At 46.8% G+C, this 72,089-nt stretch overlaps 2 protein-coding genes across 3 annotated transcripts; both read left to right on the forward strand.

Annotated features, from left to right (window-relative positions):
- Positions 1-304: 304 nt before the first annotated feature.
- On the forward strand, positions 305-13,334 carry pdhb (pyruvate dehydrogenase E1 subunit beta). Of its 2 annotated transcripts, XR_013844148.1 has the most exons (12): positions 305-377; positions 463-522; positions 4,694-4,801; positions 5,513-5,575; positions 10,457-10,492; positions 10,577-10,767; positions 10,940-11,034; positions 11,103-11,213; positions 11,559-11,650; positions 11,731-11,872; positions 12,521-12,726; positions 12,769-13,334. XR_013844148.1 is itself a non-coding variant. In XM_080000057.1 (11 exons), exons 1-11 carry the CDS (start codon positions 342-344, stop codon positions 12,664-12,666), a joined length of 1,080 nt encoding a protein of 359 aa, XP_079856183.1. In that variant the 5' UTR covers positions 305-341; the 3' UTR covers positions 12,667-13,334. The 2 variants fall into 2 exon arrangements, 1 of the variants encoding a protein (XP_079856183.1); XM_080000057.1 differs by having other exon boundaries at positions 12,521-13,334.
- Positions 13,335-42,137: 28,803 nt separating this feature from the next.
- ccdc71 (coiled-coil domain containing 71) lies at positions 42,138-56,274 on the forward strand. Its single transcript, XM_080000094.1, has 2 exons — positions 42,138-42,230; positions 54,095-56,274. The coding sequence occupies exon 2, from the start codon at positions 54,105-54,107 to the stop codon at positions 55,167-55,169; it is 1,065 nt and encodes a 354-aa protein (XP_079856220.1). The 5' UTR covers positions 42,138-42,230; positions 54,095-54,104; the 3' UTR covers positions 55,170-56,274.
- Positions 56,275-72,089: the final 15,815 nt, after the last annotated feature.

Genomic DNA, 72,089 nt, shown 5'->3' on the forward strand with positions numbered 1-72,089 from the left:
TTGGATCCCAGGCTCCTCCTGCTAGCATGCTGTAGTGTCCTTGAGCAAGACACTTAACCCCTCATTGCTCCTGATGGCTGCGTCCGTCGCTGTTTGAACAATTGTAAGTGGCTTTGGATAAAAGCCTCTGATCAATGACTAAATGTAAATGTAAATGTAAATGTTGTCGCCCTTTGAGCTTTTTGTTTTTTATTGGGATCGTTCACACCTCTTCCGCGTCCGTCAGCAAGTGACAGCGCTGATTGGCTGGTCTCGATGACGCGTCGGCGGATCTCCCCAACGGCTATGATTGGCTGCCGCCCATTGGCCCCTCCCAGTCTCTAGCAGAGGTCGGTTCCAAGATGGCGGCGTTGAGTTGTGTTGTCCGCTCAGGAAGGGTAAGCAGGTTATTTATTAGAACAATATTCAAATGTTCAAATATCAAACGTGCCCCCTGTTCTGACCGCCAGTGTGTGTTTTCAGAACGCCGTGTCGCGGGTCCTGAGGCGGGAGTTTCACCAAACCGCGCCGGCCGCAGCGCAGGTCAGTGGCAGGCATGCTAACAGGCTAACAGGCTAACAGGCTAACAGGCTAACTCCAAGTAAAGGGACTGTTTTGAATGGAAAATCAGGTTCAGACCAGAAAGTAACGGACAGAAAGTAACGAGCATGTATAATGTATGTACCTTGTGATGTCCAAAATATTCCGGTGAGATCCAGTATACAAGTAATATAATATATATTATTATAATGAATATATTATATGTCATATATAGGAAGGGCATCCGGTGTAAAAACCATGCAAAATCAAACAGGCGGACAACAAATCTGATTTACATACTGGATCGGTGGAGGCCCGGGTTAGCAACAACCGCCACTGGTGCTGTTAGCCAACAGGGTGCCAGCGGAAATTGTGCTACTGTCGGTCCAAGAAGAAGAGGAAGAAGAGGAAGAAGGGGAAGTCGTGTCCGGAGACAGCAGGAGAGGAAGAAGGGAAGGAGTGTTGAGAAGAGGAACTTTGAACGTTGGCACTATGAAGGGTAAAGAGAGAGAGCTGGCTGACATGATGGAGAGAAGGAAGGTAGATGTACTATGTGTACAAGAGATCAGGTGGAAGGGGAGTAAGGCCAGGAGTATCACAGCCAGGTACAAACTGTTCTACCATGGAGTGGATGGCAGGAGAAACGGGGTAGGGATAGTGTTGAAGGAAGACGATGTCAAGAGTGTTTTGGAGGTGACCAGAGTGTGGGACAGAGTGATGAGCATGAAGCTGGACGTTGATGCGGTTATAATGAATGTGGTCAGTGCATACGCTCCCCAAGTTGGGTGTGAGATGGAAGAGAAAGAAGAATTCTTTAGTGAGTTGGATGTAGTGGTGGAGAGCGTCTCCAAGGAAGAGAGAGTGGTCGTTTTAGCAGATCTCAAAGGGCATGTTGGCCAAGGGATTTGTGGATTTAGAGAAAGCGTATGATAGGCTGCCGAGAGAGGAAGTGTGGTATTGCATGACGAAGTCGGGGGCGGCAGAGAAGTAGGTAAGAGTGGTACAGGATATGTATGAGGGCAGTCAGACAGTTGTAAGGTGTGTAGTAGGTGTGACCAAGGCATCAAAGTGGAGTTGGATCAGCTCTGAGACCTTTCTTGTTGCAGTGGTGATGGACAGGTTAACAGATGAGATCAGACAGGAGTCTCTGTGGACTATGATGTTCATGGATGACATTGTGATCTGTAGCGAGAGTAGGGAGCAGGTGGAGGAGAGCCTGGAGAAGTGGAGGCAGCATTAGAGAGAAGAGCAATGAAAGTCAGCAGGAGTAAGACACAATACATGTGCCTGTATATAAACCTGGTGATGTGCAGTATATAAACCTGTTGATGTCCGAAGCCAAACAACGTTGTTGTTATGAGTATAAGCAGGACCAATATCCAGCTGGTCCTACTTGAATGACACGCCACTATTCATAAAAAAAAATGGAGATGAGATTTAGATGAAGACACTTTATGACATCATCATATTATTTACTATAATTATATTTACAGTAACACACTTTATGACGTCATCATATTATTTACTATAAATTATATTTACAGTAAGACGCTTTATGACGTCATATTATTTACTATAAATGGATTTACAGTAAGACACTGTATGACATCATCATATTATCTACTATAAATTATATTTACAGTAAGACGCTTTATGACATCATATTATTTACTATAAATTATATTTACAGTAAGACGCTGTATGACATCATCATATTATTTACTATAAATTATATTTACAGTAAGATGCTTGATGATGTCATTTTGTACTATAAATTATTACATTACATTACATTACATTGATCAGAGGCTTTTATCCAAAGCCACTTACAATTATTCAAACAGCGACGGACGCAGCCATCAGGAGCAATGAGGGGTTAAGTGTCTTGCTCAAGGACACTACAGCATGCTAGCAGGAGGAGCCTGGGATGGAACCAGCAACCTTTAGATGACTAGACCACCAGCTCTACCTCCTGAGATATCTCAGGAGGTATATTTCACAGCAAGAAGGTCCTGGATCGATTCCCGCCTGGGGCGCTGTTGGCACCGTGCTCCGGTGGGTTATCTCCCAAATAGGAGCCTTTCTGTGTGGAGTTTGCATGTTCTCCCCGTGCTCACATGGGGTTTCCTCCACCTAACGTCAGTAAGGACCCCCACCAAAAACATGCACACATCATGGTGTGACCAACGATGGACACTCATCACCTGGTCCCCGGGCGCGTCCACATACGCTGCCCACTGCTCCTGGCTGTGGCCCCGGAGGAAGGACAAGCCAGGATGGTTAAACGCAGAGGAACCATTTCACCGGCCACCATCCAAAAGCGTGTGTGTGCATGTGTTGTAGTGTGGTGTGTTGCGTGACTAATAAAGATTGTTCTTCACTTCTTCTTCTCTCTTACAGTAATTCGCTTAATGACATCATCATATTATTGACTATAAATGACATTTACAGTTAGACGCTTTGACATCATATAATTTATGATAAATGTTCAGGTTCGGGTTCAGAATGTACGTTGGACCGTGTCCAGTGTGCGGTGTAGACTCTGTCACTCTGTAGTGGTTAGAGATTAGTCTCGCAGGTCTACTGACCTAGAAGTGCTGCACATGCTGCCAACGCTTAGCACGTGCTGCTAACACTTAGCACCTGCTTGCAATACTCCCCCACAGCCTGTGCTTTATTATGATCTAATCTTTCATATCACAATCCAAATCATATCCATAATGTGAACTACTCTTACCGTGCACAGCAAATTAGGATCAAATTAAGGATTTAAAATTCACTCATGCTGATCGGCGATCATCCCTTTGATCAGCAATATACGATGGAATCTCAAATCTTTACAAGCCTAGTGTGTACTCAGATATGCATCGACATTCAGCGTGTGTACTCGGATGTCCAGCGTGTGTACTCGGATATCCAGTGTGTTTACTTAGATATTCAGTGTGTGTACTCAGATATCCAGCGTATGTTCTCAGATATCCAGTGTGTGTACATACATATGTGGCCCAGATTACCTCCCAATGTGTTCTGAGTGATTGGATCTCAGTGTGTCTTTGGTGTGTTCACACCGTACTTACAGCTGTCCACTGGTGATCAGATCACCAAGACACATGTTAATGCCAGGTGTAAATGGGGGTCACTTTTACACTTCTCTGTTAATGTTGTTATTATTATTAATAATAATAATTATTATTTTTAATAATAACAATGGCAATAATAATAATAATAATAATAACAATAATAATGCGCAGGGTCCATTATCGACACCAATTACAAATTTCTCAGTTCCCATGGAACGTAGCATCAATTTGCGCTGTCGCTCCTCTTTACATCAACATTACTTACAATTTTAAGATTTCCCTTGAAAGCAGCATCAGCTGAGGTAATGAGGCGGTCAGTCCTAGTGACAATGAATTACTAAAACAAGACGATCCACTTGTGACTTTATCCTAAAATGAGAGGCTCCCTGTCTACTTCCTGTCAGGTCCCTGCCTACTTCCTGTCAGGTCCTTGTCTGCTTCCTGTCAGGTCCTTGTCTACTTCCTGTCAGGTCCTTGTCTACTTCCTGTCAGGTCCTTGTCTACTTCCTGTCAGGTCCTTGTCTGCTTTCACTCCCAACACGCTTCCATTCAAACGGATTCAACACTGCATCACAGACCTCACAGACATTCCATCAACTTTTTTTTTACTTTTGGGACTAAAATAAAACAGACACGATTGGGACCCGTTGCTCTGGAGCTGCAAGCGAATGTGTGATGTCACAACCAGGGAATATGTTTTGGATGTTTTCCACTCCTACACTCTGTTACGACTGGATCCAGGACACGGCACCGGGTTCGATGGAACAGAATGAGTTTATATTTACAAAGAGGGAATCAAATATCAAACCAAACGCCCCGCCCACGTCACCACACACATATACACACACACACACTCTAATGACACCTCAACCGTAGCTGCAGTGGTTGTCCTGTTCCAGACACTTTTAACCCCAAAAATGCCAAGGAGAATCATAATAATTATCTAAGTATTCACACAGTGAGGGACAAAAAGCCATCAGACGGATTTAATTTTTTATCCTAAAGTTCTGGACATGATGGTGATCTGCATCCTACTGGTCTCGGTACACGGTCCTGGTGTGCTGGTCCTGCTCCTGAGGTTCTGCTGTCCCCAGGTGACGGTGCGTGATGCCCTGAACCAGGCAATGGATGAGGAGATGGAGCGGGATGAGAGGGTCTTCCTGCTGGGGGAGGAAGTGGCCCAGTACGACGGGGCCTACAAGGTGAGTACTACCACTAATGCTGCCTCAAGTACTACCAGTAATGCTGCCTCAGTATTGCCAGTAATACTGCCTCAGGTACTACCAGTAATGCTGCCTCAGGTATTGCCAGTAAAACTGCCTCAGGTACTACCAGTAATGCTACCTCATGTACTACCAGTAATACTGCCTCAGGTACTGCCAGTAATACTGCCTCAGGTACTACCAGTAATGCTGCCTCAGGTATTGCCAGTAAAACTGCCTCAGGTACTACCAGTAATGCTACCTCATGTACTACCAGTAATACTGCCTCAGGTACTGCCAGTAATACTGCCTCAGGTACTACCAGTAATGCTACCTCAGGTATTGCCAGTAAAACTGCCTTAAGTACTGCTAGTAATACTGCCTCAGGTATTGCCAGTAAAACTGCCTCTGGTACTGCCAGTAAAACTGCCTCTGGTACTACCAGTAATGCTACCTTAGGAACTGCCAGTAATACTGCCTCAAGTACTGCCAGTAATACTGCCTCAGATACTGCCAGTAATACTGCCATCAGTACAAGTGATACAGCACATATCATTTTTACACAAATTTCCCAGTTTTCGAGCCACAATCACAAAATGTATAAAGAAAACAAAGAGTTCTCAATCCTATTTCTTTATCGTCATTTTTGTGTAATTGAACCTTTGTGGGCGTGGTATTAAGGTGTGTGTGTGTGTGTGTGTGTGTGTGCAGGTGAGCAGGGGCCTGTGGAAGAAGTACGGAGATCAGCGCGTCATCGACACACCCATCACGGAGGTCGGTGTGAAATCTATTGATGATTGTAAAATGACGACTAACTAAAATGGCAACCACTTCCTGCTGTCAGTGTACTGTCCTGGAAGAGACGTTTCAAACTTGTGGAGAAATAATCATTCATTCATATATATATATATATATATATATATATATATATATATATAATCAGTATAGTGACGCTCAATTCATTAGTTTCTATATTATGTTATTTTCTTATCGCTGCTTCTATCCATCATGAATATAATAATAATTGTATTATATTCTGTCATTTATATGATAAGGTTTTAACAGAATGTACAACAACCTTTCTTTTTTACCCACAATGCCACTGTTCCCAGTAAAGCTAGGGCCACACTAGTGATTTTCAAGGCAGATTCTGCATTGAGGTAGTCCAGGTGGTCCTGGGTAGTCCTGGGTAGTCCAGGGTCATCCAGGGTGGTCCAGGTAGTCCAGGGTGGTCCAGGGTCATTCAAGGTGGTCAAGGTAGTCTAGGGTTGGTCTGGGTAGTCTGGGTAGTCCAGGGTAGTCTGGGGTGGTCCAGGTAGTCTAGGGTTGTCCAGGGTCATCCAGGGTAGTCCTGCGTCATCCAGGTATTCCAGTGTCATTCCGGATGGGCCCGGTGGTCTAGGTAGTCCAGGGTCATCTGGGTGGCCCAGGGTCATCCAGGATGGTCCAGGTAGTCTTGGGTGGTCCAGGGTGGTCCAGGTAGTCCAGGGTCGTCCAGGGTCGTCCAGGGTCGTCCAGGTGGTCCAGGTTCGTCCAGGTAGTCCAGGGTCATCCAGGTAGTCCAGGGTCGTCCAGGGTCGTCCAGGGTCGTCCAGGTGGTCCAGGGTCATCCAGGGTCGTCCAGGTAGTCCAGGGTCGTCCAGGTAGTCCAGGGTCGCCCAGGGTCGCCCAGGTGGTCCAGGGTCATCCAGGGTCGTCCAGGTAGTCCAGGGTCATCCAGGTAGTCCAGGGTCATCCAGGGTCATCCAGGTAGTCCAGGGTCGTCAAGGATCATCCAGGTAGTCCAGGGTCGTCAAGGGTCATCCAGGTAGTCCAGGGTCGTCAAGGGTCATCCAGGTAGTCCTGTTAGTCGTGCTGTACAGTTGTAGCTGCCATCACTGTGTGAGTGAAAGCTCACGATTCAAACAAACTTGTTTGATTTTATCAGGTCTTTTCCAAAATCCTTTGGTGTGTGCGCATCAAAGCCTCAAATCCCAATGAGAACTTTCATCAGCCAATGAGATGCTGCACCTGCATGACAGCGAAACAAAGGAAACAGGAAGTTAGCAAGGTTGGATGTGGGCAATGGGGCAACAGTGTCGATTGTCAGTCCTGCAAGTTCGCTTCATGGCGACCGTATTTGTGTTGGTGTCAAAGGCGGGCGAGATGTTGAGCCTCTGGCAGGACATCCACAGAATAATAATAATAATAATAATAATAATAATAATAATAATAACTTAAGTTTGTATAGTGCCTTTCAAAAAACCCAAGGTTGCTTTACAGGAGAGGGGCAAGGGGGGAGGGAGGAACAAAACAAAAACAAAGGAATAGCTAAACTAACTAACTGATGAGGTTGTTTTGAAAGTGTCCAGGGTGGAGGCGTTGCCCATTACAGGAGGGAGAGAACTCCAGAGGGTGGGGGCTGCCACGCTGAAAGCTCCCCGAAAGTTTGTAATCTGCTACGGGGATGGACAGCAGACCCATATCCGAGGACCGCTAGAACTTTGCCCGTCTGTCTCCCTCCGTCTTCCTCTGTCTGTCTGAGTCTGTCTTCATCTGTCTCCCTCCGTCTCCCTTCGTCTGTTTCTGTCTGTCTCCCTCTCTCTCTCTGTCTCCCTCCGTCTCCCTATGTCTGTCTGTCTTCGTCTCTCTGTCTCCCTCTGTCTCCCTCTATCTTCGTCTGTCTCTCTCCCGCTGTCTCCCTCCCGTCTCTGTCCATTTCCCTTCCTCTGTATCCCTCCGTCTCCCTCTGTCTCCCTCTATCTGTTTCTGTCTCCCTCCGTCTCTGTCCGTCTGTCTCTGTCTGTCTGCATTCCGTCTCCATCCGTCTTCCCTATGTCTTTGTCTGTCTCCCTCCGTCTGTCTCTGTCTCCCGCCGTCTCTGTCTGTCTTCGTCTGTCTCTCTACCTCTGTCTCCCTCCCATCTCCGTCCATCTCCCTCCATCTGTATCCCTCCGTCTCCCTCTATCTCTGTCTGTCTCCCTCTGTCTCCCTCCATCTGTTTCTGTCTCCCTCCGTCTCTGTCCGTCTCTCTGTCTGTCTCCCTCCATCCCGTCTCCTTCCGTCTTCTGTCTGTCTCCGTCTGTCTTGGTCTGTCTCTCTCCCTCTGTCTCCCTCCCGTCTCCATCCGTCTCCCTTCATCTGTATCCCCCTCTCTGTCTCCCTCCATCCCGTCTCCCTCCCTCTCCCTACCATCTCCGTCTGTCTTCATCTGTCTGTCTGTCTTCGTCTGTCTCCCTCTGTCTGTCTCCCATCTCTGTCCGTCTGTCTCACATCTCCGTCTGTCTTTGTCTCCTTCTGTCTGTCTCCCTCCGTCTCCCTCCCTCCGTCTCCCTCTGTCTCCCTCTGTCTTCCTCCGTCTGTCTCCCCCTGTCTCCCTCCGTCTCCCTCAATCTTGTCTGTCTTCATCTGTCTCCCTTTGTCTCTGTCTTTCTCCCTCCTCTCCGTCTGTCTCCCTCTCTCTCTCTGTCTCCCTCCGTCTCCCTATGTCTGTCTGTCTTCGTCTCTCTGTCTCCCTCTGTCTCCCTCCATCTTCGTCTGTCTCTCCCGCTGTCTCCCTCCCGTCTCCGTCCATTTCCCTTCCTCTGTATCCCTCCGTCTCCCTCTGTCTCCCTCTATCTGTTTCTGTCTCCCTCCGTCTCTGTCCGTCTGTCTCTGTCTGTCTGCATTCCGTCTCCATCCGTCTTCCCTCTGTCTTTGTCTGTCTCCCTCCGTCTGTCTCTGTCTCCCGCCGTCTCTGTCGGTCTTCGTCTGTCTCTCTACCTCTGTCTCCCTCCCATCTCCGTCCATCTCCCTCCATCTGTATCCCTCCGTCTCCCTCTATCTCTGTCTGTCTCCCTCTGTCTCCCTCCATCTGTTTCTGTCTCCCTCCGTCTCTGTCCGTCTCTCTGTCTGTCTCCCTCCATCCCGTCTCCTTCCGTCTTCTGTCTGTCTCCGTCTGTCTTGGTCTGTCTCTCTCCCTCTGTCTCCCTCCCGTCTCCATCCGTCTCCCTTCATCTGTATCCCCCTCTCTGTCTCCCTCCATCCCGTCTCCCTCCCTCTCCCTACCATCTCCGTCTGTCTTCATCTGTCTGTCTGTCTTCGTCTGTCTCCCTCTGTCTGTCTCCCATCTCCGTCTGTCTGTCTCCCATCTCCGTCTGTCTTTGTCTCCTTCTGTCTGTCTCCCTCCGTCTCCCTCCCTCCGTCTCCCTCTGTCTCCCTCTGTCTTCCTCCGTCTGTCTCCCCCTGTCTCCCTCCGTCTCCCTCAATCTTGTCTGTCTTCATCTGTCTCCCTTTGTCTCTGTCTTTCTCCCTCCTCTCCGTCTGTCTCCATCTGTCTCAGTCTGTCTTTGTCAGTCTCCCTCCGTCTCCCTCTGTCTCCCTCCCATCTCCGTCCGTCTCCCTTCTTCTGTCTCCGTCTGTTTCCCTCTGTCTCCCTCCGTCTCTGTCTGTCTCCTTCCGTCTCTGTCTGTCTCCCTCCATCTGTCTCCCTCCGTCTGTCTCCCTCTCTCATCCCGTCTCCCTCCATCTGTCTCTGTCTCCCTCCGTCTCTGTCCGTCTCCCTCCCTCTGTCTCCGTCCGTCTCCTTCCGTCTGTCTTCCTCTCTCTCCCTCCTGTCTGCCTCCATCTGTCTTTGTCTGTGTCTCCCTCTGTCTCTGTCCGTTTCGCACCGTCTCTCTTCATCTGTCTCTGTCTGTCTTCCTTTGTCTGTCTCTATCCCTCTGTCTCCCTCCGTCTTGTCTGTCTTCATCTGTCTCCCTCTGTCTCTCTCCTCTCCATCCGTCTCCATCTGTCTCAATCTGTCTTTGTCTGTCTCGCTCCGTCTCTGTCTGTCTTCGTCTGTCTCTTTCCCTCTGTCTGCCTCCCATCTCTGTCCGTCTCCCTCCATCTGTATCCCTCCATCTCCCTCTGTCTCTGTCTCCCTCTGTCTCTGTCTGTCTCCTTCCATCTGTCTCTGTCTCCCTCTTTTTCTCTCCGTCTCACTCCGTCTCCCTCTGTCTCTTTCTGTCTCCCTCCCTCCCCTCTCCATCTGTCCTCGTCTGTCTGTCTCCCTCCGTCTCATCTGTCTTGTCTGTCTCCCTCTCTCTGTCTCCCTCTCTCCCTCCCTCCCGTCTCCATCTGTCTGTCTCCCTCTGTCCATGTGAGACAGTTGTTGTGTGTGTGCGGAAGAGACTGGAAATGTGTTGTTCAACGTGCAACGTCCCATCTGTTCCTTCAGGTCATGGGGGTGGGGCTTGATGTGTTGTAGTGTTATTACAGTACTGTAGTAGTAGTAGTACTACAGTACTGTAATACCTAGTACTGTAGAAGCACTACAGTACTAGTAGTATATGGCAGTTTGGCCACCACATGCCAGCCAAGTGGCGTTTTCAGGGCCCTCGGGCACAGAGACACAGAAGACGGGGGGTTGTAAACAGCAGTTCATGGTAGAGAGTGGGCTAGCTGGAACAAGCCAGGAGCAGATAGAACATGTCATGACACGGGCTCCTCCTGAGTGTGGGTGGGGATGTGGCTTTTAACCTGTTGCTCGTTACACCAACCAACCAGCAACAGCTATGCAGCCACCCTGATCCCAATCACCTAGATCCAGGTCAGGTGTGGCTGCTCAAACCACATCATCCCTACACCACATAGTACTACAGTACTGCCATATGAGTGAAGTGCACAATCTAAGTGTGTATATTTGTGTGTGTGTAGATGGGGTTTACTGGCATTGCAGTGGGAGCTGCTATGGTGAGTTTGTTTATTTGTACAAAATATTACAAATTTGTGTGTATGTTGCAGTCCTCCTGACCCTCCTCCTCCTCTTCCTCGCAGGGCGGCCTCAGGCCCATCTGTGAGTTCATGACATTTAACTTCTCCATGCAAGCCATCGACCAGGTGATCAACTCTGCAGCCAAGACCTACTACATGTCTGCTGGCCTGCAGTCCGTCCCCATTGTGTTCCGGGGGCCCAACGGGGCCTCAGCGGGTGTGGCCGCACAGCACTCCCAGTGCTTTGCTGCGTGGTGGGTCTGCCTAGCGCCCCCTAGCCTGGTGGGGTTAGCCTAGTGAGGTTAGCCTAGCGGGGTTATCCCAGTAGGATTGGCCTAGCTAGGTTAGCCTAGCAGAGTAAGCATAGCTGTGCTAACCCAGCGGAGCTATCTTAGTGAGATTTAACTCCATGTGGTGTGGCTGCAGGTACGCTCACTGTCCAGGCCTTAAGGTCTTGAGTCCCTGGAACACCGAGGATGCTCGAGGTCTCCTGAAAGCAGCTATCCGAGATGACAACCCAGGTGAGAAGCTACGCTAGCTGCTAGCTCCCTGTGTAAGCATGTCCTGCTAATGAGTTGATGTGTTGTAGTGGTGTTCCTGGAGAACGAGCTGATGTACGGCGTTCCCTTCGAGTTGTCCGAGGAGGCTCAGTCCAAAGACTTCACCATCCCCATCGGCAAGGCCAAGATAGAGAGAGCAGGTGAGGGGAGCCCTGGGGACTTAGCGGGGACCGGGCCCTCCATGAGAAAATTGATGTGACTGATAAAAGTTTCACCACAATCTTTAGGAGAACATCATTGGTCCGAGCTGAGGCTTTAAGCCCCTCCTCCAAACCCAAATGCTTCTTTTTCACGTGAAGGCCTCTGCGCAGGATGTGGATAGCATGTGGTTAGCTCACTGCTGCCCCCTGGGGGTTGTTGTTTCAGGAAAATTGTGTAAATATTGGATTGTTTAATTCCTTGTGGTCCAACGTTTACTTTCAGTTTGGCTCCAGATGCCGTGAGCTGCTTTTCTAAAATCTTCTTCTTCCCGTCCCATCCATCAGGAAGTCATGTGACCCTGGTGTCCCACTCCCGCTACGTGGGTCACTGCCTGGACGCAGCCGCCGTCCTGTCCAAAGAAGGAGTAGAGTGTGAGGTAGATCCCGACAGGAGGCTGTAGATCATGACAGGACCCTGTAGATCACAGGTCCGGCCTCACTCTCCCTCCCCCCCCAGGTGGTGAACCTGCGTTCCATTCGTCCTCTGGATGTGGACTGTATTGAGTCCAGTGTGATGAAGACCAACCACCTGGTGACAGTGGAGGGCGGCTGGCCGCAGTTTGGAGTGGGTGCCGAGATCTGCGCCCGCATCATGGAAGGTACTGACCAGCTGTCGTCATTCGAGCCTTAACACCCTGTAACCGTGAAAACCCAAAGTCCAGTAGCTCATGTGGAGCGGTCGGATTCCAACCAGCTGGACCAGGACAGAATCCTTGTTGTTCCCCCTGGATCTGAGGTTGCACTCCGGTCCAGTTCCCTGACAGGGGCTGGGCAATGGGACCGCCGGTCCCCTGGTCCCGGTCCCGACATCCGTTCCCTGTGGTCCACGTAAGCCCCTTGGCCACGTTCAGACTGAGCGGTTGCCGACAGTTACGGTTGCGGTTCCGCTCTGCACAGTTCTGCATGCAGCGCTGGTGGACGCGCACGACGTCACATCCAATAGTGCTACGTTGACATGGTTAAAATAGAGACTTGTATGAGAGCAGCTCCACAGGAAGTCCACACGCGCTCCACAGGAAGTTGGTTTACTGACCGCTCCTTAAGTCTACGGAGTGAGAAGAGATCTGCACGACGTAGACAAACAGCATTTTGTCTTCGTGACACTACGACAGAAAGCAGAGAACCTACTCTGTGTGTGTGTGTGTGTGTGTGTGTGTGTGTGTGTGTGTGTGTGTGTGTGTGTGTGTGTGTGTGTGTGTGTGTGTGTGTGTGTGTGTGTGTGTGTGTGTGTGTGTGTGTGTCTGTAGGTCCTGCCTTCAACTTCCTGGATGCCCCGGTTACCAGGGTAACGGGCGTGGACATCCCGATGCCCTACGCCAAGATCCTGGAGGACAACAGCCTGCCGCAGATCAAAGACATCATCTTCTCAGTGAAGAAGACCCTCAACATCTAATTCACACTGTCTACACACACACACACACACACACACACTGTCTACACACGCACACACACACACACTGTCTACACACACAACACACTGTCTACACACACACATCACACTGTCTACACACACACCACACTGTCTACACACACACACACACACACACACACACTGTCTACACACGCACACACACACACACTGTCTACACACACAACACACTGTCTACACACACACATCACACTGTCTACACACACACACACACACAGTCTACACTACTACTTTAGGTGTGTGTGTGTGTGTGTGTGTGTGTGTGTGTGTGTGTGTGTGTGTGTGTGTGTGTGTGTGTGTGTGTGTGTGTGTGTGTGTGTGTGTATGCGCGTGCCGCTGGACAAAGTACCAGGCTGTAACATTCGGCAGCACAACACGCCCATGAGACTCCTCGGAGCTCTCTGATTGGTTATAACGGGGTGGAACGGTGGAATGCACCTTTATTCGAGCGGTCGGGGCCAACATGGCCGCCCTGGGCCTCCTTGTGGTGTCCTGTGTGAGACTGCAGCAGGTCTTTTGTCTTGTGGTGGCCATGTTGGATTGTTGTCGATTTCATATTTAATTCAGTGAAACAGGAAGTATTTATTCTAATGAACCAACTGTTACACTAATAAAACCCTCTTATCTCCAGACCTGTCTGTCTGCCTGTCTGTCTTACCACGTTCTGTTCCAAAAGCCTCATTTTGGCGTCAACCGAGTAAACACAGTTACAGCTGTGAGAAAGAAATCAACTTGTAAACACTAGGAACATTGACACATGAAGCACGCACCATGTAAACACGACAAACTATTAGTTTTGAAAAGACATGAAATGAGAATGCAGCCGAGAAACTTTTCCCATTTGTTCCTCCAGAGAACACGGGAAGAAGAATGTTTTCCTAGATTCCTTGACGTTTCCTCAGTATGAAGTACATCAGCTTCTGATTCACAGATTTTGAGCCGGAGGGAAGAGGGAGCGGCGCTGCAACAGTTGTGGGACTAGGACTGGTCCTCAGCTCGCGACACCTCCTCGGTCGGAGCCTGGGGCCGGTCATGGCGCAGGGCCACCACCCGGTTCCGCTGGACCGGCCGCGCCCTGTACCCCACGTCCCACGGCCGTTCCAGTGCGGTGCGAGGGCCGGCCCGCTGGTTGGACAGCTGCGTGGGGAGGCCTCTTCTTTCTCTCCGGGCAGTAGACCCACATCCTGGGAGGGGCAGGCCCTCTTCTTTTGGGACCCGGCGTCCGTTAAGGTGTGTCACGGAGCTTGTGGAGGTGGCCCAGGCAGCACTCCCCCACTGGGGCACGGAGTTGTCGTCAAAACATAAGCGCTGCGAGAGGTCAGAGAGTAGCACTGCTGTTCCCATTATGAAGCATAGAATATTATATGTAGTATATGGATATTGATTATATAATAAATAAATGGTCACTTGAAAATATCAACTACTATGAGTAGTTTTACAACTAGTATGTCTAGTTGTAATAATAGTATGTCTGTCTGGTTTTGTAACTAGTATGACTGGTTGTATTACTAATATGTCTTTTATGTCTAATATGTTTTTTTTTATATTGTCGTTTAATAACCACTAGTTGTATCTAGTTCTATAATCACTATGACTAGTTTTATAACTAGTATCAAAACGAGTATGCCTACTTTCATAACTAGCATGTCTGTAGCATGAAGTTGTATTACTTGTATGACTAGTATGTAACTAGTTTGACCAGATTTATAACTTGTATGATTAGCTCTATAAATAGTCTTACTAGTATGTCTAGTTTTATAACCAGTATATCTAGTTGTATAACTAGTATGTCTACCTCTATAACTACTATGACTAGTTGTATAACTTGTATGTCTAGTTTTATAACTGTCTAGTTGCATAAATAGTATGTCAAGTTGTATAACGAATGTTGAGTTGTATAACTAATGTCTATTTTTATAACTAGTTTGTCTACCTTTATAACTACTATGAGTAGTTGTATAACTACTATGAGTAGTTGTATGTCTAGTTATATAACTACAAACCCCAATTCCAATGCAGTTGGGACGTTGTGTAAAACGTAAATAAAAACAATACAATGATTTGCAAATCCCTTTCAGCCCATATTCAATTGAATACACCACAAAGACAAGGTATTTAATGGTCAACCTGATAAACTTTATTTTTTGCAAATATTTACTCATTTTGAATTTGATGCCTGCAACACCATCCAAAAAAGCCAGGACAGGGGCAACAAAAGACTGAAAGTTGAGGAATGCTCAAAAAACACCTGTTTGGAACATTCCACAGGTGAACAGGTGGATTGGAAACAGGTGAGTGTCATGATTGGCTATAAATGGAGCCTCCCCCCCAAAAGGCTCAGTCGTTCACAAGCAAGGATGGGGCGAGGTTCACCACTTTGTGAACTACTGCCTGAGCAAATAATCAAACAGTTTAAGAGCAACGTTTCTCAACGTACAATTGGAAGGAATTTAGGGATTTCATCATGTAAAGATTCAGAATCTGGAGAAATCTCTGCAGGTAAGCGGCGAGGCCCATATGTCAACAACAGGCAGAAAGGCCGCCTGCTTCTCTGGGCCCAGCTGGTCTGGGATGGACTGACGCTAAGCGGAAAAGTGTGCTGTGGTCTGACGAGTCCAAATTTCAAATGTTTTTTGGGAATCATGGAGGTGGTGGTGTCCTCCGCCAAGAGGGAAAGGAACATCCAGGTTGTTACCAGCGCAGAGTTTAAAAGCCAGCATCTGTGATGGTGTGGCGGGGTGGTAACTTGTACATCTGCGATGGTGTGGGGGGGGTGGTGGTGGTACCTTGTACATCTGTGGTGGTGGTACCTTGTACATCTGTGGTGGTGGTACCTTGTACATCTGTGGTGGTGGGGGGGGGTGGTGGTACCTTGTACATCTGTGATGGTGTGGGGGGGGGGTGGTAACTTGTACATCTGTGGTGTGGGGGGGGTGGTACCTTGTACATCTGTGATGGTGTGGGGGGGGTGGTACCTTGTACATCTGTGATGGTGTGGGGTGGTAACTTGTACATCTGCGATGGTGTGGGGGGGGTGGTGGTGGTACCTTGTACATCTGTGGTGGTGGTACCTTGTACATCTGTGATGGTGGGGGGGGGGGTGGTGGTGGTACCTTGTACATCTGTGATGGTGTGGGGGGGGGGGGTGGTAACTTGTACATCTGTGGTGTGGGGGGGGTGGTACCTTGTACATCTGTGATGGTGTGGGGTGGTAACTTGTACATCTGTGATGGTGTGGCGGGTGGTGGTGGTGGTACCTTGTAGCATTAAGGCTTAAGGTACCAACAGCTTTTGGAGCTACATACGCTGCCATCCAAGCAGCGTCTTTCCAGGGACTTCCTGCTTATTTCAGCAGGACTTCACCAAGCCACGTTCTGCAGGTGCTACTCCAGGCTGGCTTCCTCATGGAAGAGTGCGACGACTAGACCGCCCTGCCTGCAGTGCAGACCTGTCTCCCATTGAAAATGTGCGGCGCATTATGAAGCGCTAAATACGACAAGGGAGACCCCGGACTGTCGAGCAACTGAAGTGGTACATCGAGCAAGAATGGGAAAGAATTCCACCACAAAGCGTCAACAGTTAGTGTCCTCAGTTCCCAAACGCTTAGTGGGTGGTGTTAAAAGGAAAGGTGATGTAACACAGTGGTAAACAGGCCCCTGTGCTAGCTTTTTTGGAAGGTGTTGCAGGCATCAAATTCAAAATGAGTGAATATTTGCAAAAAAAAAAAGTTTATCAGGTTGAACATTAAATATCTTGTCTTTGTGGTGTATTCTATTGAATAAAGGTTGAAAGGGATTTGCAAATCATTGTATTCTGTTTTTATTTACGTTTTACACAACGTCCCAACTGCATTGGAATTGGGGTTTTTACGATGTCTACCTCTATAACTACTATGACAAGTTGTATAACTAGTATGTCTAGTTGTATAACTAGTACTGTGTGTCTCATAGTATAACTAGTATAGCTAATTGTATTTCTAGTTGTCTTACAAGTATGTCTACTTTTATAACAACCATGAATAGTTTTATATCTAGTTTAGTGTTACTGGTATTTCGCCTGATCCCTCCCCGAAGAGGGAGGGATCCGGTGAAGGGGTGAGTGGGTGGGTGGATGAGGGGGGGTTGGATGAAGGGCTGGGGGGGGTGGGTGGATGAAGGGCTGGGGGGGGGGGTGGATTGGGGTACTGATGATAGACTGGGGGATACAGTGATAGATACAGTTATACTTTTCCAGGTCCAGTTATATATCCAGATATTCATACAGCTATAGATAGTTATTCATTCATTTACAGGTACAGTTATACAGCTATAGATGCAGTTATACAAAGTTATTCATTCAGATACAGTTATAGATCCAGATATTCATATAGCTTTAAATACAGTTAAAGATACAGTTATTCATACAGTTATGGATAGTTACAGATCTAGTTATTTACACAGTTATAGATACAATCAAAGATACCGTTATAGATTAAGTTATATAGTTACAGATACAGGTGTAGATGCAGTTATAGATATTCATACACTTATAGATAGTTATTCATACATGTATGGATAGTTATAGATACACTTATTCATACAGTTAGTTACATATACACATATTCATACAGTTATAAATCATTTAATCATGCAGTTATAGATAGTTATTCATACGGTTATAGATCCAGTTATACAGCTAAAGATACAGTTATAAACAGTAATTCATACGGTTATAGATATAGTTATTCATACAGATATAGGTACAGTTAAAGATAGTTATAGATTCAGTTATAGATTCAGTTATAGATACAGTTATAGATACAGTTAAAGATGTAGTTATAGACAGTTATTAATACAGATAAAGATCCAGTTATAGATACAGTTATAGGTACAGTTAAAGATACAGTTATAGATACAGTTATACAGTCATAGATTCAGTTAAAGATACAGTTATAGGTACAGTTAAAGATACAGTTATAGATACAGTTATACAGTCATAGATTCAGTTATAGATACAGTTATAGGTACAGTTAAAGATACAGTTATAGATACAGTTATACAGTCATAGATTCAGTTAAAGATACAGTTATAGGTACAGTTAAAGATACAGTTATAGATACAGTTATACAGTCATAGATTCAGTTAAAGATACAGTTATAGGTACAGTTAAAGATACAGTTATAGATACAGTTATAGGTACAGTTAAAGATACAGTTATAGATAGTTATAGACAGTGATTCATACAAATAAAGATACAGTTGTAGAAACAGTCATAGATTCACTTAAATATACAGTTATAGATACAGTTATAGGTACAGTTAAAGATACAGTTAAAGATACAGTTATATATACAGTCATAGATTCAGTTAAAGATACAGTTAAAGATACAGTAAAAGATACAGTTATAGATACAGTAATAGATAGTCATAGATTCAGTTAAAGATACAGTTATAGATACAGTTATAGGTACAGTAAAAGATAGTTATAGATACAGTTATAGAAAAAGTTAAAGATACAGTTATAGATACAGTCATAGATTCAGTTAAAGTTACAGTTATAGATACAGTTATAGGTACAGTTAAAGATACAGTTATAGATACAGTTATAGGTACAGTTAAAGATACAGATAAATATATAGTTATTGATACAGTGAAAAATACAGTAAAAGATACAGTCAGAGATTGTTATAGACAGTTATTCATACAGATAAAGATAGTTATAGATACAGTCATAGATTCAGTTCAAGATACAGTTATAGATAAAGTTAACGATATAGTTATAGACAGTTTTTCATACAAACAAAGATACAGTTATAGATACAGTCATAGATTCAGTTAAAGATAGTTATAAATACAGTTATAGATACAGTTATATGTACAGTTAAAGATACAGTTAAAGCTACAGTTATAGATACAGTTATAGATACAGTTAAAGATACGGTTATAGATACAGTTAAAGATGCAGTTATAGATACAGTTAAAGATGCAGTTATAGATACAGTTATAGACAGTTATTCATACAGTTAAAGATACAGTTATAGGTACAGCTATAGTTATAGACAGTTATTCATACAGTTAAATATAGTTATAGATATAGTCATATTCAGTTAAATATACAGTTATAGATACAGTTAAAGATGCAGTTATAGATACAGTTAAAGATACAGTTATAGATACAGTTAAAGATGCAGTTATAGATACAGTTATAGATACAGTTAAAGATGCAGTTATAGATACAGTTATAGATACATTTATAGTTACAGTTAAAGATACAGTTATAGATACAGTTAAAGATGCAGTTATAGATACAGTTATATGTACACTTAAAGATACAGTTATAGATAGTTATAGACAGTTATTCATACAGTTAAAGATACAGTTATAGATACAGTTAAAGATACAGGTATAGATACAGTTACATGTACAGTTAAAGATACAGTCATAGATACAGTTAAAGATACAGTTATAGATACAGTTGTAGATTCAGTTAAAGATACGAGTCGAGCTCTAGTGCTGAGGTTGCTGTGTAGTGTATCACTGCTCGTATTGTAGTATTGCAACTTGGACTACTGGACTAACTCTGCACATTTCACTGCCATTTGCTGATCTGCCAACAAGCTTGTGGTCCAGACACACCCCCTATTCAGGTAAGTCCTCTCTTATGTGGGCGTGCTCTTAGCCAGGTGCAAGCCTAATCACACGAGCAGCTGTATTCTATCACCTATTTATGGTCCTGCCCTTGAAGCGTTAGCTTCAAGCGTTGGCCCATTTGTAGTCGCTCTCGTGTGAAGACGCTCTGTGTAAAGACGCACGTCTACCTCTGCACGTCAAATAGAAGTGCATTACTGACTAAATCTTTTTTATTGTTGTCGTTTGTTGTTGTCTTTTTTCTGTCGTTTTTCTTGTTATTATTGCTGGTTCAGTCTTATTTGGCACTTACTTTGTCCTAGCTGGTTCAGGGTAGTACCGTCATATCTGCTGCTAATTGCTCAGCCATCAGCAAGGGTGTGAGCCAAGCAACTCCCTCTAATCAGTAAACCCTTTGTCTAACTTTCTGGGCGTGTCCTTCTTTCACTGAACAGGGATAAATACCCTGCACTACAAACTGAACTCTGAGTCGAGCTCTAGTGCTGAGGTTGCTGTGTAGTGTATCACTGCTCGTATTGTAGTATTGCAACTTGGACTACTGGACTGACTCTGTACATTTCACTGCTATTTGCTGATCTGCCAACAAGCTTGTGTTCCAGACACACCCCCTATTCAGGTAAGTCCTCTCTTATGTGGGCGTGCTCTTAGCCAGGTGCAAGCCTAATCACACGAGCAGCTGTATTCTATCACCTATTTATGGTCCTGCCCTTGAAGCGTTAGCTTCAAGCGTTGGCCCATTTGTAGTCGCTCTCGTGTAAAGACGCACATCTACCTCTGCACGTCAACCGAAGCAAGGACACCGAACAAGGCAAACCTGCCTTCTTTCTCTCACTCCATACAAAATGTGCTACTACCGCATCACTACAACTTCAAGGTCACCCAGAAAGCGTCGTTATACCATACGCCGATACAATCCAGGTAACCTCAGGTCCCTGCAGCAAACATCTTCTGCAAAGACCTCCTTCTCTGTTGGCTTGTGGAATTGTCGATCTGCAGTTAACAAGGCAGACTTCATTTCTGGTCATGCCAACCACCTCTCCTTGGAGCTCCTTGCTCTCACTGAGACATGGATTAAACCGGAAGATAGGGCAACCCCGGCTGCACTCTCCACTAACTACACATTCTCCCACACATCCAGACCATCTGGCCGTGGTGGTGGGACTGGCCTGCTAATTTCCAACACATGGAAATTTAATCCACTGTTGCCTTTAAACAACTTTACCTCCTTTGAATATCACGCCGTCTTGGTGACTGCTCCGGTGAAAGCCTATGTGGTCGTCATCTACCGTCCACCAGGACAACTAGGTGACTTCCTTCATGAGCTTGACACCCTGCTGTCATCAATTCCTGAGCATGAGTGTCCCATGCTTGTCTTCGGAGACATGAACATCCACTTGGACAGCGCGAGCTCGGCTGACTTCCTGTCTTTGGTTCGCTCGTTCAACCTAAGACAGATCCCGACTCCACCGACTCACAAGGCTGGCAAAGAGCTTGATCTCATTCTTGCTCGGAGCTGTACCACAGACAACCTATGGGTCACTCCTCTTCATCTCTCTGACCACTTCTTCATCCACTTCAATGTCCAGCTACCAAAACAACCCCCCACCTCCCCACCCATGGTTACTATCCGCAGCAATCTCCGCAACTTGTCTCCCACCCACTTCTCCTCTGTGCTCTCCTCTTCTCTTCCACCTCACGGCACTTTCTCCTCTCTGCAGGTTAATGATGCCACTGATTCCCTCTGCTCCACCTTGAGCTCATGTCTGGAGCCTGTGTCCACAATCCACCAGACCCGCTCGTTCAACCCAGTCGCACCCTTGGCTGACTGACACCCTCCGGACAACGCGCACTGACCTCAGAGCAGCCGAGAGGAAATGGCACAAATCCAAAACAACTGAGGATCTTGCTAGCTACCAGACACTGCTGTCCTCCTTCTCTTCCAGCATCACTGCTGCCAAGAAGGTCTTCTTCAACGATAGGATCAACGGTGCCACAGACACACGTAAGTTATTCGCCACCTTCAAGTCTCTGCTTTACCCTCCACCACCTCCCCCAGCTACTAACCTCACTGCTGACTGCCTTGCCTCCTTTTTGACTAACAAAGTGGCAGCCATCAGCAGCCAATTCACTAAACAACTTACTCACAACCTGTCTTCTCCAGCCCTAGGCTCATCGTTCCCTGGTTTCACCCCCCTCGCTGAAAGTGAGGTATCTAAACTACTAACATGTAGCCGTCCTACTACCTGTCCGCTAGATCCGATCCCATCTAACCTCCTTCAAGACATATCACCGACTATCACCTCAGCAATCACACATGTGATTAATTCTTCCCTAACTTCCGGCACTTTCCCTTCCGCTTTCAAAGCGGCTCGGGTCGCACCACTGCTCAAAAAACCCTCACTCGATCCCAATCAAGTAGAAAACTATCGGCCGGTCTCTCTCCTCCCATTCCTTTCCAAAACCTTAGAGAGGGCGGTCTCTAGACAGGTTACAGAATACCTGTCAAGAAACAACCTTCTTGATACACTTCAATCTGGCTTCAAAAGTGGTCACTCCACCGAAACAGCCCTGTTGTCTGTGACAGAGGCCTTAAAAACTGCTAGAGCTGCTGCCAAATCCTCGGTTCTCATTCTGCTTGACTTATCAGCTGCTTTTGACACTGTCAATCATTGCATACTCCTGTCCATACTCTCAAGTATGGGCATAACGGGCAGTGCACTTTCCTGGTTCGAATCTTACCTCACTGGGCGCTCGTTCAGTGTGACATGGCGAGGCCAGCTGTCTGTGCCTCACAACCTCACCACAGGGGTGCCCCAAGGCTCGGTGCTAGGACCCCACCTCTTTGCCGTATACACCACCTCACTGGGCCCGATCATCCGCTCACATGGCTTTTCATATCACTGCTATGAGGATGATACTCAACTCTATCTGTCCTTCCCGCCCGACGACCCTACTGTCTCGACGCGGATCTCGGATTGTCTCGCTGACATATCCACATGGATGAAGGATTATCATCTTCAACTAAATCTGGCGAAAACGGAACTGCTGGTCTTCCCGGCCAAACAAGGTATTTATCACAACATTGATATTAAAATCGACTCTCTATCTCTTGTTCCTACCAAGGCTGCAAGGAATCTTGGTGTCATTATTGATGACCAACTGACATTCTCGGACCATGTTGCCGCCGTCTCCCGGTCCTGCCGCTTCGCACTACTCAACATCCGAAAAGTCAGGCCGTACCTCACCCAATATGCCACTCAACTGCTGGTACAAACCTTGGTGATGTCCCGTCTCGACTACTGCAACGCCCTCTTAACAGGCTTGAGGCCTGTGCGGTGAAGCCACTACAGATGATACAAGTTCAAGTTCATGTTCGCTGCAACCAAATAGTAGAATGCGGCGGCGCGACTGGTGTTCAACCAGCCAAAGAGGGCACATGTCACTCCGCTGCTCATCGAGCTCCACTGGTTACCTGTAGCCGCTGGCATCAAGTTCAAGTCTCTTATGCTGGCCTACAGAGTGATTGCTGGGAATGCTCCCGCCTACTTAAATGCTCTTGTAAGAGCACATGTTGCCCCCCGGATGCTGCGCTCGTCAAATGAGCGCCGCCTGGCTCTGCCGGCCATACAGCCACGGCAATCCAGGCTATTCTCATTTGTAGTTCCACGTTGGTGGAACGAGCTGCCAAAAATGACCAGAGCGGGGACCTCCCTCTCTGTCTTTAAGAAGCACCTGAAGACCCAGCTCTTCAGTGAGTACCTCCTGTCCTAATCTACAATTACTTAGCACCACCTTGCAGTATTTATTGTTACACTAATGTTGTTGTTACACTAATCTCTGTCGCAATGTAGCTTGAAAGTTATTCTCCCTTGTAAGTCGCTTTGGATAAAAGCGTCTGATAAATGACTAAATGTAAATGTAAATGTAAATGTATACAGTTATAGATACAGTTATAGATTCAGTTAAAGATACAGTTATAGATACAGTTGTAGATTCAGTCAAAGATACAGTTATAGATACAGTTGTAGATTCAGTCAAAGATACAGTTATAGATAGTTATAGATTCAGTTAAAGATACAGTTATAGATACAGTTATAGATTCAGTAAAAGATACAGTTATAGATACAGTTATAGATTCAGTAAAAGATACAGTTATAGATACAGTTATATATTCAGTCAAAGATAGTTATAGATACACTTATAGATAGTTATTCATACAGTTATAGATACAGTTGTTGATACAGTTAAAGATACAGTTAAAGATACAGTTATACAGTTAAAGATTCAATTATAGTTACAGTTGTAGATACAGTTATAGATACAGTTAAAGATACAGTTATAGATACAGTTATAGATACAGTTAAAGATGCAGTTATAGATACAGTTATAGATACAGTTATATGTACACTTAAAGATACAGTTATAGATACAGTTATAGATACAGTTGTAGATTCAGTTATAGATACAGTTGTAGATTCAGTTAAAGATACAGTTATAGATACAGTTGTAGATTCAGTTAAAGATACAGTTATAGATACAGTTGTAGATTCAGTCAAAGATACAGTTATAGATACAGTTATAGATAGTTATTCATACAGTTATAGATACAGTTAAAGATACAGTTATAGATACAGTTATAGATACAGTTATAGATACAGTTATATGTACACTTAAAGATACAGTTATAGATACAGTTATAGATACAGTTGTAGATTCAGTTATAGATACAGTTGTAAATTCAGTTAAAGATACAGTTATAGATACAGTTATAGATAGTTATTCATACAGTTATAGATACAGTTGTTGATTCAGTTAAAGATACAGTTAAAGATACAGTTATACAGTTATAGATACTCTAAGTTTATATGAAGAGATTGTTTTCTAAACAATGCCTATTGTCGTATTGAAAAACCAGATACTATTCCATCCTCACTCATTCTTGTGTGGAGAAAATGGTAATTTGACAGAGCATTGTGTGTTTGTTTTATGGCATAGTCAGACTACCTGCGACCTGAGTTTGACTGTTAAATCATTGTATGAGCTCCTGATTGATTTGATTTGACAATTGATGATTGAATTGGCATCGTCCTGTCAATGACAAGCTAATCAATGTTACACAACCTGTCATCAGTATAAAGCCCTCTGTCAGTAGTAGGGGCAGACTGATCAGAACACTGCTTTGAAGCATAACTGCATCTTTCTCTTTATTCTGCAGAATAAATATCTTTAATACTCTCAGTTTTGTTTTCTTGTAAAAGATACAGATACAGTCTTTAATTGTCACACGACACTCCACAACACATGCTTGCACACACACACACATGCACATGCTTGATGGTGGCCGGTGAAATGGCTCCTCTGCATTGACCCATCCTGGCTTGTCCTTCCTCCGGGGGCACAGCCAGGAGCAGTGGGCAGCGTACGTGGACGCGCCCGGGGACCAGGTGATAAGTGTCCATCGCTGGTCAGACGATGATGGGTGCATGTTTTTGGTGGGGGTCCTTACTGACGTGAGGTGGAGGAAACCCCATGTGAGCACGGGGAGAACATGCAAACTCCACACAGAAAGGCTCCTGTTTTTGGAAGATAACCCGCCGGAGCACGGTGCCAACAGCGCCCCAGGCGGGAATCGAACCCAGGACCTTCTTGCTGTGAGGCAGCAGTGCAATGCACTGCGCCACCGTGCCACTGAAAAGGCAGATTAACCTCACTGACAAAGCAGTATAATTTCTCCAACAATCTAGTAGCGATGATGAGACACTCTGCTTGACTCTGTTGGACCTCTTCATGTCCAGGTTGTGTGCACAACGGCAGTCAGGGACTGGCCGTAAGACATTCAAGAAGGAGTCATCAGGACACGACAGGCGGATTCATCAGAGACAACACGGGATCCCGAACAAATTAAGGTGACAACTTACTGAGAAATTGTACAGATCAGGCCTGTTCGTCAGAAAAGCTTTGAGTAAGCTTAGATATTGTGCCGATCAGGGAAGATCGAAGGAAATAGTTTTTAGTAAGCTTAAAGATTGTATCGATCTACAGGATCGTTGTAGAAACTTTAAGCTCAGAAATCCCCCCCAGCTCCACCCTCAGCCTCCTCCTCCCAATGTAACTCTCATCTCTCCTCCACACGTGTCCAAACCATCTCAATCTGGCCTCTCTCACTGTTCCACCAAACTGTCCAACCTGAGCTGTCCCTCTAACGTCCTCATTCTTAATCCTGTCCATCCTTGTCACTCCTAATGAAAATCTCTTTAAGGACCGGGGGTAGGAGGGTCCCAAATGCACGACACAGAGATGAGAGGCAGACAGGGGGTAGACAAAGGATGTTTATGAGACAACACGGTGGAGGTGGCCGGAGGGATCCGGTCGGGTAGTGATGGAGCAGGGCAGGGCAAAGAAGTGATAATGACGACTGGCAAGGAGGGGTCCAGGATCCAGGTGGAGAGACGGGGAACCGGGCTGGCGGGGGAGGGACGGACAGACTTGGTTGAGGAGAGGAGACAAGCAGGTTAGGGCAAGAAGGAACTAGGTACTTGGAACAAAGGGCTTGGAACTAGGAACAAAGAGCTTGGAACTAGGAACTAGGAACGGGCCAGGAGCAGTACTACTTAGGTAAGCTAGTTGACGGTCTGGCTATGAGTGACTGGGCAGATGGAGAATAAATACTGTGTTGATGATGAAGGTGGGAACAAATACTGAGTCCTTCAGAGGCAAGGGGTATTTGTTCTTTACCCTGATGTCATTGAGTCCCCTGAAGTCAATGCAGGGACGGAGGGTCTTGTCTTTCTTGCAACAAAAAAGAACCCCGCGCCCAGCGGTGAGGACGAGGGGCGAATGATCTCCATGGAATCCTGTTTCAGCCGGGAGAGGTTATACAGGTGACTGCAGGGGAGGGGGGCGCCTGGCAGGAGGTTGATTGTGCAGTCGTCGGGGCAGTGGTAGGGACAGCACACCGTGCTTGCTGAAAACCGGGGCCAGGTCCAGATATTGCTCCAGAACAGAGGACAGGTCAGGGCTCTCGGGGAATGCCGGTGGAGCGTCCGGCGGTGGGGTAGAGACCGAGCGTAGGCAGTGGGCGTGGCAGTGGGTGCTCCAGGCACTAACGCTACCCGAGCGCCAGTCCATCTGGGGGTTGTGGGTCCAGAGCCAGGGGGTTCTGTGGGGAATGGATGAGGAAGAACCCCATAGACTCACAGTGGTTTCTGGAGAGTAGCAGCTCGAGGGGGGCCGTCTGGTGGGTAATCCGGGTCAGATGTGACCCTGTCAGCAGTGCGGGGAGAGGACGGGTTGTCAGTCCCAGCTGGCGTGCTACTCCCAGGTCGAGAAAGCTCTCGTCCGCCCTGGAATCTATGAGAGCGGAAAAAGAGAGTGTTATACCCCCCCACGATAGTGTAGCCAGAAGCAAAGGATGGGGGGGAGGGTTGGAGCTGGAGCGACTGGAACGTAACCCTACCGAGGAGTCATCTCCTCCCGGCTGGACCGGGCAGGCAGCACGGAGGTGTCCTGGGCGGCCGCAATACAGACAAGCGCGGGTTTGTATGCGGCGGGCTTGTTCCTCGGGGGAGATCCGGGAGTGACCGAGTTGCATGGGCTCGGCATCAAGGTGACCTGGGGGACTTCGGGGGCGCCCGAGAATAGTCCGCACTGGAGACCAGGGTGAAGCCGGATCGCGGTATCCACCAGTTGGTCCAGGTCCGTCGGCTCGTCCCGCCGTGCCAATTCGTCCCGCAACTCGTCGCTCAGGGTGCGCTGAAAAACGTCCTGTAGGGCTCCGTCATTCCAGCCGCTTTCCGCGGCTACAGTCCGGAACTCAACGACGAGTACGGCGACGCTACGGGGACCCTGGTAGAGGAAGAGGAGTCTTCTGGCGGCCTCCTTGCCACGAACTGGGTGATCAAGATCCTCCTCATTTCGTGGGTGAACAGATCATAGGAGCGGCACTCGGGGCTCCTCTGATCCCACACCGCGGAACCCCAGACGAGAGCCGTCCCTCTTGGGCAGGAAATGAGGAAGCGATGCAGGCGCCGTCGGAGGTGTACAACGATGGCTGCTGCTGGAAAACCACTGCACTGCACTAGGAATGCGCGGCAGGTGCCGAAGTCGCCATCGTAGGGCACCGGAGCCGAAACGTGGGGCTCACGGAAACGAGGGGGACGCTGGGATCAATGGTGGAGGGAGGACCGGAGGAGCTGGGGGAGCCGGAGGGACCGGAGGAGCCGGGGGAGCTGGAGGGGCCGGAGGAGCTGGCGGAATCTGAAGGCTGCTGACGACTGCCGAGATGGTCTGGAGGTAGTCCGCGATGTCCCGGAGGGCCTGGTCGTGTTGACCAAGCAACACTCCTTGGTCCCAGAGTGCACGGCGGAGCCCCTCTGTGTCGGCTGGGTACATGTTTTTGGCCAGACCTAACTGTCACGACCGGGGCTAGGAGGGACCCAAACGCATGACACAGAGATGGGAGGCAGACAGGGGGTAGACGAAGGTTGTTTACTAGACAACACGGTGGAGGTGGCCGGAGGGATCAGGCGGGTAGCGATGGAGCAGGGCAGAGCAAGGAAGGGATGATGACGACCGGGATGGAGGGGTCCAGGATCCGGGTGGAGAGATGGGGAACTGGCTGGGGAGGGGCGGACAGACTTGGTCGAGGAGAGGAGACAAGCAGGTTAGGGCAAGATGAAACAAGGAGACATAAACTAGGAACTACGTACTTGGAACAAAGAGCTTGGAACTAGGAACTAGGAACTAAGAGCTTGGAACTACAAACTAGGAAGGGGCCAGGAGCAGTACAACTCGGGTAAGCGAGTTGACGGTCTGGCAATGAGTGACTGGGCAGTTGGAGAATAAATACTGTGTTGATGACGAAGGTAATTGATTCCAGGTGTGTGGAATTGGCCAAAGGGAGGAGCAGTGGATGGGGCAAGAGCGGCCTCTAGTGGCGCTGGGAGGCCGTGGGCCTGACAATCTCACCATCCTCAACTCTGCCACCCCCACTTCAGCCACCTGCCTTTTAGTCGGTGCCACCGCCTCCAAACCGTACAACATGGCTGCTCTCACTACCGTCCTGTACACCTTCCCCTTCACTCTGGCTGGAACCCTTCTGTCACAGATCACTTCAGACACTCTTCTCCACCCACTCCACCCTGCCTGTACTCTCTTCTTCACCTCTCTCCCACACTCTCCGCTGCTTTGGATGGCTGCTTTGGATGGCTGCTTTGGATGGCACGCCTTCCCCCTCTTCTTCTTCTTCTCTTTCTTCGTCGGCCGACAGTAGCACAATTTCGGCTGGCACACTGTTGGCTAACGGCACCAGTGGTGGTCGTTGTTTACCCGGGCCTCGACCAATCCGGTATGGAAATCAGATTTGTTGTCATCATGTTTGATTTGGCATGGTTTTTACGCCGGATGCCCTTCCTGATGCAACCCTCTCTATTCATCTGGGCTTGGGACCGGCACTGATGATACTCTTAAAAAATAATAATGATAAAATAAAATCATAGTTTTGCTCTTATTTTTAATAAAAAAAAATATATATATATATATTTTGGAGGTACTGGTGGTCCAGTTTTCGCGTCTTACTTGTTTAGTTAGCCTTATGAAGTTTTGAATAGGTAGGGGGGAGGACTATGGTAACTGGGACTATGCAGTCCCAGGCTAAACTGGAGGGGATCGGGGAGCAGCAGTGGGCCCCATAGACGCGGTGCACAGGCCCACCGGCGAGTGGACACGCCCTGGTGCCCCTCAACCACTGTCCCAGCTATGGGTAAATAGTGGGCAGATGGGGCTCCGCCATGGAATAAGGCTTTAAGCCTGAAACGGCCTGAGTATGGCTGCGAGGAGCTGCGCCCCACAGTCATTATTAATGCGCAATGTATAGCTTCCATGGAGACACAAGACACCGATAATCCTATACTTCCAGCGGCGGGAGTCCGCAGGAGCCATGCAGCGGACGGTGGTACTGGTCCTCCCTCGGGAGGGCACTATGACGATTGGACCCCAAGCCCTCTCCTCCGAGGAGGGAGGGTTCAGTCTGACCACAGCCCACTGTCCAATGCACTCTTGCGCTGTAGGAGGCCATGTATTATGGCAACCTACAACGCAAACACAGTGAGGGAAGAGGCAAGGTTGGAAGAACTGGCACACTGTGTCGAGGAAAGGGGAGTGGAGATCCTGGCAGTCCAGGAGCATAGGAGAGTGCACACGGACCAGCCAATTAACCATCACAGAGTGGGGGGGTGCACGTTCATCACCTCATCGGCATGGCGTAATGATGCCCAAGCAGCAACAGGTGGCGTGGGACTCATGGTGAGCCCCCGAGCACGAAAGGTCCTTCGTAGAGTGCAACCACACACCAACAGGATCCTTAGTGCCGATTTCGAGGGAAACCCAGTAACAACGGTCATGAGTGTGTACTCTCCCACCAACGTGGCACTGATTGAGGAAGTGGAAAGGTTCTACGATGACCTAAGAACAGCGATCCACGATGTGCCTGCTCACAACTTCCTAATAATCCTGGGGGACTTCAATGCGAGACTTGGACCGGAAGACGCACCCTTCACGTACCACGACAATACCAACCGCAACGGAGAACATCTAGCTGTCCTCCTCATGGAACATGACCTACTGGCTGCCAACACCCTGTTCCGTAAGAGGATGGGCAAGAGATGGACGTTCCAGGACCGAGCCACCAGTATGCGGCGCCAACTGGACTATATACTGGTAAGGAGGAAGTGGAGGAAGTCCATCTTGAACGCAGAGTCCTACAGCACATTCGACTCTGTAGGCTCTGATCATCGTGTGGTCGCTACAAGGCTGTGCCTGAGCTTGAGGGTCCCTAAGAGCGCCCCAAGGACCCGGCCCGACTGGGAGGCCTTTGCAGGAAGCCCTGAACTCCCGGCCAACTACACAGCGGAGGTAAGAGCCCGCCTACATCTGCTGGCCGAGGAGGGGGGGCCAACAACTTACGAGCGGTTCCTCTCTGCTAACGAAGAGGCAACTAGGAAATGGGTGCCGACAAAGGGGAGATTCAGAGCCTCCACTAGATCTAAACACCCAGAAGTTGTCCGAGCGCGGGCGCAGGTGGCAGAGGCACGCAGAAAGTATGAGAGAGAGGGGACTGCAGAGAGTCGGGAGGAGCTGAACAGCACCAAACAACAGCTGTTCAACACCTACGACAGGATCAAAGGGGAGGAGATGTTGGAGAAAGTGAAGAGGGTGGAGGCAGAACATGGCGAACAGAGATACAAGGAGTCGTGGAAGGTCATAAACGAGATGAGTGGGCGCAAGAGGGCGAGAGAGGGACAGCTGGCAGGCTGCAGCCAAGAGAGAGTAACCTCCTGGTTCACCCAATTCAGGGATCTCCTGGGCACCCACCCAGCAGTGGACAGGGCTGAGGAAGAGATACCTGCAGTCCTCACAAATCTCGAAATTGACGATGGCCCCTTTACAGCTACGGATTTTGCCACAGTGAAGTCCACCCTGAAGCAAGGAAAAAGTGCTGAGCCGGACGGTATCCCCCAGAAGCCCCTAAAAACTGCGATCTCGACAACATCTTACTGGAGATCTGCAACCAGGCTCTGATAGATAACATCAAGCCCGACATATGGTCCCTGTCTTACATCATCCCGGTTCCCAAATCTGGAGATCTGTCTAAGCCAGAAAATTATCGTGGCATTAGCCTGAGCTGTGTCATAGCGAAGATGTACAACCGCATGATACTGAACCGGATTAGGGACGCCAATTGACCCACACCTGAGGGACAACCAAAATGGCTTCAGAAAGGAAAGGACCACTGTAGGCCAGATCCTGGCCTTAAGGAGAATCATTGAGGAGGTGAAGAAGAACAACTTGACAGCAGTGCTGTGTTTCATTGACTTCAAAAAGGCATTTGATTCAATAGACAGAGGCATAATGCTGAAAATCCTCAAGGCTTATGGGGTCCCCCCGAATCTACTCCGGGCCATAGAAGCCATGTACAAGGGAACAAGAGCCAAGGTGGTAACCCTAGATGGCATCAGCGAGGAGTTCGAAATCGTGGCGATAGTGGCGCCGCCCCTAGCGGTCGCCTGCGCCGGCGCTCCGGTTACTTTCTTACTCTTTAGTATTTTTTTCCTTTTTTTATCACAATGTTCGCCAGAAAAACATCAACAATTAACTCATACGACCGTGATGCACTCATGGATATAAAAATTTCCCTAAAGAACAACGTTGGGACTTTTTATCCGTGGGAGCAGAGTGGCCGGCGGAAATCCTACGCGGGAACACTCGCAACAACAACTACAACAACAAAAATGGAGTCGCTGTTCCACGAGCCGGCCCACGGAGGAAGCACCGAGGTAAACGAGGCGGCATTCGGGTCAGAATGAGGATGCAACCTTACCGTCCACCTCTGCCAAGCATCCTTCTTGCTAACGTCCAGTCCCTGGAGAACAAGATGGATGAACTTCGAGCGAGGATTCAATTCCAGCGAGACACGAGGAACTGTTGCGTCCTCTGCCTGACGGAAACATGGCTGACCCCACTGGTGCCGGATGAAGCCATACGTCCAGCCGAGGCCTTCTCCGTGTTCCGCGGCGACAGAACGGGAGAGTCGGGGAAATCCAAAGGTGGAGGCGTCTGCCTAATGGTAAACAACCGCTGGTGTAACGCCAACAACACCAAATTCCTCTCCCACTCCTGCTCGCCGAACCTGAAACAGCTGACCATACTATGCCGTCCATTTTATCTCCCCCGGGAATTCAGCACGGTCATCATTACAGCCGTTTATATCCCACCGCAAGCGGACACCGACGCAGCTCTGTCGGTTCTGTACGATGTGTTGTGCGGATTTCAGAACAGACATCCCGACGCGGCTGTGGTGGTGACTGGGGACTTTAACAGGGCCAACCTGAAAAAAGTTCTGCCGAATTTCCACCAACACATCACGTGTGCCACCAGGGGAGACAGAACTCTGGACCATTGTTACACACGTTACAAGAACGGATACAAGCCCGTGTCGCTTCCTGCTTTCGGGAAATCAGATCACGCCGCGATCTCGCTGCTTCCTGTTTACAGGCCTCTGATCGCGCGGGATCTGGTGATGACGAGGGAAGTGAAGCGGTGGACGGACCAATCAGAGGCTGCGCTTCAGGACGCTCTGACTGACGTAGACTGGGACATGTTCCAAACAAGTTCAAGTGACGTCAGCGAGTTTACGGAGGTTGTAGTGAGTTTTGTGGCTACGCTCCCGGATGAAATCGTTCCCACGGTGAAAGTTCGGATATTTCCAAACCAGAAACCATGGGTTGATAAATCCATCCGCTGCGCTCTGAATGCGCGCACGGCCGCTTACAACGACGGACTTGTATCTGGTAACATGGACAATTACAAAGCGGCGTCGTACAATCTGCGGAGGGCGGTGAGGGACGCTAAACGGACGTACAGAGACACCGTGGAGCTGCAGATGGAGCGGGGGGACACAAGACGCTTGTGGGAGGGGCTGCGAACAATAACTAACTACAAGAGCAGCTCCTCCCCAGCCACGAGTGTGGACGCCTCCCTGGCCAACCAACTGAACTCCTTTTATGCGCGGTTCGAGTCTGGCAGCAGCACCGCTAGCTCGCCGGCTAATTGGAGCTACACCGCTGGGGACGAGCGCGCACTCTCAGTGTCCGTGCACGAGGTCAGGAGGGCTTTGATGCGGGTGAACACCAGGAAAGCTGCGGGCCCAGATGGCATATCTGGACGAGTACTGAAGACCTGTGCTAACCAGCTAGCTCCGGTGTTCACCACAATATTCAACATCTCCCTGGCTGAATCAGTGGTCCCGTCCTGCTTCAAGAGGTCCACCGTCGTTCCTGTCCCGAAGATCGCCTCTCCGACCTGCCTGAATGACTACCGTCCGGTGGCCCTCACCTCGGTGGTCATGAAGTGTTTCGAGAGGCTGATTAAGGATTACATCTGCGCCTCCCTCCCCCGCACCTTGGACCCGTTGCAGTTCGCGTACCGGCAGAACAGATCCACGGATGACGCGGTCTCCCAGGTACTGCACACCACGCTCACGCACCTGGATGGCCAGAAGGGGGCCTATGTGAGAATGCTGTTCATTGATTATAGTTCAGCTTTCAACACCATAGTCCCCACCAGACTGGCTGTCAAGTTGTTGGAGCTAGGATTGAATGGTCCGCTGTGCACCTGGATCCTGGACTTCCTCACAGGCCGCCCCCAGGTGGTCAAGGTGGGGAAGTACATGTCAAGCTCCCTCACCCTGAATACAGGATCCCCCCAGGGCTGCGTCCTCAGCCCCCTACTGTACTCCCTGTACACACATGACTGTGTGGCCAGGTCCAGCTCCAACACCATCATCAAGTTTGCTGACGACACCGTGGTCGTGGGCCTGATCACTGACTGCGATGGGAAGGCCTACCGCCAGGAGGTGGCTGACCTGTCACTCTGGTGCCAGGACAACAGCCTCCACCTGAACGTCAGCAAAACCAAGGAGCTGATTGTGGACTTTAGGCGTGGATCACAATCGAGGACGCACGCGCCCTTGTGGATTAATGGGACTTCTGTTGATAGGGTGAGCAGCTTCAGATATCTGGGAGTCCACATCACAGAGGACTTAACATGGACTGTTCACACAGACACTCTGGTGAGAAAGGCGAGGCAGCGTCTCTACCACCTCAGGCAGCTGAGGAAATTCCGGGTCTCGTGAGGATCCTCAAGTCCTTCTACTCTGGAGCAGTGGAGAGCATCCTGACAGGCAACATCACTGCCTGGTTTGGGAACTGTACTGCCCAGGACAGGCGGGCCCTGCAGAGGGTGGTGCGTTCAGCTGAACGTACCACTGGAACTACCCTCCCCCCCTTGCAGGAGTTATACACCAGGAGGTGTAGTAGCAGAGCCCGTAGGATCATGAAGGATCCTCATCACCCCAACAACGGACTGTTCCAGCTGCTGCGTCAGGCAAGCGCCTCCGCAGTCACGCAGCGAGAACAGAGAGACTGAGACGGAGTTTCTTCCCTCAAGCCATTAGAACTGTCAACGCTGACCTCACCAGGGGTCCTAACTGAGCCATGCACTAGGCTCCACTACCTACTGTACTGTATGTAGCATACTGTACCGCATACTGTACTGCATACTGTATCACTGTTCAGGGTTGTTCGTGATGCCGTATTGCTGCGCCGTACTGTTGTATACTGTGCTGTATTATCCCAAACAGTACCTCACACTATTCACATTCACATGCCACTTTAATTCACATGCCACTGTAAATGCACATATCTGTATATACATAGGCATATTCCTTCAACCTATTCCATTTTATTTCAATTTATTTTTTATTGTATTTTATTCTATATATTTTTTATCTTATTCTATAAGTATTCCACTTACTGTATTACGTTTTAGGAGTCAGTTAGTCGGTCTATTAGAAAGGAATTTTCCACTTTTTATTTTATTTTATTTTTTATTTTTTCCTAGGACATATTGTGTGCTATCACCGGGTGCGTTGCAATACATTTCACTGCATATATGTATGGAAGTATGTATATGTATGTGACAAATAAAAATCTTGAATCTTGAATCTTGAATGTCTACATGCCTCCACCCAATGAGCTGCTGCCATGTGATTGGCTCATCCTCACCATGTCTACATGCCTCCACCCAACGAGCTGCGGCCATGTGATTGGCTCATCCTCACCATGTCTACATGCCTCCACCCAACGAGCTGCTGCCATGGGATTGGCTCATCCTCACCATGTCTACATGCCTCCACCCAACGATCTGCTGCCATGCGATTGGCTCATCCTCACCATGTCTACATGCCTCCACCCAACGAGCTGCTGCCATGCGATTGGCTCATCCTCACCATGTCTACATGCCTCCATGCAACGAGCTGCTGCCATGTGATTGGCTCATTAGCAATTTGTGTTTACAAGCCATTGAACAGGTGTACCTAATAAAGTGGCCAGTAACTGTAAGTCTCTGTATATCAACCTTGGTGTGTCATTTAATATATAAATGTGTGTATGCCAAGTATCTTCAATGTTCTTGGAGTCATTATGTGGGCTAACCCCAACCCTACCCCAGCTACATCCTGAGAGCCTGTTTGAGGCTACCTCTTCCAACTGGTGGTGCTGGGCAGGTGATGTCTTGGGCATCATCATTACAGAACTCTCTGATCTTGTGGAAGAGGTAGCTCTATCTGGCTCTGTCAAGTTCAGGTGGCGGCATCTCTGGGGGGCAGGGCATGGACGTCACGGAGCAGCTGGAAGACACCTTGCCAATTCTGTGAAAACAATTGCGAAAATACATCACATTTAGCAGAAATGTGCACATCGATATCTCGAGATGTAGGCTTAAGCCTGTAACAAGATGCCAGCGTTGTGATGAAATGATAATTACCTGTGAATAAAGAGAAACAAAGCTCTGCAGATTTGTACACCATCCACTGAGCAGTGCCTCTTTCTTTTGGTTTGCAGTCTCTTGTTGTGTGAAGTCATTTCACTGCGTCTCCCATTGCAGAATAGCTGCCCCATGATAAACATGTCTGTTTCCTGCTTTGTTAAGGGTGCTATCATGTAGCGTGATCTATAGATAAAATCAGGATCCAGTTTATTTGTGCATGATTCTTGGTTAAGCCTGCCATTTTCTCTTCGCCCCTGGCCGCATCTGCGGGTAAGCTTGAGAATCTTGTCCATTGCTACTTGGTCATTATCAACAAACTTCATTACTTCATCAACTTCTTCCATTGTAACAACGGGCGTGTTGTCAGTCTGTGTGTGTGTGTGTGTGTGTGTGTGTCTGTGTGTGTGTCCACCGGTGAGTGTACATGACTTATCCCTATTGGTTCTGCTGTAGAAGGTTGGTATTATGTCGCGGCGCCTCCAAGCAGCGGAAGGAGCCCCGAAGCCCCCCTGAACTCCGCAGCCCTGTGGACACCCTATGGCTGCAGGAAAGCCCTGGGTACCCTGCCCTGCAGCCACAGAAGACCCCCAGGCCCCCAGAGAAGCCAGAGGGCCGTGAAGTAACCCCCACGCCCAGTCCCGAGGAGCATGACCCAGTCCCAGGGAGCACGAGGAGACCCCACACCCCAGGGGCGCACACATACAGCCAACCCCTGGGTGCAGGCACAAGACGCAGCCGCCGGCACAGAACCCGGGTCACGGGCGCAAGGCACAGACCGCAGGCCCGGATCCCGGCCCCATGGCGACAGACCAAAACCCCGCCCGAGCCGCCTGCCCCACGGGTGAGCCGGCAGGACCCCCATGCCCACCCATGCCCCGCACAAGGGGGAGTCCCGCCCTATCACAGCCGACCAAAACCCCCGCCCGGCGTGAGTGCCAAGTGCCCATAAACGTAGCAGCGTGTGCCCAGCGCGAGGTACCTCGATGTTACACCCCCCCCGCCAATGCCGGCAGGCTGCCAGGTATATAGGCCCTCCGCCACCCCCAGCACCCGGGGCGCCCGCCGTAGAGAAGCCGCGCCGCAGAAGCAAAAGGCCAACAGCTGCCCCCCACACCAACAATGGCAAACAGTCCCCCCAGGGGCCCAGGAAGGCACCCAGCAGCGCTCTCCGTAGCCCCGCCAGGTCACAGCACATCCCCAGCCACCAGGCGCAAGCCGTCAGGACCGGAGGGGGGACCAGCCAGGCTGGGGGGGGGGGCCCACCCGACCGTCCCCTGGCCAACCACGCCCCCACACCGACCTGCCAGCAACCGGCCACCCTGGAAAAGTCCCAGTGCTCAATGTGTGCTGTTGGTGATTGCAGTTAATATTGCGGGGTTGGGGGTGCGAGTCCTTCAGGCAAGTCGAACCCGAATCACTTGCACCCCTCCTGTCCCGCAGACCCTGGTCAGATGGAGTGTTGTTCGGAATAGGATTGATGTCACCATGTCGGGTATCTCCGCGCCCCCATCAGGCCCCTGGTCAGCCCCCAGCCACCGAGCATGCGGACTACGGAACAGATGGCGGCAGACGGCACCCCCACCCACAGCCCGACCCCCAAGCGACGAGCGCCCCACGCACCGAGAGCGTCAGAGGGCAGGTACCTCAGCTGCCCGGTGTGATGACAGGAGACCGCCCCCCAGGAAGGAGGCCACCTGGTTAGCCCTGCGCCTATCACAGCCAGCCAGGTTCAGGATTCGGGTTGACAGGACCAGACAAAACGCCTAACCAGACCCGGCACAACGGGCCACCCCCCCACATGATGCAGAAGGACACACAAGCCCAGCCACCCTGCCCACAGGGCAGACAACTCGAGCGGCGCGCCGACCACGGGGCCGAGACCCGAACCAGCGACCCACACCTCCCGCCCCCAACCCAAGCCCCAGAACCCACAACCACGCCCCAAACCAACACACAGACGCCAGCTGCAGGTACTCCCCCCGCCCCCACCCCCGGAGACAGGCCAGCTCAACTCAGGTAAAGGAGCGGGCGCCACCACCCAGACCACCCAACTCCCCCGTGGGGCCCTGGGGTCCCCCAAGAACACAGGCCCACACACCACGGATGTACCCAGAGCCGCCCAGGCGTCCACCCAACCGCGGAGCCCAGGCAGACCAGGAGGAACCCCACATGCCCCAAAGCACAAGGACATTGCACCGACTTAGGAAGACTCAAGTATTAATGGATGGAGTTATGTCAGTGATAAAAGTAGCCCATATTTCATTAAATGAATCAACATTGTTTTGGGATATTGCCCATAGTTTTTCCATCAAGATGTAATCTATTAATAACTGCAACCATTGCGATATGGTGAGATTATCTATATTTTTCCAATTGAGTAATATTATTTTCTTGGCAATTGTTAAAGAGATCAAAATGGGTTGGTGGTGTTTCAGTGGTGGGTCGACTGAGGAGAGGTCACCGAGGAGACATACAGACGAGGAGACTGGAACGTTGTGACCCAGAAGGGTTGATAGCTTCTTGGTGATGTTTGTCCAGAATGCTAGGATAGGTGGGCCGAGCCAGAAGGCATGAAAGTAGTCATCTCTGGTATCAAGGGAACAGGGAGAGCAAACGTCTTCATCCACAAAACCCATTTTGAACATGTTGCGTCATATGAGCTCTGTGCAGAGTTGCATTTTGGAGTTGCGGGTCATAGAAAAGGTGTTGTTGCAAATGAGCTTCCACAGGTTGATATCGGTGGGAACAGCAAGGTCTCTTTCACATTCCATGGTAGGTAAAGATAAAGTGTCATCAGTTTTTAATAAAAGTTTGTTTATTCTGGAAAAGGGATTTTTTTAAATGACCAATATGAGTAAGATGTTCAGTCAACGCAGGTGGGTTGTAGGATGTTATTCGTCAATTTAACTAACTTTTAGACTTTTTTGGTGTTTTGTGGTTGAAGGAATTGAAGGAAGCCTTTGGGTATACCTTTGGATTGAGGTTGGGAAGGACATCAGTGAATTGTTTTCAAAAATGTTTTCCAGATGAGTCATTCCTTGTCTTTTCCAAGACCTGAAGATTATTGGTCTGTTTTTAACCAGAAAATCTGGGTTGTGCCCGATTGGAGTACATTTGTTTGCAGATAGAGTGTGACCACTGGGTTTGAGGAAGCTCTACCAGGCTGACAGAGTGGTTGTGATGAATGGGTTTTTAAAGCATGTTTCCTTATTGATTGAGTGAGGAATGATAGATCACATATTGATAACTCCTGATATTCTGTTTGTTCAATGTCTCTCCATCCATGACCCAGTTGTTGCTCTGGTTGTAACCATTGAGTTATAATTGAAGATGGTTTGCTAGATAGTTGTATCTCAAGTTTGGGGCTGCTAGGCCTCCACAGTCTTTGTTTTTCTGTAGTGTTCCTAGTTTAATTCTCGGTTTCTTGTATTTCCAATATAATTTAGTTGATAATTGAGTCTAGAGTATTAAACCAATGTAGTGTTGGTTGCAATGGGGTCATTAAATTTATCGTTTATTTTTGGTAGTATATTCATTTTCACTGCTGCTATCCTACCAATTAGTGAGATGGGTAAGTTGTTACATTGAAGGAGGTCTTCTTCAATGGATTTGAACAATGGAGTAAAGTTAAGTGAAAACAAATCTGACAGACTGGTGGAGATGTCAAAACCAAGGTATCTAATGTTGCCTGTTGTGATGGTTAAGGGAAGTTTCTGGGTTACACCATTGCAGTCCCCCCCACTGAGTGGTAAGACCGTGGTTTTAGTCCAATTTATTGAAAAGTCTGAGATAGCTGAGAATTTAGATATACGATTAAACACTTCCGGTAGGGATGATATTGGGTTCCATACGTGCAACAAGATATTGTCGGCATACAAACTGATTTTGTGAATAAAGTTCCCTGTTTTTATACATATACGATATTACTGTTTGACAGATGGCGCCGCCAGGGGTTCAATAAAGATGGTGAATAGTAAATTGGAGAGCGGACATCCTTGTCTTGTGCCGCGTTGTAGAGTGAAACGCTGTGAAGTGTAACCATTGGTGATGACAGAAGCAGATGGAGAGTTGTACAGGAGTGTGATCCATTGAATGAGTGACTCTCCAAAAGAATTTGTTGAGGATTGAAAAGAGATCAACTGTCAAATGCTTTTTCTGCATCTAAAGAAGCAATAACAGTATTTTAGTTGTTCCTTTGAGATATGCTGATCAGACTGAATAAACGGCGCATGTTGCTAGATGAGTGTCTGCCTTTGACAAAGCCTGTTTGGTCTGGGTGAATTATAAATGGAATTACTTTTTTAATTCTGTCGGTTAGTGTTTTACGAATCATCTTTAAATCACAATCACCAATATAACTGGAGGTGAGGGTTGGGTCCTTATTGGGTTTGAGCAAAATCGAAAGGAGAGTAGTATTCATGTGTGGAGGCAGGTTGACTTGACCTCTGTAACCATTCTGATGATGGGGATATAAGTGGCCAGAAGTGTTTATAGAATTCCACTGGGTAGCCATCTGATCCAGGTGACTTATTGTTGGGCATAGAGAGGAGAGCTTTCCTGTGTTGTTCCAGAGTAAGTGGTTGATCTAATGCACCTCTGTGGAAGGTCTAGGGAGGTCAATATAATCAAGGAACGAGTGAAAGTTTGATATATTTGATTCATTATCTGAGTGATATAGCTTATTTTAAAAGTCTCTGAATATGTTATTGATGTCTTGCTATATGTGTATGTTATTCTACCCTGTGGATCTTTGATGGCTGTAGTAAGTGTTATTTCTCCATCGCGTTTTAATTGATTGGCAAGAAATTTACCTGATTTGTCATTGAATTCAAAATAATTTGCTCTTGTTCATTGTATGAGGAATCGTGTATTTTAATGGATGATATTATCAAGTTGAGATGGAATTGTCCGGATCTCATTTCGGATTTGCTCAGTGGGTGAGTGGGCTTGTTGGGAGTGCAAGTCTTTTAATTGTTGCTTGAGTTTATTTTGGTATTTATTTTTCTTGTGAGTGGAGAATGAAATAATACTACCTCTTAGAGCTGCCCTAGCTGTTTCCCAGAGTAAGGATGGTGATATTTCTGTACAGTCCTTCAGTTCTATGATGGAAGTCCATTCTCTGGCAAACAAATGGTTAAATCCTTTTTGTCAGAAGTGAGGCCTTAAACCGCCACCTGCTGGGAGGGTTCATTTAGGGTTGGTTTAATTTATGAGCTTGAAACTAATCGGGCCGTGATCAGAGATTACAATAGGGTGGATTTCAGGATTAGTGATTTTGGGCATTAGAGAGTTACTGTCAAGGGAAAATGGATTCTATAAGAAGCTTTAGTGGGTGGTGAATAATAAGTGAACTCTCTAGAATGTGGATAATTTGATCTCCAACAATCGGCAAGAGCAAGATCACTCATATATTGTTTTATAGTGTCCTTAGAAGTCAGAGATAATGTATTGTGAAAGAAATTTGTGTCGTCCTCATTGGGGCCATAAATATTTGCTATGTTCTTTTGATGTTACATAAAATTCTGTTAATCATTATGTAAACATTACATGTTCTGGGTCTGATATTGTGTTTTTTTGCAGATATGGGATACTTTTATCTATATGGATCAATATAGAAACATCTCGGCCAGTCTAACTGTGTGTCGGCCATCTTGGATAGATGTTATCATGTTTTTATCTTCATTGTGATGTAATATCTTTGAGATGGGAGGAGCCTGGAAGGGCCCCGCCCTGACGTCATAGATGATGTCACTTTACAATCAAGCGATGACTGATTTGATTGACGTCAACGTTGAGATGAACATGTAGGTGACAAATAAACCCCGCCCCGCTCTGACGCCATAGACGCTAAAAAGGACGTCTTCACTGTTGTGACGTCACCACCCCGCCCACTTTGTGCGAAGTGAAAATGTTTTGAAATTAGAATTTTTTTGATGACATTTTATCTTTTGTTGTTGTCGCGTGCTTCCGGTTCCCCGCCCCCCGCCTCGAGCCTCCTTTCGTAGCGCGAGAGCGTTGGATCCGCGACGTCAACACCGCCGCCATCTTGGTAAGGTCTTTAAGCTGTCAGCAGCGCTGACGGAAGTAGAAGTGTCAAGATTCAAGATTCAAGAGGTTATTTGTCACATACTCATAATATTCTCATACTTCTCATGGTTTTCTAATAATTTTCTTTCCAATTCTATTTCAAGAAATGTGCCAACGGCATTCCTAATAATATTCACATTCTATTTCGAAAAACATTGCAATGGCATTTCTTATACTTGTAATTACATGTTTTTCCAAACGAGATGTCATTTGTTCCAATCTTTGGGTAGACTGCCAGAGACCGTAGCAACATGGCGGCCGGCTGACGCACCGCCAGTCCCCGGTTCCCCCGCTCCGAGCTCCTCCTTCAGTCTCCCTCCGCCGCTGCGGCCATTTTGCTGCGGAGCTTCGACGGAGCGTCCACCAGAGGATCCCGCCACCCGATCCCGGTCCCGGCCCCGACCCCGGTGCTGATCCCGGTGCCGCAACAAAGGTGATTACCGCGACCGTTCTGCTTATTCTCCGGGGCGTCGCTCCCCGTGTGGGGGCTGCGGGGCTCAGCGGGCTGACGCCTCAGTGAGAGCTGGGCTGAGGAGAGCGGAGCCCGGGGAGAGCGGCGCCCGCAGCTCGCCGTCCGCTCCCCGGCTGGAACCCACCGGCCCGGGTCCTCCGGGGCCGGGCCCGGGGGGGCCCCAGGGGCCGGGGCCCAGGCCCCAGGGGCCGGAGCCCGGACCCCAGAGGCCGGGACCCGGACCCCAGAGGCCGGGACCCGGACCGGGTCTCGAACATCAGAGTTGAATGTTTTTTAACGATACAAAGCGAAAAAAGAGAGCGAGTAGAGGGAGGGGGCGCGCGGCTTTTAAACTGACTGATGAATGGAAACAGATTAATCAGATATTTGTAATCATTTGTCACTAGTTTGATTTTAACACCAGTCCCAGTATTCCTATTGTGATGAGTACTATAACTAATCTGATCTCATCTGATCTGAACTATAACTAACCTGATCTGATCTATTACTAACCCTAATCTAATTTGATCTATAACTAATCTGATCTATAATTGACCTGATCTATAACTAACCTGATCTAATCTGACCTGTAACTAATCTAATCTGATCTATAAACAACCTGATCTAATCTGATCTGTAATTGACCTGATCTATAAATAACCTTATCTAATCTGACCTGTAACTAATCTAATCTGATCTATAAACAACCTGATCTAATCTGATCTGTAATTGACCTGATCTATAACTAACCTGATCTTATTTTATCTATAACTAACTTGATCTAATCTGATCTATAACTAACCTGATCTGATCTAAAACACACCCCGATCTAATCTAATGTGATCTGTAACTAACTTGATCTAATCTCATGTATAACTAATCTGATCCGTAATTAACCTAATCGGATCTATAACTAACCTGATCTGATCTATAACTAACCCGATCAAATCGAATCTGATCTATAACTAACCTGAACTAACCCAGATCTATAACTAATCTGATCTAAACTAATCTGATCTAATCTGATTTATAACTAACCTGATCTAATCTAATTTTTATCTATTACTAACTTGGTGTAATATTATCTGATCTATAACTAACCTAATCTGATCTATAAGTAACCTGATCAAATCTAATCTGATCCAAAATTAACCTAATCTGATCTATAACTAACCTGATGGATCTATAACTAACCTGATCAAATCTAATCTGATCCAAAATTAACCTAATCTGATCTATAACTAACCTGATGGGATCTATAACTAACCTGATCAAATCTGATATGTAACTAACCTGATGTAATCTGATCTGTTACTAACTTGATGTAATCTCAACTATAACTAACCTGATCTAATCTCATCTATAAATATTCTGATGTAATCTGATCTATAACTAACCCAAACGGATCTATAACTAACCAGATCTAATCTGATCTATTACTAACCTGATCTAATCTTACATTTCACTGCATATATGTATGGAAGTATGTATATGTATGTGACAAATAAAAATCTTGAATAATCTGATCCAAAATTAACCTAATCTGATCTATAACTAACCTGATCGGATCTATAACTAACCTGATCGGATCTAATCTCATCTATAACTAACATGATGCAATCACATGTGATATAACTAATCTAATAAAATCTGATCTATAACTAATCTGATCTATAACAAACCTGATCAGATCTGATATGTAACTAACCTCATGTAATCTGATCTGTAACTAACTTGATGGAATCTCAACTATAACTAACCTGATCTAATCTCATCTATAAATATCCTGATGTAATCTGATCTATAACTAACCTGATCTAATCTAATCTGATCAATAACTAACCTGATCTAATCTGATCTGTAACGAACCTGATCTAATCTGCTATATTACTAACTTTATCTAATCTGTTATATAACTAACCCAATCTAATCTGATATATAACTAACCAGATCTAATGTAATCTGATTGATAACTAACATGATCTCATCGAATCTGATCTGTAATTTACCTGATCTAATCTGATCTATAACTAACCTAATCTGATTTGATCTATTACTAACCTGATCTGATCTAATATGATCTATAACTAACATGATCTGTAACTGACCCGATCTAATCTAATCTGATCTATAACTAACCTGATCTAGTCTAATTTGATATATAACTAACCTTATCCAATGTGATCCATAACTAACCTGATCTAATCTAATGTGATCTATAACTAACTGCGATCTAATGGCATGTATAACTAACCTGACTTAATCGAACCTGATCCAAAATTAACCTAATCTGATCGATAACTAACCTGATGTGATCTATAACTAACCAGATTTAATCAAATCTGATCTTTAACTAACCTGAACTAACCCAGATTTATAAATAACCTGATCTTATCTGATCTATAACTAACCGTATCTAATCTGAACTGATATATTGCTAACCTGATCTAATGTGATCTATATTTAACCTGATCTAATCGAATCTGTTCTATAATTGACCTGATCTGATCTCTTACTAACCTGATGTAATCTGATCTATAACTAATCTGATCTGATCTGTAACTAAACTGATCTGATCTTATCTGATATATAGTTTACCTAATCTGATCTATAACTAACCTGATCTATTTGGATCTATAACTAACCAGATTTAATCTGATCTCTAACTAACCTCATCTAATCCAATCTGATCTATTACTAACCTGATATGATCCGATCTATAACTAACATGATGTGATCTAATCTGATCTATGACTAACCTTATATATAACTAACCTGATATAATGGAATCTGATCTACTACTAACCTGATATTATGTAATCGAAATAAGTCATGTACAAGGGGCAATAAAGGTACAAATTAATTTTCTCTGTTTTTTGGCATCATCTCGGGACTCCGCCTCTTCCTGTCTTCTGAATCTGCACTGATACACTCACTGAGCACCTTATTAGGAACACCTGTACACCTACTTATTCATGCAGTTATCTAATCAGTCAGGGGGTCAGAAGCTTCAGGTAATGTTCACATCAACCATCAGAATGGGGAAACAATGTGATGTCAGTGTTTTCCATCGTGGTGGGATTGGTGGTGCCAGACAGGATGGTTTGAGTGTTTCTTTAACTGTTGATCTGGGATTTTCACGCACAACAGTCTCTAGAGTTTAGAAAGAAAGAAAGAAGAAACAGTCTTTATTAGTCACGCAACACAACACACCACACTACAACACATGCTTGCACACACACACACACATGCACATGCTTTGATGGTGCCGGTGAAATGGCTCCTCTGCTTTTGACCCATCCTGGCTTGTCCTTCCTCCGGGGGCACAGCCAGGAGCAGTGGGCAGCGTACGTGGACGCGCCCGGGGACCAGGTGATGAGTGTCCATCGCTGGTCAGACGATGATGGGTGCATGTTTTTGAGGGGGGTCCTTACTGACGTGAGGTGGAGGAAACCCCATGTGAGCACGGGGAGAACATGCAAACTCCACACACAAAGGCTCTTATTTGGGAGATAACCCGCCGGAGCACGGTGCCAACAGCGCCCCAGGCGGGAATCGAACCCAGGACCTTCTTGCTGTGAGGCAGCAGTGCAATGCACTGCGCCACCATGCCACCAAAATGTTTACCCAGAATGGTGCAAACAAAAAATCCACTGAGCGGCAGTTCTAAGGATGGAAACGGCTTGTTGATGAGAGAGGTCAATGGAGAACGGTCAGACTGGTTGGAGCTGACAGAAGCTCTGGTCAGAGGCTACGGTCAAGATTCAAGATTCAAGATTCAAGATTTTTATTTGTCACATACATATACATACTTTCATACATATATGCAGTGAAATGTAATGCAACGCACCCGGTGATAACACACAATATGTCCTAGGAAAAAATAAAAAATAAAATAAAAAGTAGAAAATTCCTTTCTAATAGACCGACTAACTGACTCCTAAAACGTAATACAGTAAGTGGAATACTTATAGAATAAGATAAAAAATATATAGAATAAAATACAATAAAAAATAAATTGAAATAAAATGGAATAGATAGAAGGAATATGCCTATGTATATACAGATATGTGCATTTAAAGTGGCATGTGAATTAAAGTGGCATGTGAATGTGAATAGAGTGAGGTAGTGTTTGGGATAATACAGCACAGTATACAACAGTACGGCGCAGCAATACGGCATCACGAACAACCCTGAACAGTGATACAGTATGCGGTACAGTATGCTACATAGAGTACAGTAGGTAGTGGAGCCTAGTGCATGGCTCAGTTAGGACCCCTGGTGAGGTCAGCGTTGACAGTTCTAATGGCTTGAGGGAAGAAACTCCGTCTCAGTCTCTCTGTTCTCGCTGTGTGACTGCGGAGGCGCTTGCCTGACCGCAGCAGCTGAAACAGTCCGTTGTTGGGGTGATGAGGATCCTTCATGATCCTACGGGCTCTGCTACTACACCTCCTGGTGTATAACTCCTGCAGGGAGGGGAGGGTAGTTCCAGTGGTACGTTCAGCTGAACGCACCACCCTCTGCAGGGCCCGCCTGTCCTGGGCAGTACAGTTCCCACAGGTCACTCAGATAACCACTCTGTAGACTGTGGTGAGCAGAAAAACAATGTCAGAATGCACAACACGTGGAACCTTGAGGCAGATGGACTACAACAGCAGAAGACCACGTCGGGTTCCACTTCTGTCAGCCAAGAACAGAAAGCTGAGGCTGTAGTTGGCGCAGGCTCACCAAAACTGGATAGTTGAAGACTGGACAAACGTAGCCTGATCTGATCAATCTCTATTTCCGCTGAGGCACACAGATGGTAGGGTCAAAATTTGGGTCAACAGCATGAATCCATGGACCCAACCTGCCTTGTGTCAACAGTCCAGGCTGGTGGCAGTGGTGTCATGATGCGGGCACTGTTTTCTTGGCACACTTTTGGGTTATACCAATCAGTCAATCAATGCCATAGCCTATTTGAGTATTGTTGCTGACCATGCGCAATCCCTTCATGGCCACAATCGACAATCTTCCAGTGGCTGCTTCCAGCATGATGATGCACTGTGTCACAAAGCAGAAGTCATCTCAAACCGGTTTCTTGAACATGACAATGAGTTCAGTGTTGTCCAGTGGCCTTCCTGATAGAACAGGAGATTCGCAGAATCAATGTGCAGCTGACAAATCTGCAGGAACTGTGTGATGCAATCATGTCAACATGGAGCAGAATGTTAAAGGAATGTTTCCAACATCTTGTGGAATCCATTCCAAGAAGAACCGAGGCTGTTTGAGAGCAAAGGGAGGTCCGGCCAGTATTAGTACAGTGTTTCTAATAAAGTGCTCAATGAGTATATATTATATTGATATATTATATTTATATATTTTCTCTGTATTGCTGATTCAGCTCATTGAACATGCATTTCTAATGATGAGTGATGTGTAACTAGACAGGAAATTGAAAGAAAATATGGATTATAATATGTTGTGGTTTAATTATTAACCTCCACATGAAAATAAACTGATTCTATGTTATACTAAACCACCAATATTCAAGGTACAGCTACTCCTCACTTAACGACCGAGAGTTCCGTTCCTAGGACCAGGTCGTTACGTGAATTGGTCGATAAGTGAGGATCCGTGTGATTTCACGGTAAGGGGACATGCCGATTTTGAACGCTAGTGTAGTGAATACTGACGGACTGCGGGAATGAGACTGAGAACGGTGATGAGATGAGATGTTGACAGTGTGTATATGGTGTATACAGTATATAAAGGGTGACATGCGATGAGATGCTTGACACTGAGACGCCACACATGAAGCGCGCACGCCGCGGTATTGTACGCAGAACACAATACAGACTAATTGGAGAGCTGGTCATAAGCCTGAATGGTGGTTAAACAGGTAGGTCATTAAGTGAGGTGTACCTGTATATGTATTAAAAAAAAAAACTTAAAAAAAACTTTTAAAATGCTATGAGACACAAAAAAGGGAAGTAATAAAATAACAGAACACCCCACAAAGACTGTGATTGGTTCTTTGGAAAACCAACCCCAAAAAGAGAAGCTCCCTGGAAACAGGACTGTCATTGGTTCCCGACGCTGAACGGGGCAGAACATGTAAATGGAGAAGAGTACGTCTCGCGTATATAAGGAAGTCCAAAAGATTGGTTAGGGAGCCACTCAAAGTCTCAGTTCAAAGACTCGGTTCTAGTGTTTTTGAGGTCAGAGCAGATAGAAACGTCATCCAGAGATCCAGGCTTTTCACTGGCCAAGGTCTGGACCTTCTTGGTTAAAGAGCAAAGGGAGGTCCCGCCAAGTATAAGTCCAGTGTTCCTAATAGTGCTCAGTGAGTTTATATTATATTGATATATTATTATATTTACATATTTTCTCTGTCTTGCTGATTAAGCTAATTTAACATGCTTTTCTTATGGTGAGTGATGTGTAACTAGATACTAAATTGAAAAAGATGGATTATAATACTAAAATGGTATCTCTTGTGGTTTTCATATTGCTGACTTGTTGTAAATTTATTAAATATGGTTTAATTTGTACACTGCCATTTATCAGCGAATACAAAAAAACAGCTTGAGCTAACAGTTAGCCTAGCAGCTGTTTTCTTACCATGTAGTTTCTCAGATATTTGCAGCAGTTGAATGGAGTAGAACTGATGTTTTGTACAAAGTCATGAAGTAACACAGCGCTGAGTGTTTCGGACTATACTGGTCTTGTGTACTGGTAGTACTCATCTGGTGTACTGGTAGTACTCGTCTGGTGTACTAGCAATACTGGTAGTTCTGTCAGTCACTGAAGCTAAAGACCTGTATTGATATGAAGGCGCTGCAGCATTCTTCTAGAAGCCTCCACTTCTTTGAGCAGAGAAGGGGGAGATCTACCTCACACTTTACATGAAGGTTCAGTGATGTTCTGACCAGGACCAGGAGGGCCTGTTTGGGGACCAGGGGGACCTGATCGGGGCCTGAACAGGAGCAAAAAGAGCTGATCGGGGCCTGCTAGTAGTAGTAGTGGTAGTTTACTAGTCTGGTAGTTTACTAGTCTGGTAGTTTAGTAATTTACTCGCTTAGTAGTTAACTAGTCTGTTAGTTTAGTAATTTACTAGTCTGGCAGAATACTAGTCTGGTAGTTTTCTAGTTTAGCCTTCTGGTAGTTTACTAGTTCTGGTAGTTTACTAGTTTAGTAGTCTAGTAGTTTACTCGTTTAGTAATATATTAGTCTGGTAGTTTTCTAGTTTAGTCTTCTGGTAGTTAACTAGTCTGGTAGTTTAGTAGTCTAGTAGTTTACTTGTTTAGTAATATACTAGTCTGGTAGTTTAGTAGTATACTAGTCTGGTAGTTTACTAGTTTAGTAGTCTACTAGTTTACTAATCATGTTCAATGCAGCTAGACAGTTCTTCCGATCCGAGCCGCACTGTTCATCACTTTCTCTTTCTACTCTTTTTGTTCATCGAGGGGAAAAAGAACGAGTCGAACTGGGAGACATGACGATCCAACAAAACAATCAAAACCAAAGAGCTTCCAGCACTTCGCACTTCAAGATGAAAGCAGTTCAGAAAGCAATTCCCATTGTGGAGCAGTGGGAATGAATTGCACAATCTCCAGATCAAGAGCAATGCCTTGCTCAAGGGCATGAGCAGGAGTGTGAACCTAACATGCAGGTCTTTAATGGGGGAGGAGCTTGGAGGAAACTGAACCAGCTTGACCCCCGAGTGTCTCCAGCGAGCTATTCGCTGTTAGCGTTGCAGGGCCGATCGGCACCCAAGGGGTGCTGCGGGAGCGGTTCCAGAGGCGTCGTGTGAAGCAGAAGCCATCTTGTCATTATTTAAATATTAAAGAAGCCTCGGTATCTGTGTATTAAAATTTAGCGACGTAGAGCAATGATCTGGAAGAAACCAGTGGAATCCAAATCCCATTGGTCAGATGGATTGCTGTGACGATTGGACCCGACATTCCAGCTTTTGACTTGGTGTTCCACAGGGAGCAGGTCTCTTGGGGATCTACTTGATTGAAAAACTATAAAATAGTTCTGCAATGTAGCAGGGGGCCAGGGTGACACTTGCTTCCCGTTTGGCTCCACTGTCACACAGCAACATGGCTGTAGGAAGCCGATGGTGCACAATGCTGTTCAGAGATGTGGGCGTGGCCATTTGCTGTTATACTTGTATGGATTTAGTGGAGAACGTTACGTGTCGACTGGTGACTAGACTAGTAAAATACTAAACTACCAGACTAGTAAACTACAAGACTAGTAAACTACCACATTAGTGAACTACCAGACTGCTAAACTACCAGTCTAATAAACGACTAAACGAATAGACTACTTAACTACGAGACTAGTAAACGACCAGACTACTAAACTACTAGGCAACTTAACTAGTAAACTATGACTAGTTCCAGTAACTACTGAACTACCAGACTAGTAAGCTACCAGATAACTAAACTACTAAACGACCAGAATCTTGAACGACCAGACTCGTAAACTACCAGACTGGTAAACTACTAAACTATCAGACTAGTAAACTACTAGACTAGTAAACTACTAAACAATCAGACTAGTAAACTACTAGACTAGTAAACCATTAGACTGCTCAACTAGTAAACTACTAAACTGCCAGACTAGTAAACTGCCAGCCTAGTGAACTACTAGACTAGTAAACCACTAGACTGGTTAACTACTAAACTACCAGACTAGTAATTGACCAGATTACTGGACTAATAAATTAGTGGACTAATAAACAATCATACTAGTAAATGTCTTAACTAGAAAACCGCTAAACTAGTAAACCTCTGAACTAGTAAACCTCTGAACTAGTAAACTGCAAAACTAGTAAACCTCTAAACTAGCAAACTGCTTCACCTGAAACTGCTAAACTCGTTTTAAACATGTCCTTCCTCCTTTCTTGGTCAAATAATGATATGGCACCGTTTCTCTCCATGGCAGAGAGGAAGTGCTTTTCCAACATGGCTCCTTCCAGGTTTGGGCCAGTGTAAACATTTTCAAACCGGTTTGATATGTCGCCACTGGACTGGACCAGTATGTTAAATTTTACCTACTAGGTAATGCGGAACCAAATTTCACAAGCGCAAGTCAAGTTCCACCCAGAGGCCGTGAGCAAATTAGCAACATGCTAAGGTTAGCTCAGGCTAATTGGTGCCTGACTGAGTAAGTCACACTATGGCAAATGCAAACGAGTTTGACACACAGGAGCTAGAAGACCCGCCTGCTTCTTTTAAACCGTGTGGGAACATTTGCACTGAACTACGACAGCGATGGAAAGCTAGTGGTGGATCGGACAAGGACGATGTGTCCGGTTGTTCCACAGTTGAAGGGTATTGAAACACTCCTCCTAATGTACACATTTTATTTTTTATTATTCTACCATATATAAGGGCTGTACCAAACTGAGAACTTTTTTAACCGAATTGGATTTGGCTGTTCAATGGAGCGTGGTTGGGTACAGACACCCAGTATTAAGCGGGCCTCGGGGCTAAATTATTAAAGACCAGTGTTTTCACTGGGCCCCGGTGCCGAGAAAGGCCACCAGATGGCGCTGAAAAATTCCTCTTGTATTACCTAAATAATGCAAACTAACTCCTAATTGGGAAATCAAAAGGCTGAGCTGCGCTGACTGATCAGTTCCACCAGACAGAGCAGCAACTTTCATTCTGAAAGTCAGAACCATTAGTAGTGATAGAAGGTTCGACCCTTTTATGAGAGTCGGTTCCCAATGAGTCACTCAGCAAAAAGAGTCGTTCAGTTAGTGCAACATACGGTGACCGGGGTAAGACTTCCTGAAGGATGGAAGACAAGAAGAGAGGGAGGACTTCCTGAAGAATGGAGGACAAGAACAGAGGGAGGACTTCCTGTTGGATGGAGTATAAGAAGAGAGGCAAGACTTCCTGAAGGATGGAGGACAGGAGGAGAGGGAGAATTTGCTGAAGGATGGAGGACAAGAACAGAGGGAGGACTTCCTGAAGAATGGACAGGAAGAGAGGGAGGAGTTGCTGAAAGATGGAGGACAAGAACAGAGGGATGACTTCCTGAAGGATGGAGGACAGGAACAGAGGGAGGAGTTGCTGAAGGATGGAGGACAAGAAGAGAGGGAGGACTTCCAGAAGGATGGAGGACAGGAAGAGAGGGAGGAGTTGCTGAAGGATGGAGGACAGGAAGAGAGGGGGGAGTTGCTGAGGGATGGAGGACAAGAAGAGAGGGAGGACTTCCAGAAGGATGGAGGACAGGAAGAGAGGGAGGAGTTGCTGAAGGATGGAGGACAGGAAGAGAGGGGGGAGTTGCTGAAGGATGGAGGACAAGAAGAGAGGGAGGACTTCCAGAAGGATGGAGGACAGGAAGAGAGGGAGGAGTTGCTGAAGGATGGAGGACAAGAACAGAGGGATGACTTCCTGAAGGATGGAGCACAGGAACAGAGGGAGGAGTTGCTGAAGGATGGAGGATAAGAAGAGAGGGAGGACTTCCAGAAGGATAGAGGACAAGAAGAGAGGGAGGAGTTGCTGAAGGACGGAGGACAAGAAGAGAGGGAGGAGTTGCTGAAGGATGGAGGACAAGAAGAGAGGGAGGAGTTGCTGAAGGATGGAGGACAAGAAGAGAGGGAGGAGTTGCTGAAGGATGGAGGACTCCTGCTGTTTGGCTCTTGGGGTCACATGTGTGAAGTGACGTGTTTAAAATAGTAGTGGAATATGTGATTTTAGTGGTGACTTATTTTCTTGAATCACATTTTCAATAAGTTCTGTCTCCATAAAATACCAAAAACTTACATAAATACACACGTAAACATTTAGTTTGTAATCTCTAACCACTACAGAGTGACAGAGTCTACACCGCACACTGGACACGGTCCAACGTACATTCTGAACCCGAACCTGAACATTTATCATAAATAATATGTCATAAAGCGTCTTACTGTAAATGGCAATAATATGATGATTTCATTAAGCGACTTACTGTAAATGTCATTCATAGTAAATAATATGATGATGTCATAGTGTCTTACTGTATATATCATTTATATATCATCTGTAGACGTAGCGTGGAGCTGTGTGACCTGACGGTTCTTATACCAAGTGTTTCCTGAGCCCACGTGCTAACATCCTGTACTGAGTGATGTTTTTTAAGGCGGTGCCGCCTGAGGTGTCGAAGGTCACGGCCATTCCATGTTGGTTTTGGGCCTCGCCGCTTACCTGCAGAGATTTCTCCAGATTCTGAATCTTTACATGATGAAATCCCTAAATTCCTTCCAATTGTACGTTGAGAAACGTTGCTCTTAAACTGTTTGATTATTTGCTCAGGCAGTAGTTCACAAAGTGGTGAACCTCGCCCCATCCTTGCTTGTGAACGACTGAGCCTTTTGGGGGGGAGGCTCCATTTATAGCCAATCATGACACTCACCTGTTTCCAATCCACCTGTTCACCTGTGGAATGTTCCAAACAGGTGTTTTTTGAGCATTCCTCAACTTTCAGTCTTTTGTTGCCGCTGTCCTGGCTTTTTTGGATGGTGTTGCAGGCATCAAATTCAAAATGAGTAAATATTTGCAAAAAAAACAATTAAGTTTATCAGGTTGAACATTAAATATCTTGTCTTTGTGGTGTATTCAATTGAATAAAGGTTGAAAGGGATTTGCAAATCAGTGTATTCTGTTTTTATTTACGTTTTACACAACGTCCCAACTGCATTGGAATTGGGGTTTTTACATGAAACCATAAACATCGGACGACATGTATTAAAAAACGTAATAAAACTTCATTTGTCTTTCATATGAAGCAGATTGCGTAAATGTGCACACACTGTATGCAATACTTCCTATTAGCACTGACCACTTCCTGTCCTCCCCCAGGTCCAGCAACATGGCCAACCCGCTGAGAGGCCCCATGGTAGGGCAGCCCGTGTCGTTTGCCACCGAGGAGAAGCGAGCGATCCACTCGTGGTCCCGGATCTCCTCGGCAGGCCAGAGCATCCTGCTGGAGGCGCTGCAGATCCTCAGCCCCATGGCCGACAGCCAGGAGCTGCTGGACTTCCTGCAGGAGCTGCGGGACGAGGGCCACCGGGCCACGGTGCTGCGCAGCAGGGAGGTGTACGGGTACCGGTCCTGCATGACCCTGCCGCTGACCCAGGATCAGCTGGACGCCCTGGGGCGGAGCCAGCGCCCGCCCACCAGGAAGCGGCGCAGGAAGAAGAGGGAGGTGCACCCATCCTGGAGGACCTCGGACCGGCCCAACCCCCGGATCCAGGGGCCCCGTCCCCCAGAGGTCCTGGTGAACCTCCGCCACCGCTTCGAAGCCCGCGGCCCCTCCCCCGCCTGGACTGCTGAAGCCAGCCGGCCGGCCCAGAGCCAGCCCTGCCTCAGATTGACCAACATCCAGGGGGGCGTGTCGGGCAGCCACACGGCCCGCCTCCAGATCCACACAGACTGGGACCCAAGCTTGGCCACCGCTCCGGCTGCCCAGACCCAGCGCCAACCCTACCCCCCCACGCTTTCAGGAATACCGCTGCAGCCTTCCCAGAACGGCGGTGGGGCAGCGCCCACCACACCCGTGGCCTTGTTCAGCCAGAAGAGCCTGTCGTGCCCCGCCCGCCTGGACGGCGCCCTGATCGGGGACTCAGTCCCCGTCCTGCACTGTAATGGCCGGGCCTTCGCCCAGACTCGCACTGAACTCGGCAGCAGCGGCTGGAGGGCCAACGGGGCGCTTCCCCGGGCCTGCCGGGTTCCCAAGGGGCCCGGGGACCGGGAGCCGGGCCGTCAGGACGGCTGGAAGGTTGCCGACGGGCCTCGGTCGAAGGTGGTGAAAGTGGACTGCTCGTGCTCCGTATCGGAGGCCCGGAGGAAGGCCCAGAAGATCCTGCAAGTGGACCTGTCGCCTGTCATCCAGATCCAGCCGCTGGTCTTCAGAGACTTCAGGCCCCGCAAGTGAGCCACGTCCACCGGGTTTCTGGTGGCGCGGGTTGGTCTCTGAATGTTCAGGTGGAACAAAGTCAAGACCTTGGTTGAAATAGAGGTCAGAGATGTCCAAGGCAGGGTCCGAGGTGCTGGTCCAGTAGCTGCTGGAGAAGCGGCTCCCTCTTGTGGACGCTCTTTGCATTGGATTAGCTTGCAGCGATAAACGGCAGCTAGCCGTAAACAATACCCGATCAAATAAAATGTTTTTACAGTCGTAGGAAGAATCTGGTCTCGCTCTGAGGATCCAGGTGATTCTGAATGTGAAACGTGTTGGGAAACAGTTCTTTCTGTTGTTGTTACTTCCTGGACACAGATTTAGTTTGAAAATGGAAAGATATATTGGATTTTTGTCCGGCGTGTCGACAGGAAGAGTTTCCTCACGCAAGCAGCATTCCAGCAGAGATGGATCTGACCTCTGACCTCCGCTCGGCTTCCTATTGGAGACGCTCGTCGTAGCTTCTTTTTTCACTGCAAAGTCCTTTAGAATATTTTTCTTGTATTTTCTGTCTTTACGTAGAAAATCTTAATTTAAACTTTGATGACCCTGAACCTTATTCGGTGTCCTGGAGTCCCTTTTTTTCTTCCAAACGCTGCCAGTCGTTCTGCTCACCGGCAGGTGACGGTCCGACTCCCTGGTCTGGAGTCGGTGCCGGAACCGGGTGGTCTCGAGAGGAAGTCACTCTGAAGATCCACAGGAAGTCCGTCTTAAAGAAAACTGTTCTGTATTTTTTTTTAATTGTTTTAATTTTTTTCCCCAATGGTCGCTGGGAGTCAGCCCGGGTGATCTGCCTCAGAATCTTTGAGATTGATCCAGAATAGAGCCTCTGATCACTCCCATGGACTCCCAATAATCAATGGAAAAATTTGTTTTGGTAAAAAATTCCGGAGTTTTCCCTCCAGAACCAGAGGAACCCGCTGGTTCCCCGTCCTCCATCTGACGAGTCCCACTCGCCAAATAGTCGTCTTTGCAGATCTTCTACTAGTTGGACTGTTTGTCCGTGTGATACTTGTACATTTCTGTATTTCCTACTTATTTGAAAAAAAGTTCAATAAAATTGCTCCTAAAATGTATTTTTTGACATTTGTGTCCAGATGTTTGAGTTGAGCTCAACCCATCTTTCATCCTACCGGAGTGCTGCAGCACGCTGCAGCACAGTGTGCTGTGCTTCCTCCGGCTTCCATCAGGGGCGCTCAGATTCCAACTAATCATCGTTCAGCTCGTATTTCTACAAGCCCCGCCCCCAGACACTTCCTTATTCTAGCAGCACTTTTTATCTTTCATTTTAAAAGTGTTTTTAAAGGAAAACACCAATGTTTTAAATCCTATGACTGTACTGGCAGTCCAGTGGAAAACAACAGGACAGGCTCCTCCCATTAGGCAGAGCTGTACCTGTACAGGTATAATCTGGTGTAATCTTCTGATGATGCATATGTTCATGCATACATATGAGTGATATACCCATACATACATAATACAAATACATATGTGGATTTATCTGTTCAAGGCTGTACCTACATACAGTACATAACACCTTGTTTAATGTGGATTATATCGATACATACATACCATACCTTTTTTTTTTTTTTTCCATCTGCTTTATATACCTACCTTCATGTACGTCCAAGGTTGTATGTACAAGGTCATACAAGGTATGTTCAAGGTCATACAAGGTCCTTAGCAATAGGTCGTACATAGATGTATACTTGCTTACAAATGTTCAAGGTCAAACACAGTACAAGGTCAAAACTGTATTCAGTAATTTTCTTACTCTGGTTTACGTACCTACTTAAACTAAACACAATATGATCTGGTTTAAAATGTTGCACTTTCAAGGTCTTATGTTCAAGGTTGGACATTCAAGGCCACACGTACAAGGTCCTACATTCATTGTACGTTCATAGTCATGAGTACATCATCATAAGTACAAGGTTGTGTGTCCATGCAAACATACATAGTTTCAAATGTTAAAGGTTATTCAAGGTAATATATAGATTCAGGGTATATATAGGGATATATAGATACTGTCGTGGGAATTTCACTGCATGGTCGGTGAGATAAACCCTTGCTATCAGGAACAAACAGACCCTGTTTTAGAACAAAATGTATTTTGTAAAATAGACATTTGGAGTGATGCACTTTGTAAACAGTGACAGCAGTTTCTCTCCATACCTTTGTCCTAAAACAATTCTTATAATTTCTAGAAGTTGCGCGTCGTCTTGGGACCACACCCTTATTCAAGTCTTGTTCCTCATACAATAATTAGTAGTTTATAGTCCAAGCACTTTCAGACGTGTTCACAGTTCACAACTTATTGTGCAGGTGCAAGATGACTATAGCAGATAAGACGGGTACATCTGGCAAGCAGTTTTCCACTCCCAGGACTTGTCCCCATTGTAGTAGATAATTAGTTTCTGAGAGTGGGAAGGGATTTCCTGGATATCTCCAAACTTAAGCCCCTGGCTTTACTTCAGCACTTACTGGTATGTGCGAACACCATATTGTCTTATCTCTACACACATCTGAAGGAGGGAGTGTGGTACGGCCTTCACAAGCTTGGAAATAACAAGGTCAATAACTCAAAAGGGTATTGTGACCCTCCTCTCACCCTGTGCACAGAGGGATCCTTTCTAGTACTGGGTCACTTTGGAAACGGGTATGAACAAAGCATCAATTATTGCATTTTCCTATCAGAATACACACTGGTTTTGATTTTACTATTCTCTGGCCTAATTTGGTTCACATACCTACCACAATCTCATTTAATATGATATCCGGTTTACAAGTTTGTATGTTCTAAGTCAATGTTCAGGGTTGGATGTTCTTTGTACATTCATGGTCTTGTGTTCAAGGATTGTATGCTCGTGGTCATGTATGCATGATCATAAGTACAAGGTTGTACATACATACATAGTTACAAATGTTCAAGGTCAAAATACATTCAAGGTCATACATACATCGTAAGTAAATGGTTGTATGTTCAAGGTCAAATGTTCAAGGTTACAAATACAAGGCCATACATATATTGTACATTCCTGACAACACATACTATAATTGAATGAATCTCGGGAATGCAAAAACATACGGAAAATGTATCTTTGGGATGCAAGAAGGAAAACTGTACATGTCAATCAATCTTTAAAATAAAAGATAAATGTTTATATCCAGGAACCTAAGGAAAAATATAATAGTGGTTACACATTAATTGGGACATTTATTTCAGCCAAATGTAAATTTTAGGGAAACAGTTCAGGTCATGTAATTCTTCTGTGCCAAATGGCCAGCAGTTCATTGACCCAGCCATTTGTGCTGGCTCCTTGTTGTTCACCACAGGGGGAAGGTCCAAAGACAGAGATTGCTGTGTCTGCTGTTCTAATGAGTCTCAAATGTCAATTGGCTTCATCGTCTTACTATGGGTGTCAGGGGGAGGGGAACATAGTCTCAAAGTCCAGAAGGCCTCTCATCATACACACTTGGCAGTTTCGCCACCATACACCACCCAAGTGGCGTTTTCAGGGCCCTCCGGCACAGAGACACAGACGGGGGGGTTGTAAACACCAGTTAATGGTAGAGAGTGGGCTAGCTGGAACAAGCCAGGAGCAGATAGAACATGTCATGACATGTTCTCCTCTCCCAAGTCAGTGTGTGGATGGGAACCTACCGCTCGTTAGCCCAACCAACGAGCATCAGGTTTAGCTGATCAACCAACACACACACCATGGGTTTACCTGATGCTCGTCTCTCTCACACACACACACACACACACACACACACACACACACACACACAGAGACACTTTTAGGAGTTTGTACAGCAGTTTAATGTGTAGACAGACAGGGAATCCAGAACAGGCAAAGGGAAGGGGAATCAGGAACCAGTAGGGACTCGTGGGTGGGAAGGCAGGGACTCACAAGCAGGCAGGGACTCAGGAACCTGGGGCCGGCAGTGAATCTGGGCCCAGGGGCAGGCGTGGAATCAGGAGCCAGGAGCAGAGGATCCCGCGGAGAATCAGGAACCTGGAGTTTGGGGCACACACCCAGGGAAACAAACAGGAACATAAACGTTAAAACATGCGACAATCTGACACTGACAGTGAATGGGACCTGGTTAAATGCAAAAGGAGTGACGATTGGTCACAAGTGGTGAGATTACTGATTGGGGACAGGTGTGCAGTGACAGGGATGTGACGCCAGATGGATGGAGCTAGAGATGGCTAGAGACAGATAGACCTAGAGCAGACAGAGGGAGCCAGAGACAGACAAGTTCAAGTTCAGGCAGGGCAGGATCCTGACACATACATACTGTGGCAGTTTCACCACCAAAGGCCACCCAAGTGATGTTTTTCTAGGGCCCTCCGGCACAGAGACACAGACGACAGGGGTTGTTAACACCAGTTTATTGTAGAGGAGGCTAGGTGGAATTATCCAGGAGAAGGTGGACCATGTCATGACAGTGCTCCCATCCTGAGTCATTGTGTGGATGGGGTTTTTAAACCTGCCGCTCCTTAGCCCAACCAACGAGCATCAGGTGTGGCTGCTCAACCCATCCACACACCACACGCCTACTCCCCCTCCCCCACCCCCCACCCCCACCAAGCAGAGAACAAAAACGAAAAAAAATTTTGAAACAGACTCTGGCACAGGGTTGCTATACCTAAAACTACAGACTCTGACCCAGGGTTCCTATACCTCAAATCATAAAGAACACCGGACTCTGAAACAGGGTTCCCATGCCTTATACAAACAAATGTCCCAAAAAAAATGAATAGGTTCCCTTCCCAGAGGACCTGAGTTCCCCGGACCAGCACGGTCGACCGGCCTCCTTCCACTGGGGCGCCGACAGACTGCCCCCTCCTCCCTTCCGGAGCGCGGGGCCTCTGGCTGTTGCGTTGACTGGTGATGCCGTGGCCGGACTTGGCTGCTGTGGGGGCTGCTTGGAGGGAGGCCTGGCTGCTGGGCTGCCCTGTTCCACTCGAGACTGAATCAGAATCAGAATCAGAATCATCTTTATTGCCAAGTAAGTTTATACGAATAAGGAATTAGTCTTGGTGTTCAGTGCATACATGAAACATAAATGTGAAACAATAAGTAAAATATTAGTGAAATATATAAGCATATGTAAAATAAGGCTGTTTTTTGTTTTTGTTTGTTTTAATAAAGCTGTACAGTTTGTGGAGGAATGTGCAAATGTTCAGTATAAAGTATAAATTGGAGCTGATGAGGGAGGAAGCTGTCTGGTGGGGGTGTGGTTCAGGAGAAACGTCCACTTCATGTTGGAAATGACCTGAAACTGTTGGAGCAGGTGGCAGAGTCCCCAGACCTTTCTGACAAGGAGCTCACGCTGTCAGTACAATGTGTCCTCACAGGGAAGGAACTGGAGGCCAAAGAACTATCCAGAGTAATGATTATGATGTTAAGATTACAGTCTTGCGGGTGTATTAGCTGGTTTCCTATATGCCATGTTTCGGGAATTTGAGGAAGGAGGAACCAGACTCGTGTTGAATCTGTGCGTGATTTGGTTACACGGTTTAATAGCTGGTGTTCTGCCTCAGAAGTTCATACTTTTTCAGAGTTGTCTGCTGTAGTAGCACTCAAGCAACTTAAAAGCTGCATGCCAGATAGTATTGCTACTTACATAAATTGACCTAAAGTTAAAATGGCCCATGAAGCAGCAGTTTTGTCCGATGAGTATGCTCTGACTCATAGAAATACATTTGGCGAAGGTGGTGTTAATGCGCAGCAGAATAGTTTTCCAAACCCTAACCTTTTGTGTCACATAGGGAGGGTTCTTCCAGGTTTGAGCGTAGTACTTGAAAAATGATTCCAGTAGGACTTTATTTATTTAATAACTGCCAGCGTAAGGGCACTAGCAAAAGGAATGTCCTGCTCTTAAAGGTAAAGCAAAGCTTTCAGGTAGTTTGCAACTTAAACCTAAACTTTTACTGCCGCTGTTGGTTGTTCAGCCCAGCTGGCAAACAACGTGTCATTCCGATGCTCTGTGTCCCATCCTGTGTGAATCTGAAAGCAAAGGTTCAGCATTTGTTTCAGTTGGTCATGTGTCCCTGCCTGGAAAGAAGGAAGTGGCAGTTAAACTCTTGAGACACTGGTGCGTTACATACTTTTGTTCTTCGGAAGTCAAATCTTCCTTTCACCACAGATACAAACTGTAGAGATTTTATTTTGATGCAGGGTCTGGGTATGATTATTATTCCAGAACCAGTGCATAATATGGAGCTAGTCCACGGTTTGGTCACTGGAGAAGTTGCAGTTGGGGTGTGCCCGGCATTGCCTGTGGAAGGGGTTGATATGGTTCTTGGGAAGGACTTGGCGGGAGATAGAGGTTGGGCTGATGCTCCCCACCTCATGTAGACACCCAGGTTCCTGCATCGCTCAGTCAGAGTTGTAAAAAACAGTCTGAGTCTGAACTTGAGGTGGAGTTCCCAGTTTGTGCAGTAACTTGAGCGAAGGGTCGCGGAAAAGATGAGGCTGCTCAGCAGGAAAAAGCTGAGGCAAAGGTCGTAGTCAAGCCTCTTCAGTCTATCTCTCATAGTGAGTTAGATCAGGAACTAAAGTCTGATCCATCTGGGACGGCCAATTTTGAGCTGGTGTCTCCTGCGGGGGACATGGAAATTGCAGCTCAGGGCTATTTTGTACAAAGTAATGTCTTGTTGCATGAACGGTGTGCACAGGGAGACAATATTGTGGGAAAACCGGTTGTGCAAATGGCGGTGCCTGCTAAATTAAGAGAAACTGTGATATCGTGGCGATAGTGACGCCGTCCCCGGCGGTCGCCTGCGCCGGCGCTCCGGTCGACTTTTGCACATTTTATTTTTTCCTCAAATGGTGAGGTAACTGCCGAAGCTCATTACCTCACCATATGCACTCGTGGGTGTAAAAACTTCCCTAAATGAACAATTTTGGGACTTTTCATCCGTGGAAGTAGAGTGGCCGACTGAAATTCTACGCGCGAACATGCTCAACAATAACAACAACAAAAATGGAGCAGCTGTTCCATGAGCGGGCCCACGGAGGCAGCACCGTGGTAAACGGGCGGCATTCGGGAGACACGAGGAACTGTTGTGTCTTCTGCCTGACGGAGACATGGCTGAACCCGCTGGTGCCGGGTGAAGCCATCCGTCCAGCCGAGTCCTTCTCCGTGTTCCGCGGCGACAGATCGGGGGAGTCGGGGAAATCCAAAGGTGGAGGTGTCTGCCTCATGGTAAACAGCCGCTGGTGTAACCCCAACAACACCAAGACTCTCCCGCTCCTGCTCGCCGAACCTGGAACACCTGATAATCTCATGCCGTCCATTTTGTCTCCCCCGGGAATTCAGCACGGTCATCATTACAGCTGTTTATATCCCACCGCAAGCGGATACTGACACAGCACTGTCGGACCTGTATGATGTGTTGTGCTGATTTAAAAAAAACATCCCCACGCGGCTGTGGTGGTGACTGGGGACTTTAACAGGGCCAACCTTAAAAAAGTTCTCCCTAATATCCGCCAACACATCCCGTGGTCAAGGGACGTCAGCGAGTTTCGAAGCTCACGAACGTGAGCTTCGTGGCTACGTTAGCGGACAGCATCGTCCCCATGGATATTTCCAAACCAGAATCCGTGGGTTGATAAATCCATCCGCTGCACTGTGAATGCTCGCACGGCCGCTTACAACGATGGTCTTGTATCCGGTAATATGGACAATTACAAAGCAGCATCATACAATCTGCGGAGGGCAGTGAAGGACGCTAAACGGACGTACAGGGAGACTGTGGAGCTACAAATGGAGCGGGACACCAGACGCTTGTGGCTGGGGCTGCGGAATATAACAAACTACAAGAGCACCTCCTCCCCAGCCACGAGTGTGAACGCCTCCCTTGTCAACAAACTGAACTCCTTTTATGCGTGGTTTGAGTCTGGCAACAGCACCGCTAGCTCGCCGGCTAATTGGAGTTACACCGCCAGGGATGAGCGCGCACTCTCAGTGTCCGAGCATGATGATGTCACCAGGAAAAACACCAGGAAAGCAGCAGGCCCAGATGGCATATCTGGGTGAGTACTGAAGACCTGTGCTAACCAGCTAGCTCCAGCGTTCACTACAATATTCAACATCTCCCTGGCTGAATCAGTGGTCCCGTCCTGCTTCAAGAGGTCCACCGTCGTTCCTGTCCCCAGGATCGCCTCTCCTGCCTGCCTGAATGACTACCGTTCGGTGGCCCTCACCTCGGTGGTCATGAAGTGGTTTCGAGAGGCTGATCAAGGATTATATCTGCGCCTCCCTCCCTTCGCACCTTCGACCCATTGCAGTTTGCGTACCAGCAGAACAGATCCACGGATGGCGTGGTCTCCCAGGTACTGCACACCACGCTCACGCATCTGGATGGCTAGAAGGGGGCCTATGTGAGAATGCTGTTCATGGATTACAGTTCAGCTTTCAACGCCATAATCCCCACCAGACTGGCTGTCAAGCTGAAGGAGCTTGGACGGAATACTCTGCTGTGTGCCTGGGTCCTGGACTTCCTCACAGCCGGCCCCAGGTGATTAGGGTGGGGAAGCACATGTCCAGCTCCCTCACCCTGAATACAGGATCCCCCCAGGGTTGCGTCCTCAGCCCCCTACTGTACTCCCTGGCCAGGTCCAGCTCCAACACCATCATCAAGTTTGCTGACGAGACCGTTGTTGTGGGCCTGATCACCGAGGACGATGAGAAGGCCGACCGCGAGGAGGTGGCTGACCTGTCACTCTGGTACCAGGACAACAGCCTCCACCTGAACGTCAGCAAAACTAAGGAGCTGATTATGGACTTTAGGAGAGGATTACAACCGAGGACGCACATGCCCTTGGTGATTAATGAGACTTCTGTCGACAGGGTGAGCAGCTTCAAGTACCTGGGAGTCCACATCACAGAGGACTTAACATGGACTTCACAAAGAGACACTGTGGTGAGGAAGGCGAGGCAGCGTCTTTATCACCTCAGGCAAGTGAGGATATGAGGTTTCTCAAGTCTTTCTACTCTGGAGCAGTGGAGAGCATCCTGACAGGCAGCATCACTGCCTGGTTTTGGAACTGTATTGCTCAGGACAGGCGGGCCCTGCAGAGGGTGGTGCATTCAGCTGAACGTACCACTGGAACTACCCTCCCCTCCCTGCAGGACTTATACACCAGGAGGTGTAGTAGCAGAGCTGCAGGATCATGAAGGATCCTCATCACCCCAACAACGGACTGTTCCAGCTGCTGCGGTCGGGCAAGCACCTCCGCAGCCACACAGCGAGAACAGAGACTGAGACGGAGTTTTTACTTTACTGTACTGTATACATACAGTACAGTAGGTAGTATATTGAACCGCATACTGTGTCACTGTTCTGGGTTGTTCGGTGTTACCATAAGTGGTCCAGGTGAGCACCAGGTTCAATCCAAATATCTGTTTTTTGGGCACTTGGTGCACGGACCACTGGCAGTTTTGCAAAGTGGTCGCTAAGAGAAAAATAACAAAACTGTAAGGCAAAGCAGCAGTTTCAGGACTGGAGATCAGTTCACGTTTCTTCGGCTGGTTGTGGGTTCAGCGTTTCAGGCGTGTTTTTCTGAACCATTCACAGTTTAACAGCAGATTGGTGGAGGCACGGTGAGCGGTGAATTTGGAAAAGTGTGAGTGAGTGATTTGAGTTTGAGTGTCAGTTTGCCAGAGCTACAGTTACCTACTGTTGGATGTAGTATAGCGCACAAAATGGCGGCTGATAGAAATGACAGGGCATATTACTTAAATTGGTGCCCAACATAGAAAATGTCTTTTTATGACATCTCTCATCCAAATAACCTTTATGACGACTTGCCTAGGAGGAACTATATAGGAGTGTGTCTAAAAAGACACACACAATCTCGCTCACAATCTCTCTCTCTGACACTCTCTGGCGCACTCTTGCTTTTGGCTCGTCTCTTGGTCTTTGTCGCTGCACCAATAAAGGATCCATTTTGCATCGCACCCGTCTCCATCTTATTGAGGAAGCTCCACACATCAACCAACCTGGGAGGGATCCGTTTTTCCAGATCCCAACACTACTTAGACAAAGTGGTGGGGCAGGGGGAGGTTTGCCCTGTTGTGGCTAAAGTGATAGTCATCAAGAATTTTCTCCCTCCTGTAACAAAAACAGAATGAATGTGTTTTCTCAGCATGGTGAGGTACTACAGAAGTTTTTGAAAGAACTTCTCTTCAGATGTGGTGCACAAGACCTTTTGAAATCTAAAGTCAAGTTTGTTTGGTCAACCAAGGCGCAATGTACTGTCAAACATGTTAAAGCTCTCCTATGTTCCCCTCCTGTGTTGGCAATTTAACAGTCCTTTAACATTGCAGCTTGATGCAAGTCATAGGGGCAGGAGCAGTGCTGCTGCGAGCAGATGATGTGGGTTGGAGAAGCAGGTCGGGTTCTTTTAAAAGAAGTTCCAGTCTTACCAGTTAAACTATTCTGTTATTGAGAAAGAGGCCCTAGCATTAACAATGTACTAATCGAGTATTATCCGGTATAATCCAGTATAATATACACCAGCCGGCATAATCCGGTATTATCCAGTATAATATGTGACCCACCGCAGCAAAAGCCGCCGTCTCGCGCTCACGCTGAACAGCGCTGAACAACGACGATCGATGGTTTCCTTTAAAGCGAGCGTCCAGGTGAAGATCATTCCTCCATATTCCATGTGATGTGAAGTCACAATGTGAAAAGATTTAAATCGAACTACTTTTACACACACACGGAGACATCATTGTGGAGGGGGCGTGTACCAACGTGTACCATCAAAGAAGAAATGCTGACGTCACTTCCGTAAACAAGACGAGGATCCGGTTTCACTCGTCTGTGAAAAATTTGCTCTCTGTGTTGTTATGGATGAGGAGAAGTGGGTGGAGGAAGATCTAAATCATATCACAGACCTTAATCTGACCAGTGCAATAGATCCAAGTCAGTGTAAGCAGCGCGTACTGGACTTCATTTTCCACGATGATAGTCAGTTCTTCGACAGGGAGGCTGAATTTGATATGATCCTGGACTTGGAGAACATTTCAAACAACGGATTTCAACCTGAATGTGATGCTGAAACGGATTATTTTCAAGAACCACCGGAGGAGACCGACTATACGCCCGTTGTTGTTACAATGGAAGAAGTTGATGACGTGATGAAGTCCGTTGAGGTTGGTGATTTTAAATAAAAAAAATAATTCCACTTTTATAAAGCATGTATATTCCTACTTTTAAATACAAGCTTTTTTCAAAACAAAAATACGTTCAACGTTACCTCAAAACACAAGAACAGAGCTGTGATTGGCCCATTCAGCAGTATGTTAAGTAGCCATGTGGCTTTGGCTCCTCGTTTGCATTTTTGGGGCTGAATGAAGACGATTCTCGGCGAAACTTTGAAGGTGATTATCTCAGAAACACTGTTTGCCACACTCTCTTTGACAAGTCATAGCTTAAAAAATATTTGCTTGATTTGCACAAGTGACACCTTGTTTGGAAGCTCTGATTCTCCACTCTCAAATGAAGCAAAACGTCAAAAGTCACCAAATGACCCCAAAGTCTGCGGTGGGTCACATATACACTATCCGGTATAATCCAGTATAATATATGACCCACCACAGACTTCAGGTATAGTACAGTATAATACAGTATACACTATCCAGTATAATCCGGTAAACCACTTTAATTTACACTATCCGGTATAATCCTGTATACTATACACTATCCGCTATAATCCAGTATAATATACACTATTTGGTATAATTTGATATAATCCTGTATAATATACACTATCCGGTACAATCCGGTATAATCCAGTATAATCAAGTATAATATACACTACCTGGTATAATCTGATATAATCCTGTATATTATAAACTATACGCTATAATCCAGTATAATACACACAATGCGGCATAATCCAGAATAATACATTATAAAATACACTATCCGGTTTAATCCGGTATAATCCAGTATAACATAGACTATCAGGTATAACCCTGTATACTATACACTATCCGCTATAATCCAGTATAATATACACTATCTGGTATAATTTGATATAATCCTGTATAATAAACACTATCCGGTACAATCCGGTATAATCCAGTATAATCCAGTATAATATACACTACCCGGTATAATCTGATATAATATAAACTATACGCTACACAATCGGGCATAATATACACAATCCGGTTTAACATAGACTATCCGGTATACTATCATTACATTTTCATTTTTTTAAGAAGACGCTTTTATCCAAAGCGATTTACAATTATTCAAACAGCGACGGACGCAGCCATCAGGAGCAATTAGGGGTTAAGTGTCTTGCTCAAGGACACTACAGCATGCTAGCAGGAGGAGCCTGGGATCCAACCAGCAACCTTTACATCACTAGACCACCAGCTCTACCTCCTGAGCTACCATCCCCAGATATCAGATATAATCCAGTACAATATACACTATCTGGTATAATTTGATATAATCCTGTATAATAGACACTATCCGGTACAATCCGGTATAACCCAACATAATATACACTACCTGGTAAAATGTGGTATAATCCAGTAAAATATACACTACCCAGTATAATATGATATAATCATGGCTAATATACACTATACGCTATAATCCAGTATAAAATACACTATCCAGTATAATCCGGTATAATTCAAGATTGTCACCAGACAAAGTTTCAAGATGCAAGATTCAAGATGTTTATTCGTCACATACAAATACATACTTTCATACATTCTTCCATACATATATGCAGTGAAATGTAATGCAATGCACCCGGTGATAACACACAATATGTCCTAGGAAAAATTTCTTTCTACTAGACCAACTAACTGATTCCTAAATCGTAATACAGTAAGTCGAATATTTATAGAATAAAATAAAAATATATAGAATAAAATAAAAAATAATAAAATAAATTGGAAGATATAAAGGGAATATGCTTATGTATATAGGATAGACTTGTGTATATGGGATAGACTTATGTATATGGGATAGGCAATTATGTATATACAGATATGTGCATTAAAGTGGCATGTGAATGAAGTGAGGTAGTGTTTGTGGGATAATACAGCACTGTATACAACAGTACGGCTCAGCAATACGGTAACACCGAACAACCCAGAACAATGACAGTATGCTGTACAGTATGCTACATACAGTACAGTAGGTAGTGGAGCCTAGTGCATGGCTCAGTTAGGACCCCTGGTGAGGTCAGCATTGACAGTTCTTATTGCTTGTGGGAAAAAACTCAGTCTCAGTCTCTGTTCTCGCTGTGTGACTGCGGAGGCTGTTGCTCGACCGCAGCAGCTGAAACAGTCCGTTGTTGGGGTGATGAGGATCCTTCATGATCCTGCAGCTCTGCAACTACACCTCCTGGTGTATAACTCCTGCAGGGAGGGGAGGGCAGTACAGTTCCCAAACCAGGCAGTGATGTTGCCTGCAATATCTGGTGCTCTCCACCGCTCCAGAGTAAAAGGACTTGAGGATTCTCACCGAGACCCGGAATTTCCTCAGCTGCCTGAGGTGGTAACGACGCTGCCTCGCCTTCCACACCTGAGTGTCTGTTTGTAAAGTCCATGTTAAGTCCTCTGTGATGTGGACTCCAAGGTACTTGAAGCTGCTCACCCTGCCGACAGAAGTCCCATTAATCTCCAAGGGCGTGTGCGTCCTTGGTTGTAATCCTCTCCTAAAGTCCACAATCAGCTCCTTAGTTTTGCTGACGTTCAGGTGGAGGCTGTTGTCCTGGCACCAGAGTGACAGGTCAGCCACCTCCTCGCGGTAGGCCTTCTCATCGCAGTCGGTGATCAGGCCCACGACCACGGTGTCATCAGCAAACTTGATGATGGTGTTGGAGCTGGACCTGGCCACACAGTCATGTGTGTACAGGGAGTACAGTAGGGGGCTGAGGACGCAGCCCTGGGGGGATCCTGTATTCAGGGTGAGGGAGCTGGACATGTGCTTCCCCATCCTAACCACCTGGGGCTGGGTTGTGAGGAAGTCCAGGATCCAGGCACACAGCGGAGTATTCAGTCCGAACTTCTGCAACTTGACAGCCAGTCTGGTGGGAACTATGGTGTTGAAAGCTGAACTATAATCAATGAACAGCATTCTCACATAGGCCCCCTTCTGGCCATCCAGGTGCGTGAGCGTGGTGTGCAGTACCTGGGAGACCGCGTCATCCGTGGATCTGTTCTGCCGGTACGCGAACTGCAACGGGTCCAAGGTGCGGGGGAGGGAGGCGCAGATGTAATCCTTAATCAGCCTCTCCAAACACTTCATGACCACCGAGGTGAGGGCCACCGGACGGTAGTCATTCAGGCAGGTTGGAGAGGCGATCTTCGGGACAGGAACGACGGTGGACCTCTTGAAGCAGGACGGGACCACTGATTCAGCCAGGGAGATGTTGAATATTGTGGTGACCACGGGAGCTAGCTTGTTAGCACAGGTCTTCAGTACTCGCCCAGATATGCCATCTGGACCCGCAGCTTTCCTGGTGTTCACCCGCATCAAAGCCCTCCTGACCTCGTGCACGGACACTGAGAGTGCGCGCTCGTCCCCAGCGGTGTAACTCCAATTAGCCGGCGAGCTAGCGGTGCTGCTGCCAGACTCGAACCGCGCATAAAAGGAGTTCAGTTGGTTGGCCAGGGAGGCGTCCACACTCGTGGCTGGGGAGGAGCTGCTCTTGTAGTTAGTCATTGTTCGCAGCCCCTCCCACAAGCGTCTTGTGTCCCCCCGCTCCATCTGCAGCTCCACGGTGTCTCTGTACGTCCGTTTGGCGTCCCTCACCGCCCTCCGCAGATTGTACGACGCCGCTTTGTAATTGTCCATGTTGCCAGATACAAGTCCGTCGTTGTAAGCGGCCGTGCGAGCATTCAGAGCGCAGCGGATGGATTTATCAACCCATGGTTTCTGGTTTGGAAATATCCGAACTTTCACCGTGGGAATGACGCAGTCTGCTAACGTAGCCACGAAGCTCAACGCTACGTCCGTAAACTCGCTGACGTCACTGGAACTTGATTGGAACACATCCCAGTCTACGTCAGCGAGTGCGTCCTGAAGCGCAGCCTCTGATTGGTTCGTCCACCGCTTCACTTCCTTCCAGTATAACATACACCATCCAGTATAATCCTGTATACTATACACTATCAACTATAATCCAGTATAAAATACACTACCCCGCATATTCAGGTTTAATCCAGTAGAACCCATGTCGAAGAAATTCTTCAGCAATTATTGATGAGGTTAATCTGCCCGCTACAAGAAAACAAAACTGAGAATATTCAAGATTATTTATCTGCAGAATAAAGACAAAGATTCAATGCTGCTCCAAAGCAGCGCTGGGATCAATCTGATATCACAGGAAAAGACAGGAGGCTTTATACAGGAGAACAGTGTGTGGTTTGGGTCAGAGGTCTCCAACAAGTCTGCGCCCCCTGCTGAGTTTCTTCATCTCCATAGAAGGTAAACAGGGCCAAGTGTGATGTGATTCTTTCATGTTAAAATGGACATTGTAGGAGCCAAACATTCCTCTTGCCATGAACTCTGGGGGCTTCCTGGGGAGACGGAGACAAATGAATTAAAACCCCTTCTGGAGGTAGAGGCCTTTGTCCTCATTCAAAATAGTTAATCATAATCATTTTTCTCTCACACCCAACATAATATACACTATCCGGTATAATCCAGTATACTATAAACTAGCCGGTATAATCCAGTATAATATACACTATCCAGTATAATCTAGTATAATATACACTATCCGGTATAATCCAGTATCTGGTATAATCCGGTAAAATCCTGTATAATACACTACCTGGTATAATCCGGTATAATCCAGTAAAATATACACTATCCAGAATAATCTGGTATAATCCTGTATAATATACACTATCCGGTAAAATCTGGTATAACCCAGCATAATATACACTATGCGGTATAATCCAGTATAATCCAGTATCCGGTATTATTTAATATAATCCTCTATAATACACTACCCGGGAATAATCCAGTATGATCCAGTATAATATACACTATCCGGTATAATCCAGTATAATATACACAATCTGGTATAATCCAGGATAATCCTGTATAATACACACTATCCGGTATAATCCGGTGTAAACCAGTATAATATACACTATCCAGTATAATACTGTATAACCCAGCATAAAATACACTATCCGGTGTAATCCAGTATAATATACACTATCCGGTATAATCCGGTTAACCATTATAATATACACTTTCCGGTATAATCCGGTATAAACCAGCATAATATACACTATCCGGTAGAGTCCAGTCATATACACTACTCACAAAAAGTTCGGGATATTTGGCTTTATGGTGAAAGCATTTTCCATTTATGGAAAATGTAAAAAGTTGACGCTCCAGTGATATGATATAATGAAAGTAGAGCATTTAAGTAGAAGATACAATGGTGATTTCCTCATCTCAAACTATGTATTGAAACAAAAGCCAACAATAGTGGTGGGTTTACCACAACAACAAATGTCAACGTCTCAATAACTTGTCATGTGGCCTTGAGCATCAGTTACAGCTTGACAAGGACGTCTCAAGCTGTTCACAAGTCGACTTATTGTCTGCTGAGGCCTGGCCCCCCACTCTTCTTGAAGGGGGCCCTCAGGTCATTGAGGTTCTGGGGTACAGAGTAACTCAGCTGATCCCATAGGTTTTCTATGGGATTCAGGTCTGGAGAAAGTGCAGGCCACTCCATTTGAGGTGCCCCAGTCTCCAGCAGCCGTTCCCTAATGATGCCACCTCCATGAGCTGGAGCATTGTCGTCCATGAAGATGAAATGAGGCCTGTGTTGTTTATGCAGGGGCACAATGACTGGATGAATGATGTCATTCAGG

The sequence above is a fragment of the Zeus faber genome, assembly GCF_960531495.2.
Source record: "Zeus faber genome assembly, chromosome: 5".
NCBI classification, from domain to species: Eukaryota; Metazoa; Chordata; class Actinopteri; order Zeiformes; family Zeidae; genus Zeus; species Zeus faber.

What these genes read in the sequence shown, in the direction of transcription:
- pdhb (XM_080000057.1), top strand. Translation starts at nt 342, where the DNA reads ATGGCGGCGTTGAGTTGTGTTGTCCGCTCAGGAAGG. An exon ending in GTGTTGTCCGCTCAGGAAGG is followed by an intron (nt 378 to 462) that starts GTAAGCAGGTTA and finishes GTGTGTTTTCAG; the next exon opens with AACGCCGTGTCGCGGGTCCT. An exon ending in TCGACACACCCATCACGGAG is followed by an intron (nt 5,576 to 10,456) that starts GTCGGTGTGAAA and finishes GTGTGTGTGTAG; the next exon opens with ATGGGGTTTACTGGCATTGC.
- ccdc71 (XM_080000094.1), top strand. Translation starts at nt 54,105, where the DNA reads ATGGCCAACCCGCTGAGAGGCCCCATGGTAGGGCAGCCCGTGTCGTTT.